We start from the raw sequence: 72,089 nt of genomic DNA, 5'->3' as shown, positions 1-72,089 counted from the left end.
TCCAAAAAAAATGAATACATTTAAAACATTGTACATCAAACGACACTGGTTTCTGTCTCACTGTGCTTAGATATATAGATATATTCAACAAAGCGGCTTCTGGTGTACTCCACTGCGACCTTCTTAGGTCTATTATGGCCCTCTATATTACATTCTATAGCTTCACCTTTTTTAAAAGGTCTAATAACTTCGAGACTGAACCTTCCATGTAGGTCTTTGCCGGTGGCTTTTTCTCAACTAATGCACAGAACAGCACACTTTCCAGCCTGTACTCTGCTGTTTCTTCTTCTAGGTGAAAGAATATACATAGGTCATCATCTGTCAATCCCATCTTCTGCTAACTTCAACTGTCCCCTCAGCTTACAGTACCCTGGTAGCAGACCTACTATTGCTTTGACTTTTTTCCTGTCTTCGCTTATTAGGTCTGCCGTAACTTTTTGGCGAATGTTTTGAAATGAACTGTTTTACCTGTCTGTGTCCTAATAAATTCTTAAACAGTTCCAGAAATTTGTCTGCTACCCACTTTCTGCGCCGCAAAAGGGTTCCTGTCCAACGAATGACATCGATGAGCGTTGTTTGGCCATTTAATCTTTAATCTGTTTCCTCATTGCCCCGATACCTAGAACACTTTAACCTGGCTAGAGTCTCTAGTTTATTTGAGGTATTCAAACAATCCCAAACTATTTCGTTCTTATTTAAGAGATGTCGCTGATTGCGTCCCAAAGTGGATTTTAAACGATCTTTGAAATTCCACATAAATAGATGGTTTGGCTTCGCTTTGCTTCAGAGGTGTGCACGCTAGCTCTACTGAGGAAGTTTGTAAAACAGAAGTAGCTTTCTAGGGATTGTGCATTCCTCTGAATCGAAAGGAAGCATAAACTGTCTTATTCTTTTCTATCTTTACTCAAATTTGAGTACTAGGAAATTTCTGTCTGACCTTCTCCTAGACGAATGAAAACAGAATGTGACTGCATATCGTAGAGTCCTTTTCGTTTTCGATATTCGTCATCTGTTGTCTTATAAATTGTAAAAGTCACAGATTAAGGATGTACCATAAAGAATCTCCAAAAAGAAAAGTTTTCAGATTTAAATAATTATTTGCTATTTTAATTTTTATTATAATGGTGGATTGTGTATCTGAGACTTTTCGTTCTTAATTAATCCCAAACTATTATACATAGTTGAAAATTAACCTCTACATATTTAAGACCCTTAAGCGCTGCCTAGCTATCTGTGAAGATAGCAATTGACGGTACTTTTTTTTGTGCCTTTCTATTTTTTCAATGCAGTGATGGATTGCCGTTATTTCTTTGTTTTCTTCTTCTTTTTGTATAGACATGACTCTGTCTGTTTATATGTCTCTAGTAAGTTGTCGTTCCATCGTTTTCGTGGTCTTCCCACTGATCGTCTTCCTATCAGAGACATGTTAACCGTAGACAAGACATATTGAGCAAAAAAGCGTAACGCGCGGCAGTCGATCGGTGGTCTATCTATCTCTTTTTACTAAGCGATACCGCTCATATGACGGACAAAGATGGCTAGACCACTCAAAATGAATATTGACCAATGGAGTCCTTGATATCGGCGTTACACCTCGATGCACAGAGCGGCTCATAGCTAGCCTAATCTACAGGTTATTGCCGGTTATAACCGTCTCTCGCTCTCCTGACTCCACTATTTGTTGTCATTCGGCTTATGTGGTCATTCCATTCTATTCTTCTCTTTCTTACCCAGTTATTAATATTATCCCCCTTTCATCTCCGTCGTATATCTGTACTTCTAGCTCTGTCCCATAGAGTCTTACCACCGATTTTTCGAAGGGTTTTCATCTCCGCTGTTTCGAGCAATATTTTTGTCCTCTCTGTGTCGGGTCGTATTTCTACCGCGTATATCATTATTGGTCTGATGACTGTTTTGTAAATTCTGCCTTTCATTTCTTTTCCGATAGTTTTATTTCTCCATATTGTTTCATTCAGGTAACCTGCGGCTCTGTTTGCTCTATTTACGTGATCTTCCAGTTCTGCTTCGAGCCTTCCGTAGCTAGATAGTGTGATGCCTAGATATTTAAACTCCATCACAAGTAATGGAGCCGTTATTTCCGATTGGACAATTGTTACATCTCTTCCCAACCGAATTTTATGTCCCAAGTACGTATAAGATGCAGTCTGCTCAATGTCCATTCCATCAACAACAATATTACGATTTAACACCAGATTAGTCATTATTTACATCTTGTTGATGTTAATCTTAGTCCGACCTCTAAGGAAGCGTGATATAATTTGTTCACCATTATTATTGCATCATCCATACGATCGGCTATAAGGACGATGTCATCTGCGAATCTCAAATAACTGAGCTTCTTTCCATTTATGTTAATACCATATTCGTTCAGATCTCTGCCTTTTTAAAAGAGTGTTCTAAAAGGAGTTGTCAATAGCTTTGGTGAGATGGTGTCTCCTTGCCCTACTCCCCGATGTATACAGAATTTATTTGTTTTTTTGTTCAGATAGTATTGATAGGGATGGGAAAAACCTACCGGTTTAAACCTAAAACCGGTTTTTTACTTCGCAATAACCGGTTTTACCGGTTGTTTTTTTGTCCCGGTTATAACCGGTTTTTTTATTTTTAAAGTAAAAACCGGTTATTAGATTTTGACGGTGAATAGGATTAGGTTAGGTATTATTTTGGATCCCATCATAATTATTATTCTCAAGTAAATATTCCAAACAAAACCATAATTCAAATTTTATTTTATTTTATAAAATACAGAAGCAAACTGAAAGTGCAATCTCACATCAGCCAGAAACAATTATTAAGTTTTATTATAATATTTCCTTGAAAAAGGTATTTGTAATCATAATATTTACATAAGAAGTGATCTGGTTGAATTAGACGCAAGCATCATCTATTTTTCACACTTAACTCTTGACATTGAAACTGGGTGAATGACTTTTTCTGATTACCAAAAATAATGCTCTGACTATGAATATCGAATTACTGATTACGAATACCAATCTCCAAGAATTTCGCTACTTTTTCAAAACGATACACTCATACAGGAAGTATTAAATGATTTAAAATGTACCTATTCTACAAATATACAAACGTGTTAAAAGTAATACATGTTCTTTCGATAGTATGTACAAATTTTGATCATATTGATATAGAGTCGAATGGAGTATCGCAAACTAAAGTGTATTGTAAATGTAACTTTGTAACCTATTGGATTAAAAAAACCAAAAACCGGTTTTTCCAAAAACCGGCTTTTTTGGCCGGTTATAACCGCCAGGTTAAAGCGTAAGCAAAAAACCGGTATAACCGAAAACCGGTGTTTTGTGAAAATCCGCCATCCCTAAGTATTGATCATTATTTGACATGTTCTACGTGTCGGACTTTTATTAAAAGGCCCATTTGGTGATAAATACCAGTCTGATTTTTGCATGAGAGTTTACTGAAAGGGTAACAAATCAATTGGAAATTCTGTTCGACAAAATACATGGGACGTTTTCGTAGTCTGACCTTCCAAATTTTTAACCTGTTCCACAATTAAAACTTCCCATGTTCCAGTGTTCCCAAACATCAAAGTTCGTCCGACGAGACACCGTTAAGCTATTAAAAAATTTTCAGCTTGCTATTAATCAACTTTTTTTGGTACGCGGGATCCAGGCCAAAAAGGTTTTCCCCTTTTTAAATAGAAATTACGTCAAAATTCTGAGATCGGTAACTTTTGAATGGTATAACCGATTTTCAAAATTAGACATGCGTTGGAAATAGTTATTTTCCTAACTAGTGCGGAAAGTGATACTTTCCCGCACGAGACTGCCGTTGACCCAAACGACGAGATAGCGGACTACGGGCAAGCAGTCGAGTGCGGAAAACACTTTCCGCATGAGTCAGGATCAATATTTTTTCTGGGGCCGTACGTTTGGAAAAAAGTCCCAACAAATAGAGTTATATCAATTTTTATTTAGTAGTGAAAATACACAAATTAATACATTCGTTGGCAAAGTTGTCAAAACCAAACTTTCAATAAAATTGGTTACCATAACGGCGATATTGCTTTCCATGACGACGATTCAAAACCATTGATTTGTCTACTGATTTGACTTTTGAATATTATGCCAAAATAATTTTATTTCAACGAATTATCGCGTTATTTTCATTAAAATATGAACACAATAAGATAAATTTGAAATAAATTAGTAAGTAAATAATATCGTCACAAAACCAAATAGACTATATTATACTGGTCAAAAATAGATACAAAAATTCAATTAAAGCTGTAAAGGCGTACCCCGGAGCAGATGTCAACTCAGATCATAACCCGCTGATAGCAGTAATCCACTTGAAACTCAAAAAGATAGTAAGACGTAGAAATAAACCATCACTTGATTATACGAAATTAAGAAAAACAGAAATACATCAAAAAATGATCCAACAAGTCAACTCAAATCTAACACAAGTAGAAGAAGAAATTTTAACATCAGAAGATGTCAATGAAAAATGGAATAAAATACAGAAGGCATTGCTAAAGGCTGGGGAAGAAAATTTAAAGCCTGCAAAGACAAATAAAAAGCAGAAGTGGATGACTTCGGAAATTCTAGCATTAATGGAAGAGAGGAGAAAAGTCAAAGGGAGAAATGAGCCAAAATACAAAGAACTACAAAATAAAATTAAAGTAGAGATAAAAAAGGCCAAGGAAAAGTGGTTAACAGAACAATTCAAAGAAATAGAAGAGTATGACAGAAAATACGACAGCTTTAATATGCATAAAAAATAAAAGAACTAACAAGTACCAAAAAGCGAGCACACTATGGGATACTTAAAGATGATAACGGTAAACTCATCGCAGACATCAAAGATAAATTAAGGTTTTGGCAGGAATACATAATGAGACTATTCGACAATGATAGAGTGATACAAGAAGAACCACAGGAACAAACAGGACAGAAAATAATAATGTGCGAATTAGAACAGGCAATTAGAAATGCAAAAACCGCAAAAGTAGTAGGCCCAGATCAGATACCCACTGAGCTAATTAAATGCATTGACGAAGAAACACTGCATATACTTTTAGATCTGTTCAACAAGGTATATACAACAGGAGTAATACCCCAGGATTGGTTGCTGTCCACATTTGTAACACTACCAAAATCAATAAATGTGACAGAATGCTCCCAGTACAGAACAATTTCTTTAATAAGCCACACACTTAAGATATTTTTCAAAATAATACATGGAAGACTATACAAAAAAATAGAGGAAGATATAGATGACACCCAGTTTGGTTTCAGAGGAGGACTATCAGACTATTCAGAGGACTATTCAGAGGAGAGAAGCAATATCAGAGGAAGAACAGGGTATATCAATAAACGGAAAAATCTTGAACAACATAAGATTCACAGACGACACCGCTATTTTTGCAGACAGTCTAGATGCACTGCAACTATTAGTAAATAGATTACATCAAGTCAGTATGGACTATGGACTGCAAATGAACGTTAAGGAAACAAAGTTAATGATTATTTCTAAGCAACATACAGTAGGAAGGTTGGATATCGAGGGAAAACAAGTAGAAAGAGTGAATAACTACCAATATCTGGGAACCTGGGTAAATGAAAACAATAGCCAGGGTAGAGAAATCAGGACACGCATTGAAATTGCAAGACAAGCATTTATAACAATGAAAAAGATGTTTGTTAATCGAGACCTTCCTCTGGAGCTGAGGATAAGAGCCTTAAGATGCCACGTGTTCTCGACTTTGTTGTATGGAGTGGAAAGCTGGACACTAAAAGTAGACAATATAAAGAAGTTGGAAGCCTTTGAGATGTGGTGCTATAGAAGGATTTTGAAAATACCGTGGATCCAACGAGTTACAAATGCAGAAGTGTTAAGAAGGCTGCAAAAGGATTGCGAGGTGATAAAGGACATCAAAACAAGAAAGCTAGAATATTTAGGCCACATTACCAGAGGTGCGAAATATGAGATATTAAGGCTCATAACGCAAGGTAAAATAAAGAGTAAAAGATCTATAGGTATAAGAAGAATTTCCTGGCTGAGAAACTTAAGAGAGTGGTATAGTTGCAGCTCAGTAGATCTTTTCAGAGCAGCCGCCAATAAGGTACGGATAGCTGTGATGATAGCCAACCTCCGATAGGAGAAGGAACTACAAGAAGAAGAAGTAAATAATATCTAAATATTAGTTTATTGCATGTCGTATAATGCCAAATCACTCACGCAAAAACTTTTGGATCTCCGACTTTTCTGAAACTTGGTGTAGGTATAGCTTCTGCGGGACGTAAAAACAAGACATTTAAGGTCAACAAGTCTTCTTCTTCTTTTTTCTCAAAATGTTATTTGATGCGATTTTATATTGATTTAGTGTTTATTTAAACAAATTTGCAATTTATATCGTAATGGAAATCGTTAATGGAAAAAATAATATTTTAATAGAAGGGACTCAAGAATGTCATTATAAGGAATTATATCAAGATATTTTGATTCAAAACACGCTTTTGATCAAATTTTAGTGTAGAAAACGTTAAAATACAGTTTTTTACATGTTCCTACATTTACAAAATACGTCATATTCGATTTGGCTGAAAATTTTCCCACAGATAGCCAAGACATTGAACTTTAAGTGGTTAAAAGGATTTGAATAATTTTACAATACAAAAAAGTTACATGCAATAATATCAGACTCAAAAGTATATTAGCCAAGTCGGGATAGCATATGACCTTGTATGTCGAGCTGACCAAAATTTTATTTTTCTAAACTTTTGGAGGGTCAATAGTAGTCTAAATTTAAAATCCCGAATGAATTACTCCGTTACTTTAGTCGCCATCTTGATTTTAAAGGAGAACCGTTTTTGCTCAATATATCCGCCATTTTTAACTTTTCGACAAAAATGGTAGGAACTGAAATTGTTCAAAACAAATCGTATTTACAATTATTACAATTTCTTTTTAACAATTTTTATCGTGAGGTCGATATTTTCCGAGTTAATTGTACTTACAGTAGACGCCTATATTTTTGACTATGATATTGCATGTAACTTTTTTAGTATTGCAAAATAATTCAAATCCTTTTAAACACTCAAAGTCCTATGTTTTGGCTATCTGTGGGCAAATTTTCAGCCAAATCGAATATGATGTATTTTGGGGATGGAGAAAAATGTAAAAACGGTATTTTAACGTTTTCTACATTATAAAATGTGATAAAAACTTGTTTTGAATCAAAATAACTTGTTATAATGCCATATAATGACATTTTTGCATCCCTTCTATTAAAATATTATTTTTTCCATTGATACTTTACGATAGAAAATGCAAATTTTTTTAAATAAATACCACATCACTGTAAAATGGCTTAAAATAACATTTTGAGAAAAAAAAAAAGAGGAAGAAGACAATTCGACCTTAAATATCTTATTTTTACATTTTGCAGACGCTACACACCAATTTTCAGACAAATCGGCACCCAAAAATTTTTTTGATCCAAAATTGAATGATTTGAAATGGAATCATCCATTATTAGTATATTATGCAACGAGCATTTAATGATAATCATTATGAAGCGAGTATGAGGGTTACGAAACGAGCCGTATGCGGCGAGTTTCGTATAGAGTACGAGCCTTATAATGATAATTAAATGCAAGTTGTATACACTATTTTTTCTATGATCATTCACAACAAAAAATATATTCAAATTTATTAATTTTATAACACAAATAAATTCAGTAGTTTGTCAGTTTGACGCTTTGTTTACATATTGAGAACTGTCAAAGCGTATGTATTTGACTCGCCATTGGTCACTGCGCGTGTACCGCCTTTATCGCGAATGCCATATCGCGATCCTATTGGTTAAAAATCTGTATCTTAATGAAAATTTGTATCATAATGAAGTTAATTATGATACAGGTAGTGACATCATAATTGATATATTATAGTATGAGAATAGAAAAAATATATTATAATACCATATTACAGGGTATTTTACTTTCCCGCGCGTCGTGCGGGAAAATTTACTTTCACGCACGCCGTGCGGGAAAGTGCAACTTTTGGAAACGAAATGCGTGCGGGAAAGTGGCTGTTTTAGCACGGCCGTAGAAAAAACAATGATCAATACTATCAGAAGCCACAGAGATCTGACTTAAATTTTCGACATTTTTGGGAGTTTTGGGGACGAGAACGAAAAACAGACCCCAAATGGGAAGAGCCATAAAGACCAAACTAGATGGTTGACATATGGAGTGATTGTTCTTTAACTAAACTTTAAGATGGAATTTGGCCCATTTTTTAATTCGGTCAGGTTGCCAGAATCGAAAATTCCGCATATACACTTGAGTCCACGAGTCTTTACCCGTGCGTCATTAATACCTGACGAGATAAAACACATACTTTTTATCTAGCATCATTCTCTTCCACGCAAGAAACTAATGACAAACCAGCTACCGCCTGTTATTAAGTAAAAACACATGTTATTTTTATGAACGATCTAGCCTCAGTACATTGAAAAGAGATAGGTACAAAAAAAGACGATTGGGGATGTTTTCACATTTAAGTACAATTTCTGACGTTTTGGTTTGCTTACTTTTGGTGACAGTTTGTTGAATTTTTTGCTGTTATTTTGTCGAATTTTTGCATTTTGAAGTATTTTATAGTACACAAACACTTGTTTTCCCAAGTAATTTTATATTGGAGTTTGAAATTTTATGGTAAGTTTATGTTATTTTACGATTTATTTTGACAACCTACAAAGCTAACCTCATTGACACAGTTAAGGAATGTTTATTTTTAATGTTCCGGCAAAGTGAGGAAAATAACAAAAAGAAAATATTTATTATATTATTGAATTTTTTATAAATTGTTTATTTATTTATTAATCAATGATATTAAAAAAATTTATTAAGCTACTTCAAATGTAGAGTTAATTCTGCACCAAAATTTTAAAGCAAAACTTACTTTGACATTTTATTTTTTGATAGCGTCAAATTTTAACCCGTGATCGGAGGAGTAGCTACTTACTGTCACTTGCTGTTGCGTTTAGTAAATTTCCGACTTATTTCGTATGCTTTAAATGATGACGCATGGGTAAAGACTTGTGGACCCAACTGTATATAGTGTTACATGTAGGGGTGAGCGCCATTGGCGAGAACTACCGTTCTCTGGTATGTGTATAATTCATGATTTTGCACATTACATTGGCCAGATTTCACTAATGCTCAAAACTGATATAATTATGTAGTCTTCTTATCACATGAATCTTTTATTAAGACACATAATTCAAAGATCCAATCAAACAGGTATAATTTAATGTAAAGATTATTAATAGTTTTGAAAGAAACGGAAAGTAAAAAGAAAAAATATAAGAAACCTGTCCCAATCTTCCTAATTAATGAAATAAATTGCTTAATACATCCATCACTATCAGGTATCAAACTTTTATAAATTTATAGTTTTATCAAAATTTATAGTTTTTAAAGAGAGGTGGAGTCTGGAGACAATAATTACAAGCTACAATGAATATTGTTCTGAAGCTATTTCTTTGTGGCATCTATGTAATTTATTATTCTAGTCCGAGGTGGAAGTCGAAACGTCAGTAAAATCATTTTTTAAGTTAAATTATGGCTTATTTCCCATTTAGAATAATAAACTGCAATTAATACATATATCTGGGAAAACAGAAAATAAAAAGGATTGACAACACAATATTAAAACCAGTGTTAACCCAGGAGCAGACAGTTAACCCAGCCGTGAGAAAAAATCTCACATTTTATCCTTTTCTGTGATAACTTGATGAAAAATTTTGCAACATTGCTTTCCACTCGTAAGTGCTTCGAGGAGGATCGTAGTGTAGTAATGCGTGGAAATTTTTTTAAATTTTTTTATTTTTTAATTTTTTTTTGTGGAATTTATGGCTTTGTGGACCTAGGAGGCATCTGTAAAAATATTAGCACATTTGGACGTTGAGAGGTGACTCAAATTTTTTTGCAGAAATTGCTTGAAAATAACTCAAATAATAATATTTGAGTTATCCTCCCTCTCAAAAACGTCCGGAACATTGTTTAAATAATCAAAATGTCACAAAAATAAAGGAAAAATTCGATTTTTTTCTTCGTTTTTTGATTATAACTTTAAAAGTATTCATTTCCGAGAAAAGTTGTACTAACATAAAAGTTGCGTAATTAAATTTACTATAATACAGAATTGGTTACAAATTTAAAAAATAGTCACACTTGTTGCGAAATAGCAATAACTGTGAAAAAAACATAAAAAAACAAGTATTCGCATTTTGCGTTTTTCAACCATTTATGCTACACTTAGGACCTTCATATTTCACCCAGAAAAACTTTATGATACCGTAAAACAATACTGTAAATTTCATTAAGATCGGTTCAATAGATTTTGCAAAATAAATTTTGCAATCCAGCTTTCGCAAAAAATTCATTTTTTCAAAATGTTACAGGACTGAAAATAAAGCACATAGCAAGTTGAATTTTTTTTTGCGTATAGAAGTGTACAATACCTTTCATTTGCAATTTGCAAAATTAAAATTGATTAACTACCACGGCGTCAGTATTTTTTTTAAATAAACATTAATTATTGGTGCTACGCGCAGGACAGCGGATAGTTTGCTCTGATTGGGCATTCCAATGACCTTTGATAATGATTGATACATTTTAATTTTTATTACATTTCGATATAATAAATAAATTTGTTTATTGCAAAATAAAAACAAATACTCTATCCTTTGAAATAAAACTTTTTTTAGCAAAAACTTTCTTTGTTCATATATTTTAACTAAGAAAATAAAAGTTTATTATTTTTAAACATATGCAATTGTTTAAACAATATTTCACAAACAATAATAAAATTAGTTTGATTTTTGTGGAATTAAAATATTAAATATAACAAAATATAGAGTAAGAAAATAATATATTAGATACAGATTGAAAGAAATTGTGGTAGAAATCAACTTGTGTGAATCGAACATCGCTGTCCTGCGCGTAGCACCAAAAATTAATGTTTATTTAAAAAATTTCCTGACGCCGTGCTAATTAATAGATTTTAATTTTGCAAATTGCAAATGAAAGATACAGTACACTTCTATAAGCAAAAAAAAATCAACTTGCTATCTGCTTTATTTTCAGTCCTGCAACATTTTAAAAAAATGAATTTTCTTTGCGAAAGCTGGATTGCAAAATTTATTTTGCAAAATCTATTAAAATGATCTTAATGAAATTTTGCAGTGTTGTTTTACTATATCATAAAGTTTTTCTGGGTAAAATATAAAGGTCCTAAGTATAGCATAAATGGCTAAAAAACGTAAAATGCGAATACTTGTTTTTGTATGCTTTTTTTTCGCAATTATTGCTATTTTGCAACAAGGATGATTATTTTTTCTAACCAATTCTATATTGTAGGAAATTTAATTACGCAACTTTTATGTCAGCACAACTTTTCTCAAAAATGAATAGTTTTAAAGTTATAATCAAAAAACCAATAAAAAAATCGAATTTTTCCTTCATATTTTGACATTTTGATTATTTAAACAATGTTCCGGACCATTTTGAGTGGGAGGATAACTCGAATATTATTAGTTGAGTTATTTCCAAGCAATTTCTGCAAAAAAATTTGAGTCACCCCTCATCATCATCATCATCATGGTGCTGCAGCCCTTAGAGGGCCTCGACCTTCTCAAGCGTTCTACGCCATTCTGTTCTGTCCCTTGCCTGCACTTTCCAGTTGCCGACTCCGATCTTCTCGGCATCTTGTGTTACCCCGTCCATCCATCTCAACTTTGGTCTACCCCGTCTTCTCATTCCCACGGGTTGAGCTGTTAGAATCCTTTTTATCATGTTCGATTCAGGGGCTCGGGCTACATGTCCTGCCCACTGCAGGCGATTTCGCTTAATTATAGTGATAATATCTTTTCCACCAAACGTTTGCTTGTAGATATGCTGCAGTTCAAAGTTATATCTACGCCTCCATATTCCGTTCTCACAAACCGCTCCGAATATCTTGCGTAGTACCTTTCTTTCAAAAATTGATAGAGCGGATTCATCTGTTTTAGTTAGCGTCCATGCCTCTGAACCATATGTGAGAACGGGGACTATCAATGTTCTATACAGCCTTATACGAGTTTTTTGAGACAGACGTTTGTTAGATAAGTACTTTGATAGACCATGATAACACCTGTTTGCAATTATTATTCGCCTTTTTATTTCCTCAAATGTGTCATTATTGGGGTTAACCGTCACCGTTGGGAGTCACCTCTCAACGTCCATCTCAAAACAGATGCGCCCTGGACTATTGGTGAGAACCAATTAGCTTTAAAATTGTTAGAAATAGATATTTTTAACATAACAAGTAAATAAAAATATTATAAAATAGAAATTTGTTTTAAATTCGTATTTAAATTTGTATTGTGAGATTTTTTCTCTACGCGCGACTAACGACGTAACTAAAGTGAGCGCAACTGCTCCCGGGTTAATATAACCTAAGGAGCTGAAGTCTGCCAATTAACCAAAAAGTACAAAGATGAATTACTAGCCACCGAGAAGGTCGTCACGAAGATCCAGACAAGAACACATAAGAAACGACGACATTAGACAACAAATGGAAATAAAAAAAACAATCATAGATGACATCGAGAAAAACAGCAGCTAGTAAGGTACGGACACGTAAGACGAATTGAAAAAAGAAGAATCCTCAAAAAAGTGTTGGATACAGAATGGGTCCCCACAGAAAAACGAAAACTAAAAAGACCACCAATTACATGGATAAAGGGCATCTCCAAGGCGAGGTTGGAAAGAAACTTAAGAGAAGATGACTGCCACAGCCACTGCCTAAAATCAAGTGGTGGCTGCTAAAAGATGAGAAAGAAGGTCTATTCAGGAGAAGAGTAGTAGAAAAAATATGTTGGAACATGAAAGGAAGCCCTAATACAATTTGGAGAAAAATGGCCAGTAGTATTAGAGAGACTGCTATTGAAATACTTGGGAAAACGTCAGGAAAAAAGTTTGAGGATAAAGAGACTTGGTGGTGGTCAAACGAAGTACAAGCGAAAATAAAAGAGAAGGGAAAATTATATAAAAAGTGGCAAGAAACCAGATCCGACACAGATCTTCAAAACTATATGGTGGCGAAAAAGGAAGCGAAAGTAGCAGTAGCAAAAGCCAAAGCAGAAGCGTATTCAAACCTATACGATTAACTTAATACTAGGGAAGGCGAAACGAAGATATGTAAAATAGCCAAACAGAGGGCAAAGAAAGCAAAAGATTTTAATCAGATTAAATGTATCTGAGATGAAAATAATAAAATACTACTTCACGAAAGGGATGTCAAAAAGAGATGGAGAAATTACTTTGACAGCTTATTAAATGAATAATTTGACAGACAGCCTGTAGAGTCAACGGAGACAGTAGCAGCAATGGTCACCAAAATAACAAACGAGGAAGTGGCTCAAGCGCTTCAAAAAATAAAGAAAGGAAAAGCGGTAGGACCAGATGATATTCGTGGGTAGTATGGAGAGCAGTGGGAGAGACAGGAACAAGGCGGCTAGCAGGTATATTTAATAGAATTATGGAAGTTGGACAAATGCCAGACAAATGGAGAAGCAGTATGCTGGTACCTGTTTACAAAAACAAGGGATATATACAACAATGTGCAAACTACAGGGCTATAATACTGCTTAGCCACACCATGAAAATATGGGAAAGAGTAATTGATAGACGGATACGTGAAGAGACCGAAATATCCGAGGATCAATTTGGCTTTATGCACTGCAGGGCAGATAAAGAACAGATGCAATTTTCATTATAAGGCAGTTGATGGAAAAATACAGGAGTAAAGAAACAAACGCTCATATGGTATTCATTGATCTTGAGAAAGGATATAATAGAGTTCCGCGAGAGATCCTGTGGTGGGGTCTCAATAAGAAAGGAGTTCCTGGTGAATATGTAAAGATTGTGAGGGATATGTATGAGGGATTAACCACTAGTGTTAGGACAGGTGTGGGAGAGACTGATAAATTTCATGTGAAAGTAAGATTGCACCAAGGCTTTGTGCTTAGTCCGTATTTATTCTCATTAATTTTGGACCAGATAACAGCGAAACTACAGGGTAGCATTTCATGCTGCCTAATGTATGCTGATGATGTAGTGTTAATAGGAAATAGTGAAGGAGACTTAAAACAAAAACTGGAACATTGAAGACAAGCTCTGGAGGAAAAAGGTTTAAAACTTAGTAGGACAAAAACAGAGTATTTGGAATGTTCATTTAAAGATGGAGTTACTACAAATAAAATGGTATTTTTGGATCGTGAAATTATTATGAAAAGCAATAGTTTTAGGTACCTAGGATTGGTATTACAGAGTAATGAAGAAATAGTGGAAAGAAGCGAGTGGTGTGTTGTGTGACAGAAAAATTCCAATGAAGCTGAAGGGAAAATTGTATAAAACAGCCATAAGACCAGCTATGATGTACGGAACTGAATGTTGGGCAGTAAAAAAGAAAGAGGAACAACGAATGCATGTGGCGGAACTGAGAATGCTTAGATGGATGAGTGAAGTTACAAAGAAGGATAAAATTAGAAATGAGTATATTGAGGGAAGTCTAGGTGTGGCACCAATTGATGCCAAAATGAGAGAGCATAGGTTAAGATGGTTTGGTCATGTTCAACGTCGAGAAGTTAATCACCCAATCAATAGCTGAAGTGCAGATTCCTGGAAGGAGTAGGAGAGGAAGACCAAAGAAGACCTGGGTGAGACGAGAAGGCAAGACATGTTGGTAAAGGAGATTGACATTGATATGACCCAAGATAGAATTGTGTGGAGAAATGCAATTAGGGAAGCCGACCCCGCATAGGGATAAGGCAAAGAGAATGATGAGAAGAAGACTGCCACAATAGAATGGAGTTGCGATTAGAAACGGAAAGGCGTAGAACGCTATAAAACCGATTTAATTTATATTACATAATATAATATATAGTTTTTAAATAAAGCATGGGAATAACAGAAGTATAATAAATACTCAATGGACACAATAATATGATTATTGGAATTATAGAATTATTTTTATTATTTCCCTCTATAAAATTATATAGAAATTATGCAAATTCACATATTATGTGAAATTGATGTGTTTTGGAATATATCAATAATTGGAATTGCACACTAAACTGCACTTTTAATGGTATTCATTAAAGTGTCATTAGCAAGTGAAAATCATATAAATCAACATAAACTTAATTTCTTGAACATTGCATTAAAAAGATACTGACCGAACATGGGAAGTAAAGATCTAATAGCTAGTGTTTTGGTACTTGTGGGATATGTAAGTATTTATTGTTATATACTATTGTGTTACGGGCATTCGAGAGGAGCAGTCAAAAGTTTTCGTGAGTAGTTCAGAAGCAAGTACTAGTGTTTTGTTTTGATAGTGAGAGTAGCTGAAAGTGGAACGAGAGACAAATCAAATCGAGAAGAAATACCTCTTTGATTCTGTAAAGTCCAAGAGAGTAAGTTACAAGAATTATCATTATTAAAATTATTTGTGACATCAAGTAAAAAAGATACTTGGGTCTCAGGAGATTATTGTTGAGAGAAAGAGAGGAGAGAGTTTTGGAGTTTATTGAACGAGTACTGGCAAAAAAGAGGCCTGGCTTGTGTTTTTGGAGAAATAGTTGCTGGTATGCTGCTGGATTTTTGTTGAGAACGGAGAGGGCTTTGATTGGTAGCCTAACATAATCAACAAGAAGGAGCTGTTTGGGTCAAGAGGAGACATCATTGTGTGTGAATCAAAAAGGTCAGTCAATAACCTATGTGATAGATTTTCTTTATAATCAGAAGTTAATTTTTTTTTACGTAAAAGCATATGCATTTAAGATTCCAACATTTCAAAAATTTAATAGGAAGTATAAGTAATTTGCGAATACCAAATTTGTTTGTTTAGCTTGTTTTATTAATGGTATCAAGAACAAAGCGATAAATATTTGTTTGAATTAGATTAATGTATATGGTAAAAGTTTTTTTGGACAGTTATGCCCACAGGATTTGATTGATAAATTTACAGAGCATTGCTTTTGATAATAAAGGTATTTGTATGTGTTTATTTATGATTTTTCTATTTATTTCCTTTTCCTATTGTATCCCGATAAGGATCAACTAAGAGATACTGAATCCACGAGAAAGGATAAGTATAACCTAAGAGAATTTAACTAAAATTCTTTTGACAAAAGGCACCCTGAGATTTTTTCTTAATATTTTTTATGTATGATTTGCGTTAATTAAATAATTGATCGTCCTTGTGGGATCGGTACTCACCGGAGGGACCGCAGACGTTCGGATACAATTAGCGTCTCTTTGCAAAGACAGTGACGTCGACTTTGCAAAGTAACAAGACACTTACTCAACACACACACTACACATGACACTAGGTACCTAACTGTTCAAAATTACCGTACCTACCATGCCAATGGCCATTAGTTGTCGAGGCATTAGCTAAATAAAAAAAAAATAATTGATCAAATAAATAATAATTAATATAAAAGTAATAGAAAGCAGATCATAACAATACATATACAAATAGTAACAAACCGGCTTTAGAAATACACTTTTTTATTATTATTTAAAAGGCTCAACATGCCTTGAAGTCCTAGGACTAAAAATACAATTGATATAATTCGATAATATAATATTACTATACAGTGATGAGTGGCCTAGGGATGGGGAAAACCTACCAGTTATAAACTAAAACCGGTTATTTTACTCCGGAATAATCGGTTTTTTCGGTTGTTTTCTTGTCCCGGTTATAACCGGTTTTTTATTTTTAACGTAATAACCGGTGAAAAACCGGATTAGTTACCTCTAGAAAAAATAATCAGTTTAGAGAAAAAACGAGGAAGTTTTTTTTTATATATTTTGGGGTCCATAAATTTTATATTAATCCACCCTCATATTAGTCCATGTGGTGAGACCGCTCCCGTCTGAAAAAATTTCTGATTCGGTTTCTTCAAAACTATCAATTTTTGAGAAAATTTACAAGATACCTTTCTTGTTTGGAATGACTAGTGTGACCAACTCCAATTCAGTCGAATTCGGGACAAGGCTGAAAAATATACCTAAAATCCGGGAATTTTCAATGAAAATCGGGCTATTTTTTTTTAAATATATCTACAACTTTAATATCATCATTTTATTTATTATTTAACATTTTTATGTTGACAAATTTTTTTTTGATAGGATTGGTTGTAATGATAATTACATTTTTGTTAGTTTTTGATGTTTCGACTTCCAATCCGGAAATCGTTCTCAAAAAAGGAAAAAATTAACTGATGTTGGATTTCCATGTAAATAGAACCTTAGGTTAATATAAAAATATAATTATCATTATTTAATATCCATGTTTTTGAATCGTCTTTTCAGAAGACGATAATTAAAATACAGAAACGGGACGGACAAGTCACAGAATTCGAGTTTTTGTAGAAGTGGACGTTTTGGATGTGGTATTAGTATTACACGGTAGAAATTCTCGACTTTTCTTCGTCTCACCAATTCAATTTGATGTGAATTCTTAGAAGAATAACGTATCCAAAATTTCAAAATAGAATTTTACGAAGACGTTGAAAATTCGGATATTTACATATGCTAGCGTGTGTAGACACCAGGGTGTTGAAATCAGTTAGGGTTTGGAAAAGCAGTACATTTACAGATGCTAGCGCGTGTTGACACCACGGTGTGCCGCGGTGTTGAAATCAGTTAGGGTTTGGAGAAACAGTACGTTTACAGATGCTAGCGTGTGTTGACACTATGGTGCTGAAATCAGTTAGGCTACGGCTCCACGGGCGAGAAATTGACGCTAGCAGTAGCAGTAAAATGAACTTAAGGTTCCGCGGAACGGAATGGGAGTAGCCGAACTGAACCGACTACGCACAAGTCCTGTAGTCGGTACAGTTCGGCTATTCCCATTCCGTTCCGCGGAACCTTAAGTTCATTTTACTGCTACTGCTAGCGTCAATTTCTCGCCCGTGGAACCGTAGCCTTAGGGTTTGGAAAAACAGTACATTTACAAATACTAACAGATTTGGACACCAGAGTGTTGAAACCAGCTAGCTTTTTTAGTGGTTATACATGCATAGATGCTAACGGCTATTGACATTGAATTTATATACCTACTGGTGTGGAAAAATATTTAAGTGATTTAGGTATTAATAAATAATTAAACGTTGTTGGGATATAAGCAATAATAAATTAACACAAAAGAACATCATAAAAAATAATGTTGTTCTGAAGCTATTTCCTTGTGGCATTTTTATAATTAACTATTTAGATGGGAAATAACCCATAATTAAATTGAAAAAAATAATTTTTGTTAACGTTTCGACGGCCAAATCGGGTGTCGTTGTCAAAATACAAAATACTACTAAATTAAACAAAAATGTTGTTGCTTAGTAAAAAATTCTTGTAATAATTTATTTAATCTGACTCATTTATATCGGCAATTCAGACATATATTACACATTTTAAAGTATTTTTTACTAAGCAACTTCAATTTTCTTTTAATTTAGTAGTATTTTGTATTTTGACAACGACACCCTATTTGGGCGTCGAAACGTTAATAAAATTATTTTATTTTAATATAATTGCGGCTTATTTCCCATCCAAATAGTTAATTATAAAAAATAATATTAGATTAATGAGCAGATCCATGCCCTTTAGCGTTAGGTTGGTTCTCTGTGATGTTTCTCATCAGGTTTCTGCTTCTTTTTTCCTTTTGTTGCCTCGGTTTTGGAAAAATAGTACGTTTACAGATGCTAGCGTGTGTTCACACTAGGGCACTAGGGTGTTGAAATCAGTTATGGTTTGGAAAAACAGTACATTTACAAATACTAACAGATTTGGACACCAGAGTGTTGAAACCAGCTAGCTTTTTTAGTGGTTATACATGCATAGATGCTAACGGCTATTGACATTGATTTTATATACCTACTGCTGTGGAAAAATATTTAAGTGATTTAGGTACCTATTAATAAATAATTAAACGTTGTTGGGATATAAACATTAATATATAACACAAAAGAAAAACAAAAAATAATGTTGTTCTGAGGCTATTTCCTTGTGGAATTTTTATAATAATTAACTATTTAGATGGGAAATATGAATAGATAATAACATCCAAGACTTTACCCGTGAGGACTACTTCATTACTCACGGGTCATTACTCACGGGCTGAAGTAAGGTTGAAGTAGTGCATGCCACTTTTAGTATATTAGTTGTATATAAACCGCAGATAATAGTATATTATTCAACGAGCTTCATCATGTAATGATTGCTATTACTCACGATGATGAAGTTTGCGGCACGAGCCGAAGGCGAGTGTCGTAATTCATCAGAGTAAATAATAGCCATTACGTGCGAGTATAATCCTATACTTTTTCTACGACCTTTTTTATTTTAATTGGTAAAAACATGATTATCAACTACTCGAGATTAAAATTATACAGAATTATAAAAAATGTAACAATGGTTGAGTATACTTTTACGTTTATACCTTGTTTAATATGTATGAATTTTGACCTTTATCATTTTTAGTGAGAGTGACATTAGCGCATTTGCTGTGTTTATTGGAATTTATAACTTACACTTATTGTGTTTATTTTATAAAGTTATATTGTCTTAAATATATTATGACATAGTTATATTATTATATTAAATTATATAGTTAAATTTAAAAACGAACATTATAACTTTATAACATACGTCCACCAATAATAGCCATTTCTTATTTATTACATTGACAATAGGTACAAAGTGCTTAAAATTTTCGTAAACGAATAGAACTTGAATTAACTATTTCTTGTTGAATTTTTACAATACATAAGACAGTATTTGCCGTTTTTTAAATTTTATAAAGCAACATTTATTTTTGTATATTATAATTTTATTCTCGAGTACCTAGCTGAAAACATTATTTTTTTACTAATTAAAATAAAAAAGGTCGTAGAAAAAGTATAGTATTCTACTCTCATGTAATGGCAATTACTCACTCTGATGAATTACGACACTCGCCTGCGGCTCGTACCGCAAACTTCATCGTGAGTAGTAGCTGCCTATCAATGCATGCTCGTTGAATAATATAGGTACTATGAAGACCTAAGTAGAAGAAGGGGGTATGTAACATTTTCTAAAATTTTGAGTTTCTTAGTGAATGAAGGTGATATGTAACTTCACTATCATATGACACTTATACTGTATCTCTAAAAAGCTTAATAAGAGATATTCTAGTAGATGAAGGAGGTATGTAACATTTAAAATACGATTGTTGAATGGAAGAAGGAGGTATGAAATATTTTTCGTCTTTTTCAGGTTTAAATTGTTTATAACTCAAAAATATTAACTTTAGAGAAAAATTACAAAAGACCTTTTTTGTTTCCAATGATCAAAAGAACCTAAAATAATGTACCCGAGTTGAAAAAATTGATTTTTTTAAATTTGTTTAAATTTTTTTTTATTAAATATAGCTAAATAACTACGAAATTATGGTATTTAGATATAGGGAATATAACACGAAAAATAATCAGCATTTCTTAAGGACTTCAAAACGCAAAGATATACAGGGTGTTCCATTTGAAAAAGAAAATTCATTAGATTTGCAGAAAAACGGAAGTTCTGGAAACAATGTAATTGTCACTATTATATCGGCCGCATTAGAAAACCCTTTGTCACCAAAGTCTATAATATATATCCATATTCTCCATCCTTTCCATATATAAAACTCAGTCTGTGTAATAATAATTGTGTCATTTAATAATACAAGGCAAGGTATACGGAAGAAGAAAGGCGAGGTCGAATAATACCGTCATGGCTTAGACACCTGTGAGAATGGTTTAACAGATCCTCGGTATCCCTTTACCGAGCTGCCATTAACAAAATTACTATAGCCTTGCCAATATAAATGAGTCAGATTAAATAAATTATTACCAGAATTTTTTACTAAACAACAACATTTTTGTTTAATTTAGTAGTATTTTGTATTTTGACAACGACACCCGATTTGGGCATCGAAACGTTAATAAAATTATTTTTTTCAATTTAATTGTGGCTTATTTCCTAGTTTTTTCTATCTAAATAGTTAATTATAAAAATGCCACAAGGAACTAGCCTAAGAACAACATTATTTTGTATGTTGTTCTTTTGTGTTAATATATTATTGTTTATATCCCACCAACGTTTAATTATTTATTAATACCTAAATCACTTAAATATTTTTCCACAGCAGTAGGTTTATAAAATCAGTGTCAATAGCCGTTAGCATATATGCATGTATAACCACTAAAAAAGCTAGCTGCTTTCAACGCTCTGGTGTCCAAATCTGTTAGTATTTGTAAATGTGCTGTTTTTCCAAACCCTAACTGATTTCAACATCCTAGTGTCAACACACGCTAGCACCTGTAAACGTACTGTTTTTCCAAACCCTAACTGATTTCAACACCACGGCACACCGTGGTGTCAACATGCGATAGCATCTGTAAATGTACTGTTTTTCCAAACCCTAACTGATTTCAACACCCTGGTGTCTACACACGCTAACATCTGTAAATATGCGGCCCGGAAGCCATGTCCGGGACGCCGGGACACGACTTCGTAATTCGGGCCATGTTCCGGATTTTTCGGGCTAGTTGGTCACACTAAGAATGACCCTCAAAACTTAAAAATATATGTTCCGGAGCAAAAAAAGCGATCTTTTGTATTTGTTTAAAAAAATTGTTTAAACAATTTCTGCCCAAAAATTCCACCCGGCACCCTTCAGATTTGTTTAAAGGGGATATTTTTGAATAGGAATCCACAAAGAAACCGAATCAGAAAATTTTCCAGACGGGAGCGGTCTCTCCACATGGACTTTACACACAAACCTCTATAAGCTGATATAAAAGCATCTCTATAAGCTAGACAGCTAGTACATATATTATTTTTCAAACCTAGTATTGGCTGGAAGATAAACACGGATTAGATCGATAGTATAGATCGACTGTCTTTTTATCAGTGTGCCAAAATTGTGGAATATTGTAAATATAGAGCACACAGCTCATGATAATTAGAAGAAAAAATATAAAAGGTCAAATCTACATCAACCAAACCCCAGTAATAAGGGTGATAAACTACAACTATGACGGTACAAAACGAATGAAGAATGGACAAACAACCAGGATATAAGAGCTCTCATTGGAAAAGGTATATCCACCTTCAAACGGATGAGGGCTTTCTTCAAGAGCCTCGATATAAAAGAATGAGACGATGTTACGTCTTTTCTGTCCTTTTTACGGTGTTGAATCGTTGATCTTGAACGAAGATATGTGCAAAACATTGAAAGCATTTGAGATGTTGCTTGATCGCAAAATACTTAAGATCTCGTGGGCTGACGAGTCGTAAAGGAGGAGGTCCTAAGAAAAATGAAGAATAACCGAGACGACAATCAAATCTCGAAAGCTACAATAGTTCAGAAACATTATGAGAAATGACTCCAGATATGCCCTCCATTGATACAGATAATATTGATACCGATTCGAATAAAGTATCTTAAACTAAAGTGCAATGTAAACGTAACTTTGTAACCTAATGGTTATTGACTATTGCTTAAAAAACGGAACACCGGTTTTTGGAACAACCGGTTTTTTGATCGGTTATTATAACCGCCAGGTTAAACCGTAAGTATAAAAACCGGTGTTTTGTAAAAAAACCGCCATCCCTAGATGGCTCCACTAATCGGCAGAATAACGCAAAAGATGGAAAACACATTAAGTCATGAGATATTTAGAAATGAAACTAGTGGACGTGGGAGATTTAGCAATAAATAGTATATTGTACAACAACTGAGAAAAAAGACATATTTCTCACGAGCGCAGAAGTTTATTGGCACGAGCCGAGGCACGAGGCGAGGGCCGCAAATCAAGCGAGGGAAAAATATGTCATTTTCTCATGTGTTGTACACTGTACTTTTTCTATGGATGCGGTTTTGTCAAGAGTTCAAACTTCAAAATTAAATTATTTTGGTGCTTTTAGGTATATTATATGCATAAATTAAAATAAAATACATATACATGTAAGTATTTAATATTCTTAACATTTATATACCTTAATTTTTAAAATTCTAGTTAACAGTTATTTTTGAACAGTTTTGAAAGATAATTCCTGGTAGGCTTTGCTAAAGCACATTTATATGACAACATTAATTGTGTTTGTATGGTGCATTTTACCGTCGAAACGGCGATCAAAGTATGGAAGACCGTAGGAGAACCCGTGGAAAAAAATATTTCTCACTGCAATGGTCGACTTTCCTCACTGCGTGAGGAATTGTTTGTTTTGAATGTATGTAAGTAGTGAGAGAAATTGCATATCGTCGGTCTAATAAGCAAATTGCCTAAGTCCATTTTTTCCGAAAATTGTTTTTGGTGCCATCTAGTAGTAGACGGTAAAAGCTACCGCCTGACAATTCCCACAAGCGCCATTATTATTTTATTTCGCGCTAATTTTGCTAAACGAATTTTGCTGAAGTCCAAACGTTCTTTCCCATTCATACGAATATTGCCTATGTCAGTGTTTCTGATGTTGTTTTGATTGAAAACGTTAGAAAATGTAAGTAAATAAATATATTTTGATTATTATTAATAATATGGATATAGTATAATAAGTAGAAAGTTTGTGTAAATATTTTGTTTAATTAATTTTTGAGTTATGTATTGCATGGAGTTAGGCAATTTTCTCTTTTTTTACTATTTTATTATTTTTTCTTTAAACGTTTTTTGTCTCTCCTGTAAAATTTTCAATTTGTGACTTAGGCAATTTGCTTATTAGACCGACTATATTGTATAGCATCCATAGAAAAACCTATTTTACATTATACTTATTGTTTCCCACCTTTAGATGTATCGGACGAGTTTGGCAACTGCTACTGTACTCCTCTGATACGTCTAAAGGTGGGAAACAATAAATATAGGTAATGTAAGTTTATAGGTTTTTATCGGCCAAATTTCTCACTTCTACTAGTTTCATTTTATCTCACAACTTAATATGTTTTCCATCTTTTGCATTATTTTGCCGGTTATTACCGCGCTCATCACTGTTTACCAAAACACTTGTATCAAGTGGGGTGGCTTCTTATCCAATCATTCTCCTTGTTCATTCTTATCCAATAATTCCATCTCCTTATCCAATAATTCCATCATTTTTGAAAACTTCCTTTACACTATCAAACCACATTTTTCTGGGTTTTCCTTTCCCCTTTTTTGTAATTGGGCCCCTTTTTAAGATTATCTTTGGCATAATCTTCCTTTCCATTCTCATCACGTCTCCCATCCATCTCATTTTCTGTGCTTTTATTAAGCGACTGATGCTTAGTTCATTATAAAGTTCCTCTAATTCTCTATTTGTTCGTCATACCGAACCTTCCTACATGTTTTTGTCTCTATATATTCAGAACATTTTTCTTTCCCATCCTTTCAATTTCTACGTATTTGCTTTTTTCATTGTCTATACTTCGCTACCATATCTCACTATGGGTCTTATTACCGTTTAATATATCCTCAACTTTATTTTTCTCGATACATATTTGGATTTTATCACTGGTCTTAGTCTTTCCATCTTTTTATTTCCCTTTGCTAATCTGGCAGTCAGTTCACATTCCTCCTGGCCTTGCTCATCTATAATAACCCCCAGATACGTTAAATGGACCACTCTCTTAAAACTATATTCCTTTATTTCGTTAGATATGAAACTACCCTGTTCCTCTTCTTTTTGCTCTGTTTTTCCGAGTATCATGTACTCTGACGTTTCCTGGTTTATTTCTAGATAAAAATATTGCCCCCCCCCTTTTGTACTCTTTTCATAACGTTTTTTAATTATTTTCTTGTTTTCGCTAGAATAGTAAGATCATTAGCGAAGGCCAGACATTGCTGCTCATTGTTGAAGATGGATCCGGTCATTTTAACTCGGCTATTTCTGATTATTGTTTCCAATACTACGTTAAAAAGTACCGTCGATAACGAATCTCCTTGTCTAAGATCTGTGTTCACTTCAAATTCATCCGATGATAAATCTCTCCAGACTACATGATTTTGTGTGCTATTCAAAGTAATTCTTACTAGCCTAATCAGTTTTGCGTGTATGCCCAAAGAGCCCAGTGCTTCATACATTTTAGTCCTTCTTATCCTATTATAACGTCCTGATCATAGCAAGACTAGGGCATTAAGCAACACCACACTGCTGGGAGAAACGAGGGAAGGAATTCCTCGAATATCCCTTAGGATATTCAAAAGAAAAACGTCCACCGTTCCATCCATCAGAATGGTGCTCTGCCCGACTGCTCAGCCCTGGGGTCGTTCCCTGTTCATTCTCCCTCCACACCCATCTCTAAGAGGTACAGGAAATAAAAAGTTTACAAAATCATGCTATGCACTATATTTATTTAATAAAAAAATTTAACAAAAATCATTCTATTATTATGTACAGGCAACAAAACTAATTTTCCAAAACTGTGACACATACCCTGCTGGTTACCGGTTTAAAAATTATTAAGATATAATAGTACTCAGCTTTAAATCTTCCCGTAGGAGTCACATAGTTCTCAAGGGAGGGTTCCAATCTCTGCAGAATTCGTTGCTGTAGTGTGGGCTACAGTTTGCTTCCCCAGGTAGTGTTTGACTACAGCTTTCTTCCCAAGGTAGGGGCCGTATGTCTAACGGCCTAAACACAAACAAAATTTATGCGGATATTGTTGCTCATTTACGTGGTAATGAAAAAAAAAAGCGAGTACAAATTTGTATCGTCTTAAATACCTTGGAACTGCTTAAAAGAATTGAACAAATTAATTTGACGATAGTCTGGTCGCTTGTAGAAATGTATAGTTCGAGGGACAAATACCAAGCTGATCTTGGTGCAGCATTCAATCGGTTGATTGAAACGTTACACTATCATAGGGTTTCTTAAAATCTAGGAACAACGCATGAAAGAATACCGTAAGTTCATAGCAGGTAGTCTGGATTTCTTTTAGTGTAAAATTTTGATCTGTCACTGATCTATTAGCTCTAAAACCGGCCTGCCAAGTATCCAACAGAGCAACATTTCTGTAATTTTCACATATATCTCATTTCCAATCTATCTCTTTTTGTATATGGGGCATAATAGAGCTTTGGTCCAATCTTTGGGCATATTTCCCTATACAATTTTTTATAGTGCCGTTTACAATATATATATATATATATATATATATATATATATATATATATATATATATATATATATATAAAGGGTTGTCTACAGCTAATGCCGTTTCCCTTCCGTCAGCCAGGACTTCCATTTTTTTCGATCTTCCCAGTCTCCGTCTTCCAATCCTTTCTTAGACATGGCTTCGTCGACTTCATTTTTCCAAGATCTTCTAGGTCGTCCTCTTCTTCTCGTTCCTCTTGGGCTCCATTCTGCAACCTTATTTATCCAAGTGTTTTCTGCTCTGCGTACGTGGCGGTACCATTTCAGTCTTCTCTCGTCTATATATTGCAGGGCATCTTTTTCCACTTGCATTCTTCTCCTTATCTCCTCATTTGTTATTCTGTCTCTTCTGGTGAGACCACAGCATCTTCTCCAGTATTTCATTTCGGTTGCCAGAATGCTTTTTTGGGTTTTTTTGTTTATGACCCAAATATCTGCGGCATATGTCATGATGCTTCTTACTATTGTTTGGTATATCATTCTTTTTGTTTTTCCCTTGATGTTTTTATTCCAGATTACATTATGGAGTTGTCTGATTATAAGATCTTGTTTGTCCCAATCTACTGCCGTTTAAAATACAAACCAAAAAGTCCATTTATATCACTCCTCGTCTTCTTCTTAGTTCAAGCGAGACTCGTTAATATCCGACACTTGCACCTTTGAGACCTTTGTACGATACCTATTTTTTACATTAAACCCTAATAAGTTCCGTGGCCTTAACTTAGGCCAACAGTAGGGTGTATCGAAAAAGGCGAAAAAAAAATTTTTTTTTGCGATGGAAAAGTAATACCTCACAAAATTTGCCCAATCAACTGTTAAGCATTTTGGTAAATTTTTTTTGAAATTGGAAAATATCTTCTGCCTCCCCCCCACAAGACAATTAAAAAAATTTTTTATTTTGACATGAAAATGTAATAGCTCACAAAAGTTGCCTAACACACTATTTAGTATTTTACTAAAATTTGCTTTGAAATAAAAAAATATTCTCTGCACCTCAGGGCAACTAAAAATTAGAAAAAATACATTAATATGCGAATTTCTTTTGTAAGGGAAATGTAATACACCTCATAAAAGTTGAATAAATGAATTCGGTTTAATTTGTAAAATATTTTCTGGTTTCACAAGGCAATTAAAAATTTTACTTAAGAAAAGTATACTCAAACATTCTTTTCATAATATATAAGCCTAACTTATCCGTCTCCCTGAAGTCTTCCAAGTTTTTTAATACTAAAATAAATATAAAGCAAAGTACAAAATTACTATAATTTTAAAATAGTGCATTAGGTATATAAATATTACAAAAAATATATGGTAAAAGCATTCTGTTCGAAGATGTCTTCCGATTTAGCATTAAAGTAAGGCATGGCTTAATGGTTTTTCTGGAATCAATTCGCATAAGTCCATCCCTCGAATAATATCCACAAACTGCTAAAGAAGCTTGTGTCACAAAGTTCACACATTGTTCTAGATAACTATACAGTAATTGAAATTCGAAATAACAGATCCAAGGAGTTTATAAGTATCTAATAGGTAACATTTAATTATTTTTATTCTATTTCAAAGGAGAAAGTTCACGGATGCGAGGCCTTAGGCCGCGTTCAGAGTGGACGAGCAAAGAGCAAAGAGCAAAGAGCAAAGAGCAAAGAGCAACGAGCAAAGAGCAAAGAGCAAAAAGTGCACGTTCAGAGTGGACGAGCAAAGAGCAAAGAGCAAAGAGCAAAGAGCAAAGAGCAAAGAGCAAAGAGCAAAGAAGTGCTAATAGCGGGTAGTTACGCTAGACGAGAGTTTAGTTCTTTTCCACTCGGCAGTGTGGATAGGAGCGGTAGGATATTTGCTCTTTACTCTCACAGTAGTCCATGTAGTGAGACCGCTCCCGTCTGAAAAAATTTCCGATTCGGTCTCTTTGTGGATTCCTATTTAAAAATATTTTAAAATTTCCTTTAAACAAATCTGAAGGGTACCGGGCGGAATTTTTGGGCAGAAATTGTTTAAACAATTTTTTTAAACAAATACAAAAGATCACGTTTTTTGCTCTGGAACATATATTTTTAAGTTTTGTGGGTCATCTAAACAACAAAGGTATCTTGTAAATGTTCTCAAAAATTGATAGTTTTCGAGTTATAGGCAATTTAAAATCTGAAAAATGCGAAAATACCCATTTTCGAGGCCTAAATACTCATATTTAAATTAGTATTTTTGAGGTTGCCAGATACTTAAATTGAAGTTTAAACATTGAGCCTCAAGACTCTGAAGAGTGATCGCGTCTAACCTTAATTTATATCGTTGTTTTTTAATTGTTAAATATGCGTGTTTATTCGATTTTTTGCCGGTGTGGCGCGCTCTATTTCAAAAATCTCCTATTTTCCTCCGAAAATTATTTTTTCTAGATTTTTTGGGATTTTCTAAATAAAATAAGTTTCTTGACATTTTTCTCAAAAGTTAACAGTTTTAAAGTTATAAGCGATTTAAAATCCAAAAATGAGTTTTTTTGTCATTTTTTGGATTTTAAATCGCTTATAACTTTAAAACTATTAACTTTTGAGAAAAATGTCAAGAAACTTATTCTATTTAGAATATCCCAAAAAATCTAGAAAAAATAATTTTCGGAGGAAATAGGAGATTTTTGAAATAGAGCGCGCCGCACCGGCAAAAAAATCTGATATACACGCATATTTAACAATTAAAAAACAACGGTATAAATTAAAGTTAGACGCGATCACTCTTCAGAATCGAAGCTGAATGTTTAATCATCAATTTAAGTATCTGGTAACCTCAAAAATACTAATTGAAATATGAATTTTTAAGCCTCGAAAATGCGTATTTTCGCATTTTTCAGATTTTAAATCGCCTATAACTCGAACATTATTAATTTTTGGGAAAAATTACAAGATACCTTTTTTGTTTAGAATAACCCAAAAAACCTAAAAATATATAATAATAAAAATGGTATACATTTTTATTTTATAGTCGTATTACTCCGTAGAGTAAGTGCACACCTACATTGCCTACATTGGATCCGATTTTCTCCGATCACATCAGATCAGATCAGATCAGATCCGATCCGATCCGACAGGCGGTGCCTACATAGGGCTTTTCATTCACAGTCATTTGTTTCGAGCTTCTGTCATGTGTCACATAATATTAATTTATGTACGTCATACGTTATTGGTATATAAACAATACAAACCAAAGACGTATGGCGTAGATATATCAATATTATGTGACACATGACAGAAGCTCGAAACAAATGACAGTCGATGAAAAGCCCTATTGGATCCGTCTTTCTCCGATCAGATCAGATCCGATCAGACCGGTTTTCCGGCGAGGGTGCCTACATTGGTTCAGTAATCTTCCGACCACCGACCACCGACAATAAGTTCCGATGAAGATGTGTTGAGATGATGACATTGAATATATTTAAACATGTTAGCTTGCAACCCCCAACTTGCAACAAACTTGCAACCAGTTTGCAACCAACTTGCAACCAGTTTGCAACCAGTTTGCAACCAGTTTGCAACCAGTTTGCAACCAGTTTGCAACCAACTTGCAACCAATTTGCAACCAACTTGCAACCATCTTGCAACCAACTTGCAACCAACTTGCAACCAACTTGCAACTAAAATTGCAACTCAACTTGCAACCAATCGGAATGAAACCAAACACTTCTCGATGAGAATAGGAGAAGCTACTCCCGACGTCGGCCGATATCGGATCTGATCTGATCTGATCTGATCGGATCGGAGAAAAACGGATCCAATGTAGGCACTCCCATTTAATACTATGGGTTTATTTTTTATTTCGACGTCGGCCGACGTCGGATCTGATCTGATCTGATCGGATCGGAGAAAACGGATCCAATGTAGGCACCCCCATTTAATACTATGGGTTTATTTTCTATTCCGACGTCGGCCGACGTCGGATCTGATCTGATCGGAGAAAATCGGATCAAATGTAGGTGCGGCCTAACTAGGTGCATTTTTCCGTTGGAACTTTACCAGCTGCAGACGGGGGATGTGAATTGCATAGTGTAGAATTCCTTCCCTCTCGTCTTCACTGCAGCATCCATTTGACTTGCAAATTGGTCTTGGAGGTGTCACCAGGAAAGTGTACCAATAAGTTTTCAATTTAAAAATCTTTTAGTAATATTTTTAATATTTTCAATATTAATAATTTACTATTAGGATTGAAAACTACTTCGTCTAAAAATATATGTTCCGGAGCAAAAAACGTGATCTTTTGTATTTGTTTAAAAATAGGTATTTATGAAAAAGTTCGTGAAGTTATGCTTTTTGCGAACGCACGCGATATTTAGAGCACGAGCGACAGCGGAGCGAGTGCTATACATCGCGTAAGTTCTCAAAAAGTACTTCATGCACAGTTTCATACAATATTTTATCTACTCTACCATAAACAAATAAAAAAACTGTAACTCTTCGTCACTGGAATTCATTTCTATTCTACAATTTTTAGAACTTTGACATTTAAAAATTCTAACTTCTTTCAAAACACAAAACTGTAAAAACTTTTGTCGTAATTTATTGCTCATTATGTCATCACCATGACAACGTCAAAGTTAAGGATATTTGATTATATGAAAGTGTGTTAAAAACAGTGCGAAAAAGTAAGTCCCATTTAAAATACATTGTTACTTCACGCTCACTTTAAACACTTCACGCACTGCTATCTATAATGACAGTTTTCACAAACTAAAAACTTACACGTAACATAACATAGAGTAGATAAAATTGTTTAAACAATTTCTGCCCAAAAATTCCGCCCGGTGCTCTTCAGATTTGTTTAAAGGGGACATTTTTGAATAGGAATTGACAAAGAAACCGAATCAAAAAATTTTTCAGACGAGAGCGGTCTCACTACATGGACCAAAGAAATCAAACTTGTTTGGTTTCGCCGCTTTGCTCTTTGCTAGCACTCTGTGCACCTCCGTTTGCCAGTATGAGTTTGATTTCTCCGCTTTGCTCTTTGCTCTTTGCTCTTTGCTCGTCCACTCTGAACGTACGCTTAGACAGAACCCCGCGTTCACCGCTCTCACAGTGGTTCCTATCCTATCCCAATGACTTTTCATACTACAAAATACAACTCACCACCCACCCCGCTACCCGCTATAGCCCACAAGTTTAGATGGCCACATGATCACAAATTGGATGTGATCTTTGGTGTTTTCAACGTGCACGGCACACGTATGTTTAAATTTTGCTTTCATGAAGTTGGAATTTCGGAACTATATTAAGAATGGAAGGATTTGTGGACGTAAATGTTAGCGTGGAATATTTAAAATCAATTAAATTTTCTTCATTATATTTAGAAGAAAAACTAAACATGCCGAAACCAAATTTGTTAATTAAGAATGTACCAAAGTGCAAACGTCGGGATTATAAATGATTATTTAAAATGGAGATTTGTGTAAAAACTTACAAATTGTGTAGGTGTGAAGCACATATTTGGAGAAGAGGAAGAATAATGAATAAAATAGAAGATACGATTTTAACTATCCAGTTGGAATTCCAGATTGGAATTCTCCAATTATGTACTTGTTACGTTACGATGCCAGTGACAACTGCAGAAACAGAACCATGTCTCTCTGCATTGAAACGTATCAAAACTTTCCTTAGAATAGCTATGGGTCAGGATCGATTAACTGCACTCGCAATGTTTTCAATAAAAAAAAAAAAAAAAAAAATGATTCAAGAGATTCCAAATTTTACTGAATTTGTTTGTGAATAATTTATCTAAAAAATAACAGGCGACTGACTTTCGTTACAAAACTTGCTTGTAACATTTAAACACTAAATTATAATTTTAAGTCAATAAAATACATTATTTATTGTAATTTTTAATAAGGTCCTTTGATTTTTACAATTTGAAGACACTCAAAAACCTTTACCTACGGAAATAGGGTCTCAAGGTCTTTTTATATGTTAACATTATGTGTGCACCCCCAATATTTTACACCAGGCGCCGCCACTGTCCAAGGGGAAGATCCTTTGAATAACAGAATATGTACATACAAACCACTGAAGCGGTTTTTTAAGATGTTCTTCTAACAGTAGTATTACATCACACTTAACGCCAATATTTACGACTGTTTTATATATGACTGAAAACTGAATATATTTGTTTTTGTTTTCCCTATTAATCCGACGGCGACGCCCTGAAGGGCACTAAGGATTATGAGAAAAAAGAAGTTTTCCCTATCAATCGAGCTTATCACCATTTTTCTGGGACCTCTTTGATTTAATAGAAATTCGCGATCATCCAGAAGCACTTTTTAAGATTTGCTACAAAGACCATTAATCAGAGTGTCACATTTGCAAGTTGCAAGATCGAAACGTGTAGTTTTACCTCAAGTCCTTAAAGCATTGAGTTTTATTTTTGTAAAACTCACTGTTTGGCCTGTTCTTAAATGGTTTCATAAGTTTGATATATTTGTCATGATAGACTTTTAAAAGCTGAACAATTCTTGTATGTTAAATTATTGGAATTGAAGCCTTTTTCCATATTTCCTCCAATTTAATTGCAACCTGTTCGGCAATCCGGAAAATTCTGGCTCTTTCTTGATGAGTTTTTTATCCTCTTGCAACCACAAAATTTCATCGCTTGTTTGTATTTCGGTAAAACATTTTCAGGTATATTCGGTGGTTGCCCAAAAATGGGGCGGTCCACAGCACATCTTGATTTTGTTCCCATGGTCCTGATTTATCTAATTTAAAAATCATTAATTTACAAACAACTATAATAACAAAGTAACGCATCGCACCAAACATAAGTGAAAATTACACGCACGGACTCACAAAGCTGGACATTTGAGAGGGGTTGGGGAAACTGAGAAAACAAATAAAACTTTAAATATCGTTTAAATTTGTAATTGACCACATTTTAAGTTTTCTTTAATTGATCTTATAGTCCAGAGTGCATCTGCTTTGAGATGGACGTTGAGAGGTGACTCGTATTTTTTGCAGAAATTGCTTGGAATTAACTTATATAATAGCAATTGAGTTGTCCTCCCACTCAAAAAGGTCCGGAACATTGTTTAAATAATCAAAATGTCAAAAAATGAAGGAAAAATTCGATGTTTTTCTGGGTTTTTTGATTATAACTTTAAAAGTATTTACTTCCGAGAAAAGTTGTACAAACATAAAAGTTGCGTAATTAAATTTCCTACAATATAGGATTAGCTAAAAATTTTAAACATTATCACCCTTGTTACAAAATAGCAATAATTGCGAAAAAACCATAAAAAAACAAGTACAGTGGAACCTCGATAACCCGGATTAATCGGGACCGCGGCCGATCCGGGTTATCGAAAATCCGGGTTAGCCGGAGAATATAGTAAAAATTAATAAATAACCTTCATTATAATTACAAAAACATGAAACACATATGCACAGTACACATCTAAATTACGTATAGTTGTATAAAGTGTAGAGTTTTGTTCATTTCTTGGTAAAAAACTCAGTCATACTGTAGAGATGTACCGACACCATAATATGGTAGGTCTGGATCCCGCGTACGAAAAAAAAGTTGATAAATAGCAAGCTGAAAATTTGTTATTAGCTTAAGGGTGTCTAGTCGGACAAACATTAATATATGGGAACACTGGAACAGGGGAAGTTTTAACTGTGGAACAGGCTAAAAATTTGGAACGGTCAGACCACGAAAACGGCACATGTATTTTGTCCGACAGAACAGACTTAAACTCTCCGAACAGAGATTAAACTCTCATGCAAAAATCAGACTGCTATTTATCACCAAATTGGCGTTTTAATGAGTGGAACATGTAGAATATGTCAAATGACAGGAATTATGACAGGTGATAAATAGCAGTCTGATTTTTGCATGAGAGTTTAATCTCTGTTCGGAGAGTTTATGTCTGTTCTGTCGGACAAAACAAATGTGCCATTTTCGTGTTCTGACCGTTCCAGATTTTTTACCTGTTCCACAATTAAAACTGCCCCTGTTCCAGTGTTCTCATATATCAAAGTTTATCCGACTAGACACCCTTAAGCTATTAACAAATTTTTAGCTTGCTATTAATCAACTTTTTTTTCATACGCGGGATCCAGACCTATGGTATCATAATATCATATTATGATGCTGCAATAAATTTATTTTAAAGATTCGCCTTTATCAATCCTACCTAATGTTTCTAATTTCTTTTCCATTGTCACAACATTTTTACGTTTTGTTAACATTACAGTTTTGTTACCATTACGTAGACAAAAATCAGGCAAACACAAGCACGATTACAGAACGGAAGTGATTAAAACAATGTCGTTATTTAAGAACAGACTAAGGCCATTGTTTTAAAAAAGAATTTTTAAATAGTCACGTCTATTTTAAACAATTCTAAGACAGTTTGACATAAATAACGGAAAAGGAATACAGACAGGTGCCTGTTCTTTCCGATAAGCTGAGACGGTCGCTCTGCCTGCCGCCGTGTGCATGAATCATTTTTACTGTTGTACATACTTATATGTGTTCAAATTACACAAATACACATTATCTCTCAAATATTATTTGACCTACATACATTTTTATTTGATAAAATTGTTAAATTGTTTATTTGTTAAATTTTTGTCTGATGAAAATCGGTCCGGGTTAGCCGGACTTCCGGGTTATCGGGGGCCGACTTATCGGGGTTCCACTGTATTCGCATTTTACGTTTTTCAACGATTCATGCTACACTTAGGACCTTCATGTGTTAGCCACAAAAATAATATGACATAGTTAAACATTACTGTAAATTTCATTAAGATCGGTTTAATAGACTTTGCAAAATAAATTTTGCAATCCAGCTTTCGCACAAAAAAATTCATCTTTTCAAAATGCAGCAGAACTGAAAATAAAGCAGATACCAAATTTAAATTTTTTTGCATATAGAAGAATACTGTAGCTTTCATTTGCAATTTGCGAAATTAAAATCGGTTACACGGAAAATATTTATATGATTAGAAGACGACTATTCTCAAAACCAGGACAATTAATTTCAGAGTAAAGAAGTCGGCTGCTGAGAAAGAATGTACAGTGGAACCCCGATAAGTCGGCCTCCGATAACCCAGAAGTCCGGCTAACCCGGACCGATTTTCATCAGACAAAACAAACATTTTTTCACTTTGACTGAGTTTTTTACCAAGAAATAAACAATACTATATACAACTGTACATAAGAAACTATATATTTAGAAATAAACAATACTGTGTATTTGTTTATTATTTATATGTATTTTATTAATTTTTAACATATTCTCCGGCTAACCCTGATCGATAACCCGATTTTCGATAACCCGGATCGGCCGCGGTCCCAATTAATCCGACTTATCGAGGTTCCACTGTACTAAAAATTTTTTTTTACATTATACTCATGACCTCTGAGTACATGTCAAATGTGTCGAGTGTTCTTTTAATGAATATTTTGATTCGTTATGTATGTTTATGGTATTGTTCGTAATGCGCATAAGTCCAATTTTCAAAATTTTTGTTACAATTTTTTTTGTTTCTCATAGAGTATCTAAGAATATAGCCGAACTTATATACTCCCTAAAACGACCCTCAGTTCTAACTGCAAGACCCAAGAGTCTCGCAGGCTTAGTCTTGTTCTTGCTCAAGTCTTGCACGGTAAGTCTTGGTCTTGGTCTTGGCCTTGCTAAAATTAGGCGATCTTGGTATTGGTCTCGGTCTTGCGAAAACGCAAGAAAAAGACCAAGATTGCAAGACCAAGACCGATTTTGGGCAACACTAGTTTGGGTTTATCTATTTTATGTATTTAGGGGTTGGTGTTTTATTGGAAGTTGCCCCCTCTCCCAAATTAAATGTTCCACCACTACTACTGAAGCGCCTTCAGAAAATTGAGGAACAACCACAATAAGTGGTACTAGAGCAGCACAAGACATCTTACGTTTTCACGCATGCAGAATAGAGTCCTTCTATTCTATTATCCAAAATAGAGTGCCTCATATTAGATATGCAGAATAGAGTCCATCTATTAGATATGCCGACGAAGCAGTTGGTAGTTTCTGCAAATAGCTTAGATGATTTGCAAAGAATAATCTCCAGATCAGATATGGGTAGAGAAAATGAACTTGATCTCAATACGAAAAGAAGAAACAAAGTACATACGTGGTAGTAGGTAAACGCGAAATATTAATTACAATCTTCTATGGAAAAATCGGGTTTATGTCTGATTTTGCTGATTTCGGTTATGTAGATGCATCATATGTCGTGTTACCTAACGACCTATCAGGATACTTCAGTAGCAATGGCTGAACATTTGCCTTGGGGGAGGGGCGCGACTTCCAATAAAACACCAACTCAAACATATTACATAAAATAGATAAAACCAAACTACATAAAAGACATAGGTGATAGTATGTGCAATAAATTCCCTTTATCCTAACTGTCGAGTTAATTGGGTTGAATTTGTTTGTCTGTAGTAAGTTGCATGTAAGCTAACATATTTTAACGTGTAATAGGGTAAAATCACCAGTTATTGGTCTCTTAAGGAGAGCACGTCGATATATTTATGAAATGTTTTGTCACTGTGTCCTATTATAATTATTTTTAACATCATGGAATTTTATTATTATTTCTACATATTGCAAAATTTTATTATGTTAATCTTTCATGTCTGAAAATATTTTATATGTGTTCTTTTGTAAATGTGCAAATGAACCAGTTATTGGCCACCCTGTTCCAGTTATTGACACCATATGTGTTAGTGATTGGCCATCATTTTTTAAAGTGATATTTTGCCAAATAATTCGTAAGTTAAAATAGGTAGATAGGTAGGTGTTTGGGTAAGCAAGGATTTTGTGATGAGTGTGGACACACAAAAAAAAGATATGTCACAGTAAACTTTTATTTTTTATTCTGTCAAGATTCGCAAACATATACTTGATCTGTGTGTGCCATAGAATCTTGATATGCAAGTTACTGATATGTTCTAAGACACATTTGGCATCTAATGCCTTCTTTACACTCTGTAATATTTAGTACACATAGATAACACACACTTGATTTGTATATTCTTCTATCCATTGCATGTTGAAAATTTTATTCTCGGGTACTATCAAGGTTTCGTTCTCGATTTCAGGAATGTTTACAATTTCAGTATCATCTATTGTAACAGGTATATCATTTATATTGAAAATTATTTCACGCTTGTCTAAAAATTTTACTTCTTTGTCTAAAATATTTTCTTGTTCGTCTTTTGTAGATATTTCTACAGAGGATTTTTCTGTAAATGCTGAAAAGATTTGTTTCAATATTTGGTAATCATCAGATTGAGTTTTACAATTATTTCGACATAGCTGTTAATTTTGTCATTGCCAATTATTTCACAGAATTTATTATAAGAAACTGTTGTATTTGGATAAATAAGTGTTGGTAAATCATTGTGCTCATCCAGATTATCTTCAGTTTCTAATTCTTTCCCAAGACATTTTGAATAGTCAAGAGCAGAAGAATTCCAAGGAAATATACCGCATGCCCTAAACCCACTTTTGATAACATCTGGATTTAACCTATCTGTAGCAGATTTTAAAACATGGGCAAACTGTACTTTCGCTAACACTTTTTGGGGGTTGTCTCCTAAACTGAAGCACAGCTTTGTTCCAAAAAGTTTTTAGAGGCTTAAATGCAGCCACATCCGCTGGTTGATACACAGTTGATTTGTCTGTACAGTTAAATGGGTTTTATGCCCATCAACAAAAAGTATCACCGGACGTGTAATATTATTTCGATCTAAATAAGGGTTAAATATATTTCCAATATGTATATTCATAAAAGTTTTTGTTGTCCATCCAACCATTTTCTGTTAAACCAATACCCCACGAATTCGGCACAACACTTAATATATCATTTGGCAATCTTTTATGGAAATAAATTATCATAGGAGGTAAAATATTGCCTATTGCAGAAAATGTGAACCTAACTGTTAAGTTAACCTTTGGGTTATGTTCAATTTCATAGACGTTTTTGGAACCCTTCACAGCCAAAACCTTTCTATTTTTGGGACATAAATAAAAACATGTCTCGTCATCATTGAAGATTTTTTTGGGTCTTGAAGAACGTCTGAAATTTCTTTTTTATCTAGATAAGATTTTATGTTGTCAAACCATTTGGTAATATTTCTTTGGTTAATGTTTGAACTTGCTGATGTCACTCCCTCTGAAGTCCTTAGCGAAATGTTGGGATTGCGCTTTAGAAATGCTGATAGCCCTATTCTACCTGGTCTATTTTCAACAAATGGATTAACTCTAGGGTTGCTCTCTAAAAATGATTTAACGGAGTCCTTAATGTCGTCAATACGAACAGGAAATCCTCTATTTTGACAATGAAAAATCCAGCGTTTCAGTTGTTTCTCTTCATCCTTCGAAAGAAATGGATCTGGTCCATGCGTTATCTTGTTACGAAATTTTCCAGCAACTTATGATGGCTCTGGGAATATTAAAAATTCTTGAGGCTTCTCGCTCACTCATATCATTTTTAATTAACTCTAACGCTTTTTTAACATCGTCTTCGGAATACTTTTTTTTTATAATTGTTTTCAGTTTTAGATCGTTTTGGCATATTTTCTAAAACAATTTATAACAATTAGTTATTATCCATACATAAAACACTAGTTATTAACATATGTCAATCACTAGATTCTTACAAAATCTAATGTTTCAGTTATTGGCCATCTAGGCCAATAACTGATACATTGATAATTGCATGCATTAGTAGTTGGCCACCTTAAAATTTACGTTATTTGAATAAATAACGTTATATTCGTTATGCAGTTTGGAGCAGAACATACACTATATTAAATTTCTAGGTAGGTAAAAATGTCTCATGTTTTTGTAAAACATTAGGTTTGTTCTAGCATCAGTTTCAAACGGTTTGAAATTATTCGATACATGCGCGTTTGTTTGATGTGATTCAAGCACACAAAATAATATGGTTTGTTTTTAAACCAAGAGGAGTAAACTAAAAAGACAGATTCATACCCAAGAAAGTTACTAGAAAAGTGACGAAATATATCTTCTTTTTGGTTGATCATATCAGTTCTAAAGAGTTCTAAAAACAAATATTTTTATATAAAATCAGACTTAAAATATAAAAATTAAAGGAATAACGCAGAAAACACAAAAAATCCTTGAAATAACTTAATTGGAATGCCAGTAGTGTCAAAATTTCATAAATGTCATTAGTGTAAACATTTCATAACAGTGGAGTAAACTTGCCTGAGGTTGTACCAAATAAAAACAAGCATTACGGTGCAGTAAATTTGAATTACTTCTCCTGGTTTAAAAACAACCCATAGTTTGAAACTACTAGTCGAGCGTTCTAACCAAAGTAAATTTTGATTCGGAAACTGGCTTAAAACGGTCAAAAGAGTTTGCGGATTTTGTCCGGTTATTCAGTTTGCTACCTGCGCAGTGGAATTATTTGTTTGAAGTTGATAAATTTTAAATGGATGTAATATGTTTTGACTATTACTTACCATTATTTAAAATTATAACATTCACTTTCAATATTTAGCATAAAGCTTGAAAATTTGGATACTTATAAGATTAATGTATTTCCAATCTAACCTTTTTCTTCTTCCTTCTTATATGTAGGCTTTAAAGCCTGCTTCTTTTTCAATATTAGTCAATATTAGTCCATTTCGTACTATTCTATCCTCTGTCACTCTACTAATGTAACCTTAAATCCAATCTAACCTTAAAATTATAAATAAAAACAAACCTGAACAAGTCATGATCCAGGATGGAAAGCGACTTTTACGGTTTTACGGTACACAAAAACAAATATGCAGATTCATAAGACACCAACGGAAAGAAATGGCAGAATTGAAGAAATACAATAGAATATCACAGTGGCGGCTCGTATAACTTTAGAAAGGTAGGGCCAGAATCCGGGCAGCTGCCTAAATTTTTAGTGACGGTTTTACGATATTGTCAAAAAGGATATAAAATAGAAATTAAAAAAAAAATAGGCGCAGATATTTTTATCTTAAATATGTATCTATATATTTACTATTTTTGGGATGCCAAAAAATTAACCAAAATTTATCAAAACAGTTCCGTAACTTAAGTAATTAACAATAAAAAAAATTCAACTTACCACCAGTATTTACTGCTGATGTACTTTTTTTTCATCACTAGGTGGGGAATCTGCAAACAGATGTCGGAGGTAAACATTTCCAACAGTGCTGGGTTCCTGAGCTGAAACCTCATCAGTGTCACGTCGACCAGTTTGGCCCTAAATCGGACCTCCCTGCCCTCCGTAACTCCGATGTGGCCGGGACCAGCTAAACCCCACCCCTCTCATACTAGGGCATCAGGGTGGAATCGCCCGTTAGGGCATGACTTCTCCCCGATGTCCTTATTTTGCCCGATTCTCAGTCGCTCGTCATCACGCATCAGCTTCCGTCTCTCGCACTCATCCGACCACCACGTCCTTTAATCCTATGCTGTCAATCTTTCATTCTTCCTACCACTGCTGATGTACTTGAAGCTTGTTGTTACGATATGGTCTCTAGAGCCTGTTTAGAAAATTATAAAAATAACACTATTCTATTATTTACACACACGCACAAAGTTATTTAATATCACTTTTAAAGTTTACGATATGTGAAGTCCATCCTTCTTTCTTTTTTGGACGCAAAGTTTTCAATGACTTTATTATTAAAATTGTCAATGCCATTTACAAAATGTCTTTCTGTAGACAGCATACCTAAAGCACTTAGTCGTTCTTCCTTCATGATATTTCTGAGGAATATCTTAATTCGTTTTAGCATTGAAAAACAACGTTTTGCTTCAGATGTTGACATGGGAATGATTATTAATATATTTAAAAGTTTAACAGTTTCTTCAAATGTACATTTTAAACCTTCATCATTTAATAAAACAGATAACGGAACAGCCCCAGAGGTAATACTTAATTCGTCTCGCTGATACAATACTTGTAATTTAGTTTTAAGCCGAGTTTTGTTTAAAAATAAAAATTGTGTGCATGTTTCATTAAGAAATGATTCGGGGAACTTATCCTTATAAGCAGAAAACTTCTCTGACATAAATAAATGAGAAGCAACTAAATGTCCGGAGAAGGTAAACCTTGTTTTTATTTGCAACAAAACTGCATCGCATATCTCTAAGGCTTCCCGTTTTCTGCTGGGCCTGTCCTCTTCAATTCGCGCCTTTTTTTTATTGGTTCATCATTATCGGTTTGTCTCTGTGACGTGTTTATTTCTTCTTAAATATTATCAATAATGACGTCCATTTGCTCCCTTATACCTTGAATTGCTGCTTCAAAATTCTCCAAATCTTTTTTCACTTTGACAGAATCAGTGCATACTTTTTGCAATTGATGAAAAATAATTTCTACCTGAGGCATAATTTTATTAAAAATAAATAACCAAAATACAAAATCTTTATCCTGGAGCTTTAATTTGTAACCATTTGCTTGATTAATGGAAGACAAATCACGTGAAGTACTTTGTATAATGTCCATAACTGCAATGAGGTCTTTTCTATTTTCATGAACAGTATGAATATTTCGTGATTGAAAATTCCAACGTGTTTGGGAAGATTTTGACAACCTGCGATTAACCACCTCATCCAAAATTTTTGTTCTTTGAGGAGACGTTGAAAAGAATGAGCACAAACCAGATAAATTAGAAAAAAATATCCTAGCCTGCTTATTGATGGAACATGCACTTATCATAATTAAATTCATTTGGCGTGCATAGCAATGAACGTAATTTGCAAGAGGATATATCTCCTTAATAATTTTTTGCACACCATTTAAGCCACCACTCATAACAGATGCGCCATCATAACTTTGAGCAATTAATTTGTTTGGAGTATGTTTTAACAAGGGATTTAAAACATTTAAAATACATTCAGCGATTGACTTAGCATCATGTCCGCCCGGCACGTAAAATCTCCAAAATCTCTCAACTGGTCGTCCTTTACACAAATATCGGAAGACTATAACTATTTGAAATTCACCAGCAACGTCTGTGGTTTCATCGGCAATCACTGCAACATAAGGAGAATTTTCAATTTCTTTCTTAATTTCCTCGTGGTAAACATCCAACATGCACTCCAGTAGTTCATTTTGTGTTGTTTTTGAGGTACCGTTAAAAGATTTGGAACTTTGAATGTGAACCTTTAAGTCGTTGTCTAAATCAGCGCTAAAATTGACCAGCTCCTTAAATATGCCTCTGTTGTCTGAATTTTTCGTTTCGTCGTGACCTCTTAGAGATAACTCAAAAGCTCCACAAAACCTTATACAATTTATGATTTGATTCAAGACATATCGATTCTTATCTACCTGTTCATTATGTTTAATTAGAGTATCACGATAAGCTGAATTTAATTGGGTTTTTATATTTAACTTACCAAGCATTGAAAAGCTAAAAACGTTATTCATGTGCACTTTAGATTTTTCATGAGATTTCAATTTCTCCCATATATCTACAAGATCATCGGCGCCTTTGTTTGACCATGTCTCGTCACCTCCAAACAAAACGCATACAAAACAGAACAGTTTATTAGTTTGTTCGCAACCACACAACCAGCTATTTTTATCACAAATAATTTTATTTTTAGCGACTTACGACAGCGAAGTTTTTGTCCATTTCCACTTTGTTTTTCAATTTTTAAATCGGGTAAAGGCCGACCGAGTTCTTTAATTTGTAGTTTTTTTTCTAACGAAAAACCACCAAAAGAGTTTTTTAATATACTAATTTGATTCATTGTCAAAAAATAAATTAAACGTAGAAAATAATCAAAATATTATTTTTATACCTACGACACCCACGACCACAACGCACTAATAATTACAAATTAAAAAATATAGTAGAGTATAAACACAAATATACAATACAGTAGTAGATAATAAACACAATAGCGTCAAGCGAACGCGTAAAGAGACTAGAAATAGATCTAAAACATTGTATCTTAAGATCCACTAACTTTCTTTTCGAGATTTCGAGTCAGGCACGGAGAGTCCAATTTAAACGTATATTAAAATTGCAATACCGCTCTATCTCTGTCACTTACACAGGATGCTCATACAATCTTTCTCTTTTCTACCAAGCCACTATGCCGTTCGGCACTGGGATTTTTGTGATCTTCATCCCTTATCCGGTCAGCTGTGGGTGTCCAGAGTCGGTAGATTTACATTGCGCTACACAGTTGCCAGATTTGATATAATTTATGAAAATAAAGAGAAATAATCACAAACAAAATTAACGGGCATTAAGATGTTTTTAAGATAAAAAATATGTTTCTGCATAGTTAGCAAGGTAGTTCCATGGCTCTATGGCACTACCTCACGGGCCGCCACTGGCATATCAGCAAATGAATGAGAAAGATACTTGACGGAACTGTTTAGAGGAAAGAAAAATAATAATCAAGACAATAACATACCTGAATTAAGACACTAAGAAGAAATCAGTTTTCAGGAAGTACATATAGCCATAAATCAACTCAAAAATAGAAAGTCGCCAGGACCAGACGAAATAACCCACGAGCTTTTAAAATTGAAAGAAGAAAGTATAACCCTACAAATGACAAAACTTATACAAAAACTAATATTGCACTGCAAGATAACAGACGCATGGAGAAACAGCATAATGATACCAATGTTCAAGAAAGGAGACAAAGAAGGCCCCAACAATTATAGAGGTATAAATCTACTGAATTGTTTCTGGAAACGTTTCTGGGAGAAGATCAAGAGGACGATCACCAACTAGATGGTCTGACCAAATAAAGCATTCACCGGGAAACTCATTCTGCGAAGCTCTTAGAGCAGCTGAAGATAGAGACCAATGGAGAAACATTGTTAGGAATATTGGAAGAAATCATGATCCTCAGTAATGGGGAAACGACAAGGGAGAGAGAGAGAGAGAGAAATCTACTGAACACCGCACTTAAGCTAAACACAAAAGTCCTAACCAACAAAATCAATAAACTAACAACTTTATAAGATGAACAACAAAGATTCAGATCCTGCATGAAAACAAGATTCTACAGAGATCCTACAACAGTAAAAAAATACAATATGATAATATCAGCAGAAGAAACACAATGTATGACAACGTCTAAATATCTACCCACTACGATGTCAAATCAAAATTGATGGGAAAATAATAAAGCAGGAGGCAAAGTTTAGATACTTAACTGGGAATATATATAACGCGTTAGGGAGAGATTTTGAAGAGGAAGTACGACAATAAAGCTTAAAAGCAAGTAAAGCGGGGGATCTCTTGATGACACTATCTGGAAGAAAAAACACCTAAGACAAGACACAGAAGCAATAATCTATAAAGCAGCAATTAGACCTATATTGACATATACGGCGGAGACAAAACCTGACACGTCTAAAACGAGACGACTACTAGAAACAACAGAGATGAAAATACTTCGACGAATATCAGGGAAAAGTCTGTTGGATGGGGAGAAAAGCGATAACATAAGAAGATCATGCAATGTTGAAGATATAAATCGTTGGGTGACAAAACGGAAACAGGAGTGGGACGGTACACCACAATTAGACCGAAATCATTAGACCGAAAGCGGTAGACCGAACTCATTGGACCTAAAAGCACTTTACCGAAACCTCACTAGACCGAACAGCATTAGACCAAAGTGGTACATAAATTAAAAAAGATTGCAGTAAATTATGATAAGATTTTGTATATTTGTCTCTGTGTTTACTGTATTTTTTTGAATTATTTTATATTATATAAACTCTGTAAATTGTTACTCTGTACAATCTGATATGAAATAATTTTCATCCGTTAAACAAATTAGTAAAGGATAAAATTAAGGATAGAGTGACGTTAATACCATTTTAATTGTTTCTAATAACCTTCCAAATAACATTTTGTTGTAATTATATTAAATGTTTGCCTTATCTCTTTTACTGCGACAACTAAAAAGAAAAAGACAAAAATAACCAAAAACAAAGCAAAAAAACAATTGCTAAACTCGTCAGTACTTTGTGCTTCCAGTCCTAAACCTGACTAAAGGGTAAAGGGAGGTTGATGTTACCCTTGCTCAAATTATGATCCTGTTTGAGCACCCTTTATTATGTACCTAATGCTTTTCGGTCTCTTACTGTTCGGTCTAGTGGGATTTCGGTAAAGTGCTTTTTGGTCTAATGAGTTCGGTCTACTGCTTTCGGTCTAATGATTTCGACCTCTTTATAGTAAACCGAGTGGGACGAACACGTAAAATGGCAGAGGATATTATGATAGTACGAATAGCACGAGATAAGTCACCAATTGGACGAAAAAGTATTGATAGATCAACAAAAAGATGGTGCGATAATTTAAACAATTTAAGAGGCTAATATTGAGGAAGAAACAGGCTTTAAAGCCTATATACAAGAAGGAAGAAGAAGAAGAATGAATCAGTCACATTTGACGTTGGTATTTTCTCCGATAAAAAGCGTTTTAGCAAAAAACAGTTTGCTACCAGTTTGTGGATTTAACATGCGAAGTAAAGCAGTACCGCAGTACAATATCTAATGTCTAACCATACAAAACTACATCAGAATAAATTTATTGTAAAAAGACTAAGTTTTCACTCTAATGGCATATAAAACAACATAATGCTATTCTACACCCCACCAGAATGAAAATCAAAAATTTTCGTTTTGCAACGAAATTGAAAATAGTTATTCATTTTTGATTTACATTTACTCTGTGTGGAGTATGAAGGAAACCATTCTCGTTGGAACTTTACCGCGCTGAGCAGATGGGACGTGAATTGTAAATTGTAGAATTCCCTCATCTTCCTTAGTTTCAGCATTCGTATGGCTTGCAAATTGTAGAAGCCTCGGAGGTGTAACCAGAGAAGGTTCCCATTGTTTTCATTCTGGTGGGGTGTAGAATAGCATTCTGTTGTTTTATATGCCATTAGAGTGAAAACTTAAGTCTTTTTGCTAGCATTTGCCGCTAGGGCATCTATGCCATTTCGTTCGTTGCAATCCGGGACTGCACGCTGAGGTTTGTTTTGGTTGGATCAGGGAGAGCAGCATATGTGCCTCCTGATGAGAGACTAATAAGTTTCGAAACCGGTAGGGGTGCTTGCAGCACTCTCTGATTGGACTAGAATATGGTTCGGCTGTGTTTTCGTTTTGCAACGAAATTGAAAATGGTTATTCATTTTTAAATTTATTGTCTTTAATTTGACTTATAGTAGAGGATCCGATATAAGATCGATTTGCACCGATCTGTTTAATGGATAAAAATTATTGGATATGTAATTTAGCATGTTAAGAATTACAAAAAACAATGGTTACCTAATCTAACCTTGTTCTAACTATAATTAATTAATAATTAAAAAATGACATTTTTTATGAATTAAAAAATCGACCCGGGCAGATATTATAGGTATCAGATTTTTTGGATCATTCTAAACACAAAAGGTCTTTTGTAATTTTTCACTAAAATTAATTAAATCGTTTTCGAGTTATAAACAATTTAAAACTGAAAAATGAACGAAAGATGACAATTTTCAAGGCTCAAAAACACAAGTAAAAAATATCATTTTTGTAATCATCAAGTACATAAATTCAAATTCAAACCTTTTTATATCATTGGCCTAGGTCTAGGTAAGAATTTTATTCTAAAACATATTTTTTTAATTGTTAATGAGGAAGGTTTATTATGGGGAGACGGGCACTAACAACTAAAAAACAATGTTTCAGAATGAAATAAGTCCAAAAGACTTATCAAGAACTGATAGAATAAGGTTTGAGCTTGAATTTAGGTACTTCGTAATTTCAAAAATGATATTTTATACTTATGCTTTTGAGCCTTGAAAATCGTCATCTTTCGTTCTTTTTTCAGTTTTAAATTGTTTATAACTAGAAAACGATCAACTTTAGAGAAAAAGTACAAAATACTTTTTGAAGTTATACTTCTTTAGGCGCGATTGAGGGTGATTATTTATTATTAATCTGCGCGCATGCGCACACCGGCAGTATGGTAATAGTCAGAGGCGGCTTTACCTATTGTGCAGGGTGTGCGGTGCACACGGGCGCCGGGATGTTGGGGGGCGCCGAGCGCCAAAGAGCGGGTCCTTTACTTTGTTTCAACATAAAATATGCTTTAAAACGATTAATGAAAAATTACATTGACACTTAAGCGCGATTTATAGATTGCCACTCGCCCGTCCAGATTAAAGATTGCCGTCCATTCCTAAAGCTTGAAGTCTTTTATTTTGTCGGTCTTTTACTTCCCACACTTCCGAGTTGTACAGGACAATTCCTTCCACGATAGTTTGGTAGATTCTTTTCTTTGTCTGATTTTGCAATCCTTTACTCCACCAAATGCCAATCAGCTGTTTTATAGCTTTTCTTTCTTGACTTATTCGATATTCTATATCTTGATCGCATGTGGAGTTTTTGTCAAAAATAGAACCTAGATATTTAAATTTTTCACATCCTTTTATGTATTCCCCTTCTAATTCTAAGTCTTCAGTATCACTTCCGACTACAAGGTATTTAGTTTTCTCAATGCTCATTTCCAAACCCCACTTTCGTTACTCCTCTTTCAATTTTCTAATCATGTAACTGGCGTCTTCTTTATCAGCAGCAATCACAACTTGGTCGTCAGCAAATATCAACGTATACAAATAAGAATCTCCTACTGGTATGCCCATTGTGTGGCATTTCCTAGTCCAATATTCTAACACATGTGTAAGGTAAATTGTAAATAAAGTGGGCGACAGACAGTATCCCTGTAAAAGGTCTTTCGAAGTTTTAAAGGTATTTGAAAGTTCCGTTCCAATTCCTGTTGTTGCATTAGCATAGAGATCTTTTATTGTTTGGATCTATTTTCTATTTAAAGTGGTTATTTGTAATACCTTAAACATTTTTTTCTCTGGGAACGGTATCGTATGCTTTTTTTAAGTCTACAAATACCATGTGAGCTTCCAGATTTCTAGCAGAACGTTTTTCTAGTAGTTGCCTTATGCAGAAAATGTTATCTGTGCATGATCTTCCTGCCCTAAATCCACTTTGATCTCCGGACTCTTGCGACTCCTTTTCTATCCGTTTCTTTATTATACGTCCGTACTGTCTTCCAACTGAGCTGGTCACACCAATGCCTTTGTAATTACTACAATTTTTTCTACCACCCTTTTTGTATGTAAAGGTAGTTATGGACTTTTTCCACTCAGAGGGCAGGTCACTATTGCCTGAAAAGCATGAGTTGAATATTTCAACTAAAATTTCTTTTGCTTGTGTCGTGCTGTGCTTGATGAGTTCAATTGGAATACCTTCGGGACCAGGAGTTTTATCGTTTTTCATTTCTCTTAACGTTAGTTCTAGTTCTTCAATTGTTATATCTTCTAGTTGTTCCAGTTTTTTCATTCCAGGTTGTTTGGGTCGATGATAGTTTGCCTTACATATTCCTGTCTATTCTCTTGCAATAGGTTTTTAAAGTATGTTTCCCACTCGTTTATATTTATAAGGGATATCTGGCATCTGTCTTATACGTTTTGTCTTGTATTTGATATTGTTCTCCAAGCTTCTCCGCTTTTTTTCCTCCCATAAGAGTGTCTAATTCTTGACATTTCTTCAGCCACATATATTCTTTGGTTTTAATCACTTCTTTTTTTGTTTCCATTCTTATTCTTGCATAGGTTTTTCGGTCTTCTGAGCAATTGGTATTGAGCCATTTTTGATATACTTCTTTTTTCCCTCGTCTTTTGTTTTAAAGAATCTGTAAACCAAGGGTGATGAGTGTTATTTGAGGATTTTTCTCCTAACGCTTCGAATGCAGCTTCATGTAAGCACTTTTTTAGCCGATCATATTTTTAAAGGTTCATTTTAAAAAGTTCTTTTTTAATTAAATATTTTTAACAGATTTGGGTAGGTTGTTCTGATGCCGTGAATACATATTGGCTCCCGACATCATTTAATATTGCATTATTTGCATCTGGATTTTTGTTTGCATTATAAGCGTACCTAATACCCTCTAATACTCTATGTACTAGTACTAGGTAGGTAATACCTATTCAACTATTCCATTAATTTTGACTGCGCGTCTACCAAAGGGCGCCAGGGCATCGACTGCACACGGGCGCTACATAGGCTAGAGCCGCCTCTGGTAATAGTCGTTATACGGGCTCTGATTGGGTGTTGTAAATTGAAATGATCTGTCAATAATAATTGTTCAATATGGAGGTAAACAAATGTATAATATATTAGTTTTATTGTCGTGAGGACAGAAACAAAAAAGTTTATAATTGTAGTGACTTTGTAAATAGTTTTTAAATGCAACAGGTACGTAATAATAATTGTAAATGTTTCAGTATCGCAATAAATAATTACATAACCTATTTGGAAAATGTAAAATAAACCTACCTAGTATGTATTTAAAATAAACCTACCTACCTAACCAACAAAATTTCTAAAAATATTCATCTAATATTGTTTTCTTGCTCTGTTTTGTTGTGTTGTAATATTTGAATTCCGTAGACATCAAACTAATGTGGTTAAATTCGGAAGTGTCAAGTTGTTCAGTTGCTCTATCTTCCAGTATAATGCATATTATGTCCCCGCAGCCGATATCCAAAGGTGCTGGAACTTGAACACAATGCACGTGGGTTCAATCCCCAATACAAACTTTTATTTTTTTATTTTTTTTTGTTCATTTTATGATTGTAAGTATATTATTATATAATTTTTTTAAAGAAAATACGTATTTAATTAAAATTTTTCCAACAATTAATATTGTTCAGAAATCATTTGTGGCATTTTTCAATGTGTTTGTGTGTGTTTTATTCTGTTATAAGTATAACTTCTTACGTGCGTACAAAGTACACACACATCTTTTTTTGTTTAGAATGACTTAAAAAATCTGAAATAATATCTGCCCCGGTCGAAGTTTTTTTTAATATATAAAAAAATATCATTTTTTAATTATTAATTAATTATAGTTAGAACAAGATTAGATCGGGCAACCCTTGTTTTTTGTAATTGATAACATGCTAAATTACATATCCAAGAGTTTTTATCCATTAAACAGATCGGTGCACATTGCACATCGACCTTATATCGTATCTTAGACTATTAATTTTTCGGAAAACTGTTACAATTTTACCACGCACAACTAGCTAACAATTTTAAGATTACTTACTTTTTATTTAGAAAACTTAATAATATTGTCAAAAAATTTACACATTATGTTTTTCTGAAGCTATTTCCTTGTGGTATTTTTATGATTAACTATTTAGTGGGAAATAAGCCACAACTAAATTGAAAAAATAATTTTATTAACGTTTCGAAGCCCAAATCGGGTTTCTTTGTCAAAATACAAAATACTATTAAAATAAACAAAAATGTTGTTGCTAAGTAAAAAAATTCTTCTAATAATTTATTTAATCTGACTCATTTATATTGGCAATTCAGACGTATATTATACATTTTAAAGTAGAAGACTTTAATATGATATCGCCAATATTTATGAGTTGCATTCCTGGGACGACTTTACTAAAAGATAGTTCATTCGATTACATGAAATCAATCCCAACTGAAGAATATCCGTCACAAAAAAATCATAGCATGTGATCTGTCTTTAAAAAGACAAACAAATGCAACGATGACAGTAAAATTCTCGCGTTAGAGATTCCATAGTAAATCACGAGAAAAAACCAGGAAAAAACCTCGTGATACTATCCCGACATCGTAAGTATTTGGTCTTACATTTAATTTACTTTAAAAAAACTAATACCAAATTCTGACTTTAATATGTTTAAATTATAAATAATATTAATAATACATAGATCTACAATAAGTAATACTAAAATATAAAATTTGTACTAACTCGATATGTTATTGACTTACTAATCGTGGTATTTTCTTTCTATTGACTTCCTCTTTCAGTACGGTTAACCACATCCTACTGCATTCTACCGAGGAATTTGCGACACAATTGGTTTCATTTAGCATAATTGGAGCCGCTTCTTTGATTTTTCTCTTTTTACTATCTGATTCTTTCAGGACTATACTTGAATCTCTCCACTGAACTCTATGTTCATTATCCCATGCGTGTTGACATATTTGAGATCTATCAAATTTTCTATTTTCAATATAAGACTGATGTTCACTTATTCTAACGTTTAATGGTCTTGATGTTTCACCTAAATAAAATTGTTCGCATTCACAAGGTATTTTATAAATGCAATTCTTTGTTCTTTCTTGTTTATTGTTAGGTTTAGTTTTAGATAGAATAGATCTCAATGTGTTTGTTGTTTTGAATGTTGTTGAAATGTTGAATTTATTTCCTATTGTTTTAGGTTTCTCGGATAGTCCTTTTATATGGTATTGATATTTTCCTCGTATTATTTCTTGTCAATGTTGTAGGATCCCGTTCTAAGTTGTTATTATTTTTTAATATGTTAATTTTTTAATAATTACACATTATTTTAAAATCATTATTGTTACACGTAATTGGAACCATCCCCTCTGAAATCTAATATAGGTACTTATATCTCCCTACAAACTAGGAAGTTCCTCACAACTATTTTGTTTCGTGGACGATTGTATCCTTTGACACACAAACAAATTTCTTTATATGTTTTAGATATCCAGTCAAGCAGAGTCAAATAAATTGGAGTTAAACTCCTCTATGACTTTAGTCACCTGTATGGAAGAAGCAGGAATGACCTTTGACCAATTTAAAGAACAACTAAAAAGTAACGGTCATGACGCTTTATGTGTACTGAAATGCTCGTATGAGAAGACAGGAGCCCTAGACAAAGATGGAAACGTAGACCCTGGCGTATTGTGGGCACATCTGGTAAAACATGGACTAGATGATACTCCAAATATCAAAAACAAGTTTACAGAGTGTATGAAGTCAGCTGGAAAAATATTAACTTGCGATGATGCAGTAAAGTTTGCGAGTTGCTTTGATGATATATTTAATTTTTAAATATTATTTGTATAAATATTTGAGAGCCTTTGAATATTGTCAATAAAGCCTAACATTTTTGTAGTTCTTTCTTTACTGCTGAATTTCTTGGGCCTATAGCCAACATTTTTTCTCTTCAAATACGCGATCAAAGTTGAAAACTTGGAAATATCAATGCCATAATAAAGAAAAACGGTGGATTTAATCATTGAATATTCTGCCCAGAGGCTTCCAGGAGCTTTCAACTGCATATGTCTTTGAACGAAATATGCCAATAGAGTCTTTTCTTCGATTCTTAAATTCTTGCCTTCGCACTATTTTTTAAAACTTTGGTAGGTATTTTGATAACGGATTTTGGATTTTTCGGGAATAATTGCGGAACACCCTTCTTCCCAAGCCCGTTCAATTTCTTCAAATTCACTTTCGCTCATATTTTAATTTATAATAATCAAAATTGCACTTAAAATTATTGACAACTAAATAAAAACTCAATTCTCCATTGTTGTTATGCACCCTAGTTACTACCTAACAACCAAAGTATCTATCTTGATAAAATGAATGAAACTAGTCAATATGACGAAAATGTTTAATTTTATAATTTATAATGGTATCAATCGTGCAAAAAACGTTATAAGCATGTCGAACGTTAAGGGTAACCGATCTCAGACAATAATTGGAGTCGTCGCTCCGCTCCTCCTCCAAACAATTGTCTTGAATCGGTATAAAACCCTTACCGTTCTCCATACTTAATATACTATTAATACGGTCTAAAATCATTTCAACAGATTCACATGCTGCGGGGCAAGTTGTCACAGTAACATCTTGCCCGGTGTAATTTGTGACAACTAGCCCCACATAACCATCCGTAATTGAATGTCAAATCAAAAATATTCCAATGAATAAATATATCAAAATATGCCTACGTATGTAATCTAGAAGATTGACAGTACCCTTTAAAATACATTTTTATTACCTTGGTTTCACAAATTCACTCACAACACGAGATGTTTGAAGATTAAAAATTTTACATGAGAAGCCTCAAAACACATTTACACAAATAAGAGAAATAATTACTGGTCGATCTCTGTAATATTTTGTGTGGAATTGATGATGAATAATACCTTTCGCATGTAGATGGTGCAGCGTGTTAACTTCACAAATAAGGTAGAAATCGGCATTGTGACAACATACCCCTGTGACAACTAGCCCCGGTCTCCCCTACATCGTCCTTTTTGGAAGACGATTACAAAAGTCGTAAAAATGGTCTTAACTGCTTCGTTTGAACAAGTCTGTCACTTTCTAAAAAATTTTAAAGTGCAATTTGGACGCGTTTCCGCGTCACGCGTTATTAACATATTTACGTTATCGGACTAACGAAACGCGGCTGTAAATTTGTCGGACAAGAAATCGACAATCTTTATTTATTAAATATAAGTACTTTAAATTAGTTTTATAATAACAAATCTACCGCGCTAGAGTGACATCTTGCGGGTGTCGGACTCCACGATTTTGTTACTACAAAACTCTTAATTTTCAATTTAAAGTACTTATATTTAATGAATATAAATTGTCGATCTCTTGTCCGAAAAATTTACAGCCGCGTTTTGTTAGTCTGACAACGTAAATATGTTAAGTGGGACGTGGAATCGCGTTCAACCTTTCTGAAATTTTTCAGAAAGTGGTAGACTCACTCAAATGAAGCAGTTAAAACCATTTTTAAAACTTTTGTAATCATCTTCCAAAAGTACGTTTATTTTTTATAAAGGACTATTATTTTTGCGTACTAATGTTGTATCACGCATAACTGACAATCTTAGTATGTTGCACCAAGAGAGCAGGTAAAAAACGGAAATTCAACAACGACATACACGTCACCTAGCGAAATTGGGAAGAGTTAAAAGTCTGACTTTGTTCGCCAGGCAAATACGAGTATGGAATATCGTAGTGTTGATTTGTACAACTTAATTTGTGAAAAATTTTCACTTACGTCATTGTTTCTCTAAAGGTGCGACATGTAGAATCCAATGAAAAAAGGGATTAGTAGTTTTGACAGAACATGAACTCTTTCAAAATGAAGAAACTTAAGAACTTATTAAATAAATAGAGTAGCGCAATAAATCCATCAATGGAAAGCATCAAGCTAAGGAATAAACGTGACACGTCGTCCTGTCCCGTCCTTTCTCCCGCATTTTGTCCCACAGGACAGAATGGGACAGCGGTTTTTTCTACGGGAAGGGACAGCGATTGTTTTGAGAGACGGTGTCCCGCAAAAACTGAATTTTTGAAGTGAAACTGAACTGAAGTAAACTGAAATTATAGTAGGGGAGCGAAGTATGCTAAATGTGCAGTCACTCGAGCGGTTTGGGGACCTATTGGGTTGTGAAGAGTAGGTCCTAAAACCAAAATAAGTTAAGTAAAGTTTTCCATTTTAGTGGGGACTTTCCATTTTTTAATTTAATTTTCCATTTCCAACAATCGTTTTTTCCGATTAAAGCGCCACCTATCCATAATTTGAAAAAATGTTTTGAATAAAAGTTGATTATTTTTACGTAAAGAATCTAAATATGGAATAAAAATTTGGGGCTCCTATTTAAGATTTTAAAGTAACCCCCCACTCATCTCCGTGGGGGGTCGTGTTTGGAATCATTCGATAGATTTTTCAAAAATATTGATTAAGTGTATTTTGCAGTTTTTCGATCTAATATTTATTCTGCGAAATATCGTGGGATTTGTATTTAAAATTTTAAATTTACCCCCCACCAATCTCCGTGGGGATCATGTTTGGTATTATTCAATAGATTTTTGAAAAATATTGAACACGCATTTTTTAGTTTTTCGATCTAACGTTCATTTCGCGAATTATTCGCTTTTTTTTTAAACTTATAAACTCGCTCAATTCCTTACGACCCGCTCAAATCGTCAGATTTTTGAAATATACACTGTTTTGCATGTCCTTAACTTACCTTATCTTAATCTAACAATTTCGAGTATTTTTAAGATTAGAATTTTTTTTCGGGTCCCCCTTAAAGAATTCCCCTGTGTTAAGAGCCAATATAATGGTAGAGGTACATCTGCACTGTAGTGTTGCCCAAATGCAAGACCAAGACGAGACTTACAGAGTCTTGGTCTTGGTCTTGCACCAATACACTTGGTCTTGGTCTTGGTCTTGGTATTGCACTCCCGGTCTTGGTCTTGGTCTTGGTCTTGCAGTAAGAGTGTTGCAAGTCCCGCAGTTACCCACTAGCCTATTGCTATTTATTAAACGTTACTTTAGATCGTAATATTCGATAGAACGGGAAAAGACGATGAAGAAATAAAGAAAAGGGTAACACAAGCTAGAAGAACAATTGGCTGCCTAAATTGAATACTTTGGAGCTCCGAAATAGGAATACAGCGAAAATACAATATCTATGAAACACTTATTAAAAGCAGCCTACTTTACGGAGCAGAAACTTGGAGAATAACCGAGAACAACAGAAAAAAATTAGAAGCTGTAGAAATGGATGTGTTTAGAAGATCGTTAGGTATATCCCGTAGGGAAAGAGTTCGAAATGAGGAAGTAAGACGACGAATTGGAATAGATGGATACTTAACAACAGACATTGAGAGGAAACAGTTGATTTGGTATGGTCATGTTCAAAGAATGGAAGACACAAGATTGCCCAAAAACATCATGCAGTGGGTACCACCAAACCGCAAAAAACGAGGAAGACCCAAAAAGACATGGAAAGAAGGGGTAACCAAAGCAATGAGTGCAAGGGATCTTAGAGATGGCCAATGGGATGATAGAAGGACGTGGAAGTTAGGCATCGGACAACGTCGAAAGACGTTCTAAAACCGATACATATATATACTTTAGATTTTAGAACAACGTAACAGTATAGGTACATTTTCAGCTTGACTTAACATACAGGACGAGGCAGATAAACTTCCTATTAAAAATATCTCGAGAACTAAAGACAACAGAAACATGAAAATTGGAATGAAGTTGTTTTGAAGATTGATCTATTTAATGAAAATATTTTTCATTCACATATAACTTCGTTTTTTTTTTAAATGGGATACCCTGTATATTTTTACATTTCTGAATTCACTTCCATGTCTTCTTTCTAAAAATATGAGGTTTTGTAACGTTATATAGGGTAGTTTAAAAGATAATTACGTTTTCTTATTAATTTCGTAGCAACTTTCACACCCTGTAGAATTGTAGTTATTTGACATCAAAAACTTTATTTATAGACCGGGCAGTATCGTCGCCCCGCTAGCGAAATTATTCCGATTCGATTTTTTGGCAAAAACTTACTCAAAAAGGGGTCCTTATAACATATCCACAGGGTGCCGGGCGGTGCCGTGGTCGAAAAATTGTTTAAACAATTTTTTTTAAACAAATTCACAAAAATAATTTTTTCGTTTCGAACAATTTTTGTTTTTAAATAAACTGGCTTATTCTGAGCAAAAAAGGTCTCTTGTCATTTTTTTCTAAAATTGATTGTTGTCGAGTTATATGCGATTAAAAATTTGAAAAATGCGAAAATAGCTATTTTCAAGGCTTAATAACTCGATTAAACATTATTATTATGAAATTCAAAACGTCACCAAATCAAGTTTCAAATCCTTTCCTCAAGGTCCTGAAGAGATTTTTGTCATTATTTTATTAGAAAGCTGTTATTTTTAATTATTAACAATTAGCGCTATAGTCCAGGATTTATCGTCGCCGCCGTTAATGAAATTATTCCGATTCCATTTTTTTTGCAGAAACTTACTCAAAACGAGGTCCTTATAACATATCCACAGGGTGCCGGGCGGTGACGTGGTCGAAAAATTGTTTAAACAATTTTTTTTAAACAGATTCACAACAATAATTTTTTCACTTCGAACAAATTTTTGTTACATAATTTGGGACATTCTGAGCAAAAAATGTCTCTTTTGATTTTTTTCTAAAATTGATTGATGTCGAATTATACGCGATTTATAATTTGAAAAATGCGAAAATGGTCATATAACTCGACAACAATCAAGATTAGAGAAAAATCACAAGAGACCTTTTTTGCTCAGAATAACCCAAATTATCTAAAAAAAAATCGTTCGCAATAATAAATATTTTTGTGAATTTGTTAAAAAAAAATTGTTTAAACAATTTTTCGACCACGGCACCGCCCGGCACCCTGTGGATATGTTATAAGGACCTCGTTTTGAGTAAGTTTCTGCAAAAAAATGGAATCGGAATAATTTCACTAACGGGGGCGACGATGCATCCTGGACTATAGCGCTAATTGTTAATAGTTAAAAATAACAGCTTTCTAATAAAATAATGACAAAAATCTCTTCAGGACCTTGAAGAAGGGATTTGAAACTTGATTTGGCGACTTTTTGAATTTCATAATAATAATGTTTAATCGAGTTATTAAGCCTTGAAAATGGCCATTTTCGCATTTTTCAAATTTTTAATCGCATATAACTCGACAACAATCAATTTTAGAAAAAAATGACAACAGACCTTTTGTTACTATACGAACGACTATATTCCCTAAAACGACACTCAATCCTAACTGCAAGACGCAAGAGTCTCGCAGGCTTAGTCTTGTTCTTGCTCAAGTCTTACACGGTCAGTCTTGGTCTTGGTCTTGCTAAAATAAAGCGGTCTTGATTTTGGTCTTGGTCTTGCGAAAACGCAAGAACAAGACCAAGACTGCAAGACCAAGACCGATTTTTGGCAACACTAATCTGCAGGGCACCGGGTTTCTCCCCATATGATAAACTGACGCGGTCGAGTAACTGAAAAAATCCCCACTTGTGCTCCCCTACCATTAAAATTAAAACGTTTTCAACATTTTTTAATTTATTGCCAGACACGCCTGGTATTCAAAAAATTATGTTGGTCTAGGTCTTCCTAATAAACCACCAGCTGACATTACGCCACACCACTACTTAGTTTCTGAGGTATAAAGGTTATAATAATATGTTCCATTGCAGTTTTTGGTATGGTGTTATAATAGAATTTTGTTACATGGTTTGGTGATTTGTGAATTGCTAAAAATCCACACTGTTAAAGCACTGTCAAAGTCGATTCTTCACGGTGTAAGGTAAGTTAAAAAACATTTTCTACATTTTTTAAAACATTAATAGGATTACTTTCCATCAGCATTTCTGTCCCCTATTATACTTGTAACAATATTTAATAAGATAATGATCTAAACATATATTTTTGAAGTTATACTTCTTTAGGCGCGTTTAGGAGTAAACGTATATGTGCGCGAATTCATCAAAAGTTTTGGTCCTGGGCGCAGCTGAAACGTTATACGTGCTCTAATTGGGTAACTACAATGACCTGTCAATAATTGTTTAATATGTCGGTTATGGGTAAACAAATGTTGTGTATATTAGTTTTTATTGTTGTGAGGACAGAGAGAAAAGCAAGTTTATAATTGTCTTGACTTTTTAAATAGCTTTTAAAAGCAACAGGTACGTAATTGTAAATGTTTCAGTATTGTAATAAAAAAATACCTACCTATTGTTTTCTTACTGTAGGTTTTGTTGTATTTTAATATTTTAATTCCACAAAAATCAAACTAATTTCATTAAATTCAGAACTGTCAAAAGTCTAAAGCGTTTAGTTCGTCTATCTTCCCACATAACGAGTGCAAATCCCCAATGCAAATTTTTTATTTTTTTTTTTTAATTTTCTATACATTTTATGATTGTAAGTATATTTTTTTTCAGAAAATACGCATTTAGTTAAAATTGTTGCCAACAATTATTGTTCAGAAATCATTTGTATTACGATGGGTGTGTTGCTGGAATTTAATTGAAATGAATGTAATAAAAAGAACGATAAATATTTTATTTATTGTAACGAAAATGTGTTTCGCTTTGGTCTCGGAAGAAAAGGTGGACGTTAGCGACGACCAGACCCGATGCGTTTGCCTGCTGAGCTGTGACTGAAGAAAAAACCACAAACGATAAATATGTTTGTGTTTCTTTTACTTTGACCAGCTGTCAATAAATCACTAGGTCTGGCGTACACTTTTGTAGTTTTAAGAAAACAATTTCGATGCATTAAGAAGTTGTTGACATAATGGTCTGATGTGATAACTAATTTATGTGGGTGAGAAAACAGATGTTGACAGAGTAAAGCCATGTCACTCTTAGCATTTTTGTGTTTAATTTAATGTGAATTTCGAATGACTAAGTTGTTTCGCTTTTGAGAAAAAATATTAAAATTAAAATTAGCGAAATAGTAATTAAAGCGTATCGCTATATTTGTGGCATTTTTCCAATGTGTTTGTGTGTGTTTTATTCTTTTATTTTTTTATTTTTGGTATTGTTTTAATAAAAATTTTTGGAAAGTAATAAGTATTAAAATGAGTTTAATATTTAAATAAAATAAATATAAACAAACTGTTTTAAGTATATTAATTTCGTTGAAATCATATAATAAAATTAACTTCTTACGTGCGTACAAACTACACACATTCTTTTTTACTCACAGTACAGATGCAGAAGTGAGGGACATGGAACGGGGCAAGAGCGTATCCCACGTGTTGGTTCTATTGTCCTTTTCATGATCATTTTTCAGTGCGTCACAAATGATAGGAAAAAGGGTAAGTCCGTGATAATACACATTTATGACATTTATTCTAACATGACATTTTAGTTAAATCTGACAGTTGTCACATTTTATTTTCAATTTAGAATAAAAACAAATCAAATGTGTTTCTTGCATTTATAAAATGGTATTTTCTTTTATTTGTATAGTCTTATAAATTATACAGATTATATGTGTAATATTATTATCTAATTAAAAAAAATTATTTTTTTTAATTATGGCGCCATCTATCGACAACTAGAATAATCACAGAACTAGAAGTAATCACCGACGTGCCTTTTTTTCTGTCACATACAATTTAATGCTTTAGAAAGAAATCGAAAAACTGTGACGCACTGAAAGATGATCATGGGAAAAAGAATAGCTTCTATAAATAAAGTTTTGTAGCATTAAATAAAGCATAGCAATAAAATAAATAGGTACTATAATACCAACTTAATCAACACCATGATATACCGATATTATCCACAATTAAATTTATTATTTCTCTTTAAAATTATATGGATATTATGCAAATTCAAATATATACAATTAATGTTTTGGAATATATCAATTGGAATTGCACAGTAAGCTGCACTCCTAATGGTGTTAATTAAAGTATCATTAGCAACTGCAAATCATATAAATCTATATAAGCTTAATTTCTTGAACAGTGGAATTTATATTGAAAAGGTACTAACCGAAAATGGGTTGTAAATATATAATAGTTAGTGTTTTGGTACTTGTGGGATCTGTAAGTATTTACTGTTACATACATGTATACAAAGTGTGTGTATAAATACCCTTTTTAATAGGGTTACAAAAACCGTGATAGACCAAATTTGTAACGCTCTTTTGTCTAGCTTTGCTTATTGTGAATTCCGATGCCAATGCATGGTTGTTTCTGGTTATTATCTGAGTAACATGTTATATCAATATATCAATATCAATATTTATTCTCTTCATTTCTTGGATGAAATTGTGAATTTTCCTGCTTGACTCCTTCCTATTTTTCGGGCACCCTCCAATTTCTTCTGACTCCCTGTAAGTTTTACTGCCTCTCTCTAATTTACTTTTATTATAGATATACATATACATATAGATTTCAAAATCAAAAAACAATAAAAAACGCCACGTGGCACTTACAACAGAAGTGACCTTTTACTATCACTAAAGTATCGTCGTATTATCATGTTGTATTCAACAAAATCAGTTTCGTACAACCTTTCATTAGATATCGCAAATCAGTTTCTCTGTGTCGCTCTCCTGCGTGGTTTCTGGTTGGCCCTGTGGCTCTGGTCTGGCCCTGTGGCTCTAGTCTGGATGCCGTTTAGCTCTCTTGCTTGGTTTCTGATTCGCCCTGTGGCTCTAGTCTGGCCCTGTGGCTTTGGTGTGGATGCTGTTTAGCTCTCCTGCTTGGTTTCTGATTCGCCCTGTGGCTCCGGTCTCGCCCTGTGGCTTTGGTTTGGATGCTGTTAAGCTCTCCTGCTTGGCTTCTGATTCGCCCTGTGGCTCTGGTTAGGCCCTGTGACTTTGGTTTGGATGCTGTTTAGCTCTCCTGCTTGGTTTCTGGTTGGCCCTGTGGCTCTGGTCTGGCCCTGTGGCTTTGGTTTGGATGCTGTTTAGCTCTCCTGCTTGGTTTCTGATTCGCCCTGTGGCTCTGGTCTGGCCCTGTGGCTTTGGTTTGGATGCTTTTAGTTCTCCTGCTTAATTTCTGATTCGCCCTGTGGCTCTGGTCTGACCCTGTGACTTTGTTTTGGATGCTGTTTAGCTCTTCTGCTTGGATTCTGGTTCTCCCGGGCTAGTGTCGTCTAGTTGCTAATGGTGTTGTTAGGTGTGGACTGTAGTTGTATGTTTATCGAGTCTTGTTAAAGTTGTTACGACCTCGAAGTTTCCGTTTGCTCGGTAAGGACCATGTCTAATCTTCGGGCTCAGTGGAGAATGATCTTCAGGTTATTGAAACACCAATAGCACTTAGCAATTTTATTGATATCGACTGATACCATGGTAGTAAACCCTACAACTCCAAGAGACCGTTTGATGTACTGGTATGTTGCTTGTACGCGAATTAGTTGAAGACTCTATTTGATGCTACATATTGATTCTAGTGAATGAAGTTAAAGGCACTTCTGGCCTGGTTGAAGTGATTCTAAAATGTAGTATCTCTTGTTGGCAACATGAATTGGGTCATAACCCACACGACAAAAGAAAAAAGGTTTTACTTAGTCAGCTAAATTAAATGTCCATTGCCAAACTATTCTTTATAAATTGCAACAATTAAACAAATGAAATATCCCGTACATGTTTAAATATGATAACAAATTGGTTCGTGTGATGTACGGGGTGATAAAAACATACTGTTCAATATCGGATATTAATTCTGAATATTTGGTATTGGACACTTTTCAACGCCGGTATTGCCTTTTTGAAAAATTAATATATACAGGGTGAAAAAATTTAAAAAATAAACAACATATTTAAAAAAAAAGGAAAAACACAACTTTTGGTAAACCGATTCTTTCGGTACAAGAGCTTGATCTTACACATTAAAAAAGTAACCTATATATTACCAAATTTGGTTGAAATCTGACGTCTCGTTCAAAAGTTGTCAAGTGATTAGTCAAAAATGTATAGTCGCAATTTTGAATGCCCGCCTATTTGTAAAAGGCAAAATCTGAGATTGCCTCATATCTAAAATTGAACCTTTGTATGTGTAGTATATGTGGTTCAAATTATATGCTTCTACCATTAAATGCACAATATTTCTTATAATATTTGCACGAATCTGCCGCACATAGGTACATGTGAAGATAAGTTATGCATTTATTACATGGTAATTAACACAATTAAAAAGCTCAAAATATTTCATAAAAAACATTTTTACGCCCTTTTCAATGCCAGTATTACCTTTTTGAAAAATTAATATATATTATGGGTGAAAGAATTGAAAAAAACAACAACACATTTTTACATAAAAAATCAGGAAAAACACAACTTCCGGTAAACCGATCCTTTCGGTTAAAAAACCCTAAGTAAATGGGCTAATATTTCTTTTTGTGTTTTAGATATGCAGTCACGCTGAATCAAATAAAGTGAATTTGGATCCTTCTATCTCTCTAGTGCCCTGTCTTGAAGAAGCAGGAATGACATTTGAACAATTAGTAGAAAAACTAAAAGGCATGAGTCATGACGCTTTATGTGTAGTGAAATGCTCGTTCGTAAAGGCAGGAACCCTAGATAAAGATGGAAACGTAGACGTTAACTTAGTGTGGACCACCATGGAAAAGCATGGACTACTACGCCCGGAGATCAAAAACAAGTTTACAGAATGTTTGGAATCAGCTGGAAAAATATTGAGTTGCGATGATGCAGAACAACATGCGTATTGTTTTCGGGATGTATTTAATTTTTAAATATTTGTATATTACTTTTTTTCATGAGTTGTGTATGACTTGAGAGTTATTTTCAATAAAGCATAATATTTTTTAGTTGCTACTTATTCTTAACAAACAAAAAATCAGAGAAATACAAGGAAACAATCATAGTCTGTGCAAATTTTAAAAATACGTCATTTTTGGGAAAAAGTTATTTGAGGCAATCAGAGCAACATTGGCCTAAGCCACAAATTGAGCAATTTTAGATTAATATATCAATAAAATCAGCAACATTAAATTTTCGGATTAACAAGGGTCCACAGTCTACACAACCTACCTCTATATTTGGCTAAATAGCGCTACATAATTTATAGCGCCATCTCATAAGCATAATGCAAATACGAATGCAAATATTGCATTTATCTTAAAATTTAGTTGTTAGGATTAGGCCACTGTTGCTCTGAGCTCCTCATTTGTGTACCAGATATTTTATTGCTGGAATCGAATCTTAAGATTGCATATATTAGTTATAAAGGTAAGCAAAGTCCTCAGAAAATGTGCTATTTTGTAGCCCAAAAATTTTAACTTTAAACTAAAAACTCCCAAATTAAACAGAGTTTCATGTCAATTTAAAAAAATACATAAATCTATACAGTTCTAGCCAAAAGTCTCCTCTCCCAATAATGCAAATACGAATGCAAATATTGCATTTATCTTAAAATTTAGTTTTTAGGATTAGGCCACTGTTGCTCTGAGCGCCTCATTTATGTACCAGATATTTTATTGCTGGAATCGAATCTTAAGATTGCATATCGACTGCGAGACTGGCCTATTGATATGCCTGTGAAAGTTGTGTGCTCTGTCTTTGACTTCTATTTTTGTGGGTATAGTGTACGTGGAAAATTCTGTGTTTTTGCTTACCGTAAGTTTTGAACTTTCTATACACACTATTGTAAACAGAATTTGTGGATTTTGTCTCAAAACTGCATGTCTGGCTTTCATATCTTCATTGGCTTTGATCAAGTTGTTTTATCTTATCGAGTAGTGTCCAGCAAAAAATAATAACAAATTTGATGTTAGGCCAGGATCTTAAAACAGTTTATTCCTAATTTATGTCCTGCATATAAGCAAGTCTGATCAGAATGTCGGATTGTGCCAAGTGTAAAACGTATAAAAAAGACGCTCATTTAATTGGCTGTGAAGGACCCTGTGGTCGCTGGTTTCATGGACCTTGTGCTAATTTATCGGACTCTGAATTCCGATTTCTCTCCAAGAAAGACAATGTCTTTTTCTTGTGTGATTTCTGCAATGGTAATTGTGAAGTAGTTGAGAAGTCTGTCGCTGCTGTTATGACGCAATTAAATAGTTTTCCAGATCTAATGGCAAAGAAGATCGATGTGATGTTTAAATCATTCAAAGACGAGATGCTAAAAATGTTAAAAGATCAAATTCCTGATGTCCCAAGACCTTCGTGCAGCTCGCCTGAATTGTCATTTGCGAAAGTAGTCCAGAAAGCTCCTACTGTGCTAATTACACCCAAAGATCCAAAACAATCTTCTTCTTCTACCAAATCCGAGTTAATCCGTAAAATTGATCCTATTAAAGAAAATATCCAGGTTACACAAGTAAAAGAAATCAACAAAGGCGGTATAGCGATCCGTTGTGGTAACGATTCGAAATTTCAAGATTTAATGAACTCTACAATGAACAATAAATATAATATTAAAGTAATTTCTCCTCTTAATCCTCGTGTACGTATTGTCGCTATTTCTGAAAATTTAGATAAAGTTATCCTGTTAAGTATGCTTAAAGAGCAAAATCATAGCGTGCTATCAAGTGACTGCGTTTGTGATGTAATATCGGTCAGTCCCTTAAAGAAAAATCAAAATGTATTTCAAGCTATACTTCAAGTAGATTTGGCTACCTATCATCGTCTTTTAAATTATGAGCATGTTGTTGTGGGTTATGATTATTGTAGAGTATATGATGCTGTGGAGGTTAGGCGATGTTTCAAATGCTGCGGTTTTCATCACTTCGCAAATAATTGTCAAGCAAATCAAGTAGTCTGTCCAAAATGTTCTTTAAGTCATCAAGTCTCTGAATGTAAGTATACTGCTTTAAAATGTATAAACTGTGTTAATTATAACAAACGTGATGGAGTTCAGACGAGTCAATACTGACCATGCAACATGGGATAAATCCTCACGTCATGTATTCAAGCATACGCTGGACTCATTTAAGGCTAATATACTTGACATTAAATAGCAACCACAGAAACAATTTATTAAGCCCCAGGTGAAGAATAATGGAAGCCCAAAACTAAATATTGAAGTATATTACCAAAACTGTCGCAGTTTGCTAGGTCGGACTCAATTGGTTTACACTAACCACGGCTCCGTTCCTGGTACCCATAAAATTTTTGCGTTCACTGAAACTTGGTTAAATTCTAGTGTGTATGATTCGGAACTTTTTGATCCTGAATTGTTTACTGTGATTCGTTCAGATCGGGATTTTTTAGCCACTGGGACAACTAGAGGTGGAGGTGTACTATTAGCAGTTAATAAAGCATTAAATGTTATTCCTATTGATGTCTACTCTATATGTGCTGCTATTGCTGAAGTCAAATTAATTGATGTAGTCATAAGCAAAGTTGTATCAAAGAAAATAGTTTTTTATCTCGTGTTAGTTAGTTACCTCCGCAAACACCTCTAGCTGAACTAGAATTATTCCTAGAGTGTTTAGAAACAGTTGAATGTCTTTTTAACGAAACAGTATTAGTCGTGGGTGATTTTAATATACCGGAATATACTCAAAGCATTACTACCGGTAAATCAGTGGCCGTGCAGAATGTTGCAAATTTCTTTAATCTATCGCAATATAATCATGTAGTTAATCATAATGAACGAATCCTAGATTTGGTATTTTCTAATATATTTTGTAACGTATATCAGGCAATTGACTATGTTGTTCCCATGGATAACCATCATCCAGCGCTCATCATTGATTTTAGTATTAAAAAAGAATTTAATGAAATCAAAATCGACACTAAGCAGAATTTTAACTTTAAGAGAGCCAACTTTATAGAACTTTATAATGAACTCTATTTATCTGACTGGTCTTTTCTTTCCACTGATCTTGATATCAACAGCAACCTAAATGCCTTTTATTAGTATATTCACAGCATCTTCTCTAAACATATTCCTCTTAAAAAGAAGCAAACTAAACGTTATCCGATTTGGTTCAATGGTGATCTGATTAATCTTCTGAATACTAAAAATACTTTTATATTCATCTCTTGTTCTCCCCAAACTCGATTATGCATCGATAGTTTGGTCTCCAATTTATCAAAATCACACAACTGTTTTGGAATCAGTACAGAGGCGGTTTTTAAAAAGTATGCACTTTAAATCCACTGGCATTTATCCTGCTAGGGGATTTTCTGAAGAGCTACTTCTCGATAAATTTAAGATGCAAAGTCTTCAGCGTTGTAGAATAACTCAATTTTTATGCTTTTTATTTAAAATTATTAACAATCAAGTAAATACTCCTGAGTTATTGCAACTTCTTAATCTCCACGTACCACGTGTTGCTTCTCGTACTTCACAAACGTTTTATGTTAACAGAGCCAGATCAAATATTTTGGTGCAGTCACCTCTAGTACAAATGCAAGCTCACTACAATGCGAACTCTGATCTCTTTGACATCTTCAATTCTAATTTACGCATCATTAAGAATACTGCTAACGATATTAGGTTGCAACCAGTCACTTTTTAACATCTTGCTGTTATATTATATATTTATTCTGTATTTTTGTATTTAATTGTTTTACATACTATGTATTTTCTGTTTTTCTTTAATTACTTTATAAGTTTTTGTTCGTCGTTGTTCGTATGTGAGTGTGTTTTTCTCATTTTGAGTTTTTTCACACACTTACATATAAACGGCGTTTATGTAGTCTATGTATTTTATACTGTTTTGTTGTTATGTTTATGATCTGTAAACGGTAAATTTACTAATACGCTTAATACACTAACCCAGATTGTAATTGGTCCAGTACTGTTATTTGGGTACTAAATAAATAAATAAATAAAAATAAAAAAAAATAAATATATTAGTTATAAAGGTAAGCAAAGTCCTCAGAAAATGTGCTATTTTGTAGCCCAAAAATTTTAACTTTAAACCAAAAACTCCCAAATTAAACAGAGTTTCATGTCAATTTAAAAAAATACATAAATCTATACAGTTCTAGCCAAAAGTCTCCTCTCCCTCGTATTTTTTGAATGACGAAACTTATAATAGTGAAATTTGCGGAGAAAGAAAATAAACGGACATAGGATTCTCTCTACTAAGGTTCGTACAGGTGAGATTTCAGTTTCACCAGGACTTGTGTTATTGGAAAATTTGGACCCATCACGGATCACAGATTTTCGATTTGACACTTAAACAGCTCCTCATCATACTTTATCATTTTGTGTAGACACTTACTTATTAGACAATAATAAATAATTTGGGTAAATAATTTAGAATGGTACTGATTTGTTTATTTTATTTTAGGCTTTTTCTGGCCCTTTTTTAAACGTGTGCACGTTTAACGGTTTAATGGGTATAATGTGTGTGATTATATCTGTTGCGTGTAGATTTGAATAATTCTTTTGAAAGTTAAGGCAATTATTAAGGATTCATTTATTCAAAGTCTTAAATATTTAGGATAAAATTGTATGAATGTATTTAATAGTTATTTACGATTAGTCTGGGCTGATTATCGGAGAATAGGCCATTTTTGGGAAAAGTTATTTACCAGCAATTTTATTGCTGGAATCGAAGTTTATGATTATATCTATTAATAATATAGGTATGCAAAGTCCGCAGATAGTATGCTACTTTTTTATAAACCAAAAGGCGCCCGAAAATTGTGTTTTTTTCAATTATTGCTCTATAACTCCGAATATTTTAAGTTTACAACAAAAACACTTAAATAAAAATTCACCGCAATTAAATTATGCATAGAGATATGTTTTTCCCGATCTGCTCCGACGAAAATTGTTATCGGAAAATGCGGGTGTTCCCAACAAAATCTTTAATTTTCAAATAAAGTTTTAGATAAGTAATTATCTACCAATAATTAAATAATTTGGTGACTTAAAAGCCTTCATGGTTTAGATTATAGTTCCAGAAGCTGGTGAAAATTGAACGAATATTTTAGCAACAATTCAATTGTTAATTAATAATTTACGATCGCAATAATAACCAAAATAATTATGATACACTGATGAAACTTTGAAATCTTATAAAGATGAGATGCCCATTTAACTTTTTGTCGACAAAATTTTAATTTTTAATTTTTTTGCATAATCTTTAAATGTTTAAAAAATAGTTATAAACAAATTAACGTTTCTCAGAAAGTTTTTATTACATTCTAATTTTAAAAAATAGTCAAAATTTTGCACCCATTTGCAAAAAAGTTATGAAACAGCAAAATAAACATACGATTACAACGTTGTTTATATATTTTTTTAATTCTTTCAAAGCGTAAAAGTGAGTCTAAAGTACAATCTAATTATTTACAAAAAATATCGATTATTAGTTTAATGGTTATATTTTAATTAAAGATTATAAATATATTTTTTGTAATTTACACTCGCGAAAGTAGACTAATACAGTACTGTAGCTAAAATTTTCACTCGAAACGACGACCGCCGCGCAACGTACACTTAATAAATAAAATTATAGTATTATGTATGCTGCGTGTCAGTCGCTTCGAGTGAACATTTTAGCTCCGGCTCTGTATCAAGCCTACTTTCGCGCTAAAAATTACAAAAAGTATTTTTAATCTTTGATTAAAATATAACCATTGAACTAATATTTGATATTCTCTGTGAGTAATTAGACTGTACCACATACTCACTTTTAAGCTTTGAAACAATTAAAACAAATTATAAACAACGGAGCAATCGTATATTTATTTTGCTGTTTCATAACTTTTTTGCAAATGGTTGGAAAATTTTTTTAAAGCATTCATTTTCAAGACCTTTGAAATACGCATTTTAAGTATTTTTAAAATTAGAATATAATAAACAATTTCTGAGAAATGTTAATTTGTTTATAACTATTTTTTTAACATTTAAAGATTATGCAAAAAAATGAAAAATTTATATTTTGTCGACAAAATATTAAATAGGCATCACATCTTTTTAACCTTTCTAAGTTTGATCAATGTCTCATGATTATTTTGGTTGTTATTGCGACTGCAAATTGTTAATTAACAATTGAATTGTTGTTAAAGATTTATTTAATTTTCACCGGCTTCTGCAGTTATAACCTATACCAAAAAAGCATTTGTTTCACTAAGTTATTTAATTATTGATAAATAATTACTTGCCCAAAAAATTTATTTGAAAATTCGAGATTTTGTTGGGAAAACCCACATTTTCCGAGGAAAATTTTCGTCCGAGCAAATCGGGAAAACATACCTCTATGTAGAATTAAATTGGGGTGAATTTTTATTTGACTGTTTTTGGTGTAAAGTTAAAATCTTCGAAGTTATAGACCAATAATTGAAAAACACGATTTGGGGGCGCAATTTTGTTAATAAAAAAAGTAGCACACTATCTGCGGACTTTGCATACCTATATTATTAATATATAGGATGATAATATTCGATTCCAGTAATAAAATTGCTGGTAAATAACTTTTCCATGAATTTTGCTAATTAGCCCAGAGTAGATATAAGTGTTAAAAGTACAAGTTTAAGGCACGTATGTGAAAGTTTGCAGAATGAGAGAAGAGAGTTCTGCAATTCACATGAGTGCCTTAAAAATGTACTTCTTAACACGCATATCATACAATATTTTTTCTACAAAGGTAATTACAGGACAATATCTACGAAAACTTTTACTTGAACTTGACTGACATTCCATTTTTATATTTTTTTGACATTATATCAAAATTGCCTGTACGGTTAATACGAACTACAGTGCCTCAAAAATTTTAAAGCACTAGTGCCTTAAAATAGCGTTTTTAACGCTCGTATGGAGTGCTAAAAATTGCATTTTTAACACCGTTGTAGAAAAAAGTATAAACGCACTTTTGATTACCTTTTATAATATTTATATAAGCAAAGGAATTGTATAAGTAGATGCACTATGTATACTTTGGGCTAATTAGCAAAATACAACGAAACGTTATTTACCAGCAATTTTATTGCTGGAATCGAATCTTATAATTGTATATATTAATAATATAGGTATGCAAAGTCCGCAGATAGTGTGCTACTTTTTTTGTAAACAAAATGGCGCCCAAAAATCGGGTTATTTTCAATTTTGCTCTATAACTCCAAAGATTTTAACGTTACAAAAAAAAACAACCAAACAAAAATTCACTGCAATTAAATTCTGCATAGAGACGTGTTTCTCCCGATTTACTCCGACGAAAATTTTCCCCGGAAAATGCGGGTTTTTCCAACAAAATCTTTATTTTTCAACTGAAATTTTAGATAAGTAATTGTTTATCAATAATTAAATAACAAGGTAATATAAAAGAACTTTTCGTATGGATTATAATTCCAGAAGCCGATGGAAATAGAATGAACAGTTTAACAACAATTGAATTGTTAATTAAAAAATTACGGTCGCTATAATAACCACAATAATTATGATACTTAAGAACAACTATGATTTTTGTATAAAAAGACACTGTACCTATCTAATGTATTTTACAGAATTGAAATTGGACTATTTAGGCGGCCTCAGGAATATTTTAAAATTATTTTGGCTTATAGACAAATAGAATATATTGGGAAACATTAAATTAAATTAAATCATGAAAACGGTATTGGAAAAAAGCGGCAGGACACTTCTTTTAAAAGAGAAACGTTTAATTGCGATGACTGGTTCCTGAGATACAACCGATCAAATTTGACTTACATTTGCGGCAAAGATTTAAACAATAGGATCATAATTTTCAAAGCATCACCTTTTTATTTTGGTCCTCTTTCTCTACACCAATTTTTATATCTTTAAAATACTCATAACATATATTATTATAATAAAAGCTATCGATATTACGAGTGAAAATTGCCAAAAATAGCAAAATTACGTTGAATAAAATGTAATCTCAAAGTTCTAAGTCAGTATACGTTAAAAAAATGCATTTTCTCGGCTTCCTATGGAGCAATTTTCTTCATTCTTTTTCTTTGTCCCAAGCAACTCGAGTAGAGCTATCTAACTAACGCATTATTAAATGTCAAACTTGCTTTTGTTTTGTTATATTAGATTAATTTATTTATAAGAAAAGAAAACTACATATTTATTCCAGTTGTAGACTTTTTTTTAGATAAACTTACTACAAGTGTACCTTTTAACGTTAATAACACAAATATTCTCATTTGAAAGTTGTATAATTATTTAAACAACCTTTATTTACACAAATTAAAAAAAATTGTTATAATAAATAAATTAATTTATTAAAGTAAAACAAAAGCAAGTTTGACATTTAATAATGCGTTAGTTAGATGGCTCTACTCGAGTTACCTGGGAACAAAAAAAGAATGAAGAAAATTGCTCCATGGGAGCCGAGAAAATGCATTTTTTTAACGTATACCGATTTTAAACTTTGAGATTACATTTTCTACAACCTAATTTTTTATTGGAATTTTGCTATTTTTGGCAATTTTCACTCGTAATATCGATAGTTTTTATTATAATAATATATTATGTTATGAGTACTTTAAAGATATGAAAATTGGTGTGGAGAAAAAGGACCGAAATAAAAAGGTGTCAGTTTGAAAATTATGATCCTATTGTTTATATATTTGCCGTAAATGCCGGTCAACTTTGACCGATTGTATCTCAGGAACCACTCATGACAATTAATCGTTTTTTCTTTTAGAAGAAGCGTCCTGCCGCATTTTTTCAATACCGTTTCCTG

The 72,089-nt window shown here is 33.5% G+C and overlaps 2 protein-coding genes across 2 annotated transcripts; both read left to right on the top strand.

Annotated features, from left to right (window-relative positions):
* Positions 1-15,212: 15,212 nt before the first annotated feature.
* LOC126882272 (uncharacterized) lies at positions 15,213-52,285 on the top strand. Its single transcript, XM_050647113.1, has 2 exons — positions 15,213-15,339; positions 51,876-52,285. The coding sequence occupies exons 1-2, from the start codon at positions 15,292-15,294 to the stop codon at positions 52,224-52,226; spliced, it is 399 nt and encodes a 132-aa protein (XP_050503070.1). The 5' UTR covers positions 15,213-15,291; the 3' UTR covers positions 52,227-52,285.
* Positions 52,286-60,401: 8,116 nt separating this feature from the next.
* On the top strand, positions 60,402-63,278 carry LOC126882273 (uncharacterized). The gene is made up of 2 exons (XM_050647114.1): positions 60,402-60,544; positions 62,856-63,278. Exons 1-2 carry the CDS (start codon positions 60,497-60,499, stop codon positions 63,201-63,203), a joined length of 396 nt encoding a protein of 131 aa, XP_050503071.1. The 5' UTR covers positions 60,402-60,496; the 3' UTR covers positions 63,204-63,278.
* The last annotated feature ends 8,811 nt before the right edge of the window (positions 63,279-72,089 follow it).

The sequence above is a fragment of the Diabrotica virgifera genome, chromosome 3, assembly GCF_917563875.1.
Source record: "Diabrotica virgifera virgifera chromosome 3, PGI_DIABVI_V3a".
Taxonomy (NCBI): Eukaryota; Metazoa; Arthropoda; class Insecta; order Coleoptera; family Chrysomelidae; genus Diabrotica; species Diabrotica virgifera.
The sequence above is the reverse complement of the archived record's forward strand: the minus strand, read 5'-3'. Positions and strand labels throughout refer to the sequence as shown.

What these genes read in the sequence shown, in the direction of transcription:
- LOC126882272 (XM_050647113.1), top strand. Translation starts at nt 15,292, where the DNA reads ATGGGAAGTAAAGATCTAATAGCTAGTGTTTTGGTACTTGTGGGATAT. An exon ending in TTTTGGTACTTGTGGGATAT is followed by an intron (nt 15,340 to 51,875) that starts GTAAGTATTTAT and finishes TATATGTTTTAG; the next exon opens with ATATCCAGTCAAGCAGAGTC.
- LOC126882273 (XM_050647114.1), top strand. Translation starts at nt 60,497, where the DNA reads ATGGGTTGTAAATATATAATAGTTAGTGTTTTGGTACTTGTGGGATCT. An exon ending in TTTTGGTACTTGTGGGATCT is followed by an intron (nt 60,545 to 62,855) that starts GTAAGTATTTAC and finishes TTTGTGTTTTAG; the next exon opens with ATATGCAGTCACGCTGAATC.